The 72,089-nt window shown below is 40.0% G+C and overlaps 3 protein-coding genes across 4 annotated transcripts; 1 reads left to right on the top strand and 2 right to left on the bottom strand.

Moving 5' to 3' along the window:
- The first annotated feature begins 17,340 nt into the window (after positions 1-17,340).
- Positions 17,341-21,719, top strand: LOC103703353 (uncharacterized protein At3g28850-like). Of its 2 annotated transcripts, none has more exons than XM_039127271.3 (2): positions 17,341-19,615; positions 21,375-21,719. In XM_039127271.3, the coding sequence occupies exon 1, from the start codon at positions 18,140-18,142 to the stop codon at positions 19,457-19,459; it is 1,320 nt and encodes a 439-aa protein (XP_038983199.2). In that variant the 5' UTR covers positions 17,341-18,139; the 3' UTR covers positions 19,460-19,615; positions 21,375-21,719. The 2 variants fall into 2 exon arrangements, with proteins under 2 accessions (XP_038983199.2, XP_088557680.1); XM_088701554.2 differs by lacking the exon at positions 21,375-21,719 and adding an exon at positions 19,685-19,998.
- Positions 21,720-32,668: 10,949 nt separating this feature from the next.
- LOC103703344 (transcription factor ILI6-like) lies at positions 32,669-33,617 on the bottom strand. Its single transcript, XM_008786172.6, has 2 exons — positions 33,220-33,617; positions 32,669-33,088 (listed from the first exon to the last, which is right to left on the bottom strand). Exons 1-2 carry the CDS (start codon positions 33,343-33,345, stop codon positions 32,936-32,938), a joined length of 279 nt encoding a protein of 92 aa, XP_008784394.2. The 5' UTR covers positions 33,346-33,617; the 3' UTR covers positions 32,669-32,935.
- A 12,245-nt stretch (positions 33,618-45,862) lies between these two features.
- Positions 45,863-55,315, bottom strand: ABCB19 (ATP binding cassette subfamily B19). The gene is made up of 10 exons (XM_008786161.6): positions 54,832-55,315; positions 54,670-54,724; positions 53,899-54,074; positions 53,608-53,808; positions 52,028-52,287; positions 51,410-51,726; positions 51,083-51,306; positions 49,515-50,340; positions 49,190-49,431; positions 45,863-47,360 (listed from the first exon to the last, which is right to left on the bottom strand). Exons 1-10 carry the CDS (start codon positions 55,081-55,083, stop codon positions 46,152-46,154), a joined length of 3,762 nt encoding a protein of 1,253 aa, XP_008784383.4. The 5' UTR covers positions 55,084-55,315; the 3' UTR covers positions 45,863-46,151.
- Between the last annotated feature and the right edge of the window lie 16,774 nt (positions 55,316-72,089).

Below are 72,089 nucleotides of genomic sequence, written 5' to 3' on the forward strand. Positions count from 1 at the left end.
GGAACATTTTGACCCAACTAATCATGCCAACAGCAGCTGTTTGCTTGGCTGGTATCTCTGTTCTGAACTTGAGTCGAACTCAGAACACCTTAGCCCAACCAAGCCTCCAGTCAGATGAAGTTGGATCCTCGTTTTGTAGCACAACCTGGCAAAATGATCTCAAAATCATGACCATCATCTGAAGAGGAAGACAGAAGAAAATTCCGCCTGTAGCATGATGGAGAAAAAGAACACAAGAAGAAACAAGTGGTTTCTTAATTGATATCTGACAATGTATCAGTGAGCTTAGTCTTGATGGGTTGGTTTGGTATCAGCCTTTAGTGTCTTAAGACTCGGATAATTTTTTGAAGCTCTTCATGATGCAAGTGACCTGCAGACGAGCACCGTTTGTAGATACTCTGGCTCGGTTTAAGTGGGACAACAGTGGTGCACCACTATAGCCTGAAGGGTTGGAAACTATAGCTTGAAGGGTTGCAGAGGGCTTCAGGTGTCTCTTCAAAATTTCTAACTGAAAGATTAATGCCATGAAATTTGCTAAAAAAATGATGGAACTGCTTTAGAAATGAGAAGGGAAAGCAAATCACAAAGCAAAGCAAAGAGACTTTAGAAAATCTAAGATAATGACACAGGAGACGCATGAGTGGAAGACAACCTTTTCTGCTGCTACTGTGATTTTTTATCAACTGATATATTTCTATCAAGTTGCAATAAATATATAATCATGAGCATCCAAGGTAGGTATCCAAAGCCTCGACATAACATATCATAAAACAATCATGAAACTTAATCCATCAAAGTCTTTTTAGATCTCAACCTGGAAATAGGTGGTGCAGTACTATTTGACCGAGGCCCCTCCGCATTGACTTTTCAAAGAAAGAGTAAGAGTTGGAGCATTAAGAATGACGAGTAGGAGGTGGAGCATTAAGAATGACCACTAGATTCCCAATGGTTATACAAGTAGTTTTAAGCGACATTCGAACTGTCCCAACTAAGTCCGCATACCTTCAAGACCAAGGTGGATAAAAATACTCGTTGTTCGATGCCAAATAGAAAATCTGACGCTGTCGTCAGTAATTATGGTTGCCCAAGTATAGGTGCCATGGCCCCTAATGTAGGTGGGTGGCTACTATCAACCAAGGTTAAGTCACATAAGATCATGACTTGAAACCTACATGGTTGTTGCAATTTAACTGATTGTTTTCGTTAAGCAGGCTAGTGTTTTAAAATGTGTTAACTTTGAGCAATTCTAACAGCATATAATGGCCCACTATTCTGAAATAAACAATACTCCATGGATCGTCAATGCAAGAATGGAAAAAAGTTGATGTAGTAAGACACACGGTAAGATGATTTCTTTTTCTTGTTTTTTTAAAAAAGCAAAATGATGTGTCAAAACCCACACCACCTAAGATGACTGTCAAGCCCCCAGCATGCATGAGATCACGAGCTTGGAGTTGCAGCAACCGTCGCATACTCATAGAAAACTCTTCCCACAAGCATATAATGCATCTCATCATAATATCATAAAGCAAACAGCAGAATAAATTTAAATAATTAACATTCAAATTCTAATTTAAATAATAAAATTAAAAGTCTTACAAAACTAATAATATTTTAAAATCTTGCATCAACTTTAAAATAAAATTTAGTCTAGATAAAGATGCTAAAATTTTGTCTCTAATCGCTCTCCCATGATAAATTTTCGAGTTGAGCTAATTATTCAAATATGTAAAAACAGTAAGAAATCGTATAATGAACTAGACAGCTCAGTAAATATTGAAGACTTTAGCTAGATAAATTAGAAAATAAAAAAATAATTATTTGAAGAAAATAAGCATATGGAATTCATCAATTTAAAACCAAATCTAGATTTGCAATATTATCGAAACATTACGTATATCAAATTTAATTTTTTCTCAAAATCCAAATATCATTCACAAATCATTTTTTTTAAATTATCAAATTAAACTCGACATATAAGAACTATAACCACATCAAAGTACCACCTCATAATCTCCAATGGCAGAGTATTAAAGTGCCAATATGTAATCTCCATATATAGGATATCGAAATACCAACATATAACCCCCACTAGTAGTGTTTTGAAGTGCCAATGTACAATCTCCACTAGCAAGGTATCGAAATGCTAACATACAACCCTTACTAGCAATGTATTAAAGGATAGTCTAGCTGCGAATCTAAATCCATTTTGAATCAAAACTCTTTTTCTCAAAACATGTTCAATACTCTAAATCGTAAGATATATTAAAATTATATGACATCGAAATCAATCAAGATACATTTGATTACGAACATCCAATATTCTAGAAAAGGCATCTATAATATTAAAATACTATGCATCAGATTCATAAATCAAGTATAATTTGATTTAGAAAATATTTATAATTTACTAATTAATCTAGAAAAAAAATTACTGTTGCCCAGATAGACAACCCAAGAGGGGGGGTGAATTGGGTTTTTAAATTAATTTAGATATTTAAAACGATGTGGTTGATTAATTAAAAACTTTTGCAAGTTATTTAATTTATGCTAAGTGCTGTGAGTGATGTGAGGGGAAGAAGAAGAGACAATCCAACACAAACACCAAGTTTTATAGTGGTTCGGAGCTAACCCTTGCTCCTACGTCCACTCCCCAAGTCTCACTTGGGAATTCACTATAACCCCCTTGGATTACAGTCGGTTGTTTTGCAAGCTCACAACCAAACTTGTTGTTTTACGAGCTCACAACGAACTCGGTCGGTTTTCCCAGGCTCACCGACTAGAACCAACCCTGATTGTTTTCCCGGGATCACAATCAAACCCTTACACACGTTGGTTTTATCTTGGCTCACCAACAAACCTTAATCCCCTTGATTCAATCCCCCGATTGAACCAAGTAAATACAAGTAGTAGAGAGAAAACAGAAAATAAGCTTCTCAAAAGTAGATATAAAACAATATAATCAAAGAGGAGTTTAGAAGCCCTCAAACGCTTTTAAGCTGAAGAAGAGGTAAGGCTTCTTGAACTCCGGTCTCCTCTTGAATGTGTAGTCGACTTGAATGCTGGAGGAGAAGGCTTTAATTGCTGGGAAGATGTAGGTGGAGCAGTAAATGCAGATCTTCCCTTTTTCATTGATGAGCACCTTGCAGAGCTTGAATGCTTGATTAGTTGGAGTGGAATGGCTGTTCTCTGCCTTGCTACAGTCCTCTGTGGCTATTTAAGCCAACCCCCACGGAAACTAGCCGTTAGAGTGCTTTTTCTGCCCGTTCTGAACACTCTGCGCAGCCTGACAATATGACCGTTGGTGGGTTGGAGTCGACTCGCGCGATCAGGAGTCGACTCGGCTGTAGCGGGAGTCGACTCAAGCTTTTCCGGAGTCGACTCAGCAACTGTTCCAAATTTGAATTAAAGTTGCCGTCACGACTGGGAGTCGACTCGTCTTGACCCGGAGTCGACTCGCCAACTTCTGGAGCTGACTTGGCAATTTTGGAGTCGGCTCATCCACAGAAGTCCGTGGATCCAATTTTGAATTTTGTCCACTCGAGTCGACTCGACTGTCCTTGGAGTCGACTCGAATCTCAGAGCCCGAACTCCCGATTCTCTGTCTTTTGGCTCATCCAGTCTTGGAGTCGACTCGAACTTCCTTGGAGTCGACTCGGCTCTCAGTTTCCGAAAGTTGGTCTTCTGCCTTTTGACGTGAAGCTTGTCTTGGAGTCGACTCGAGCTGTCTGGGAGTCGACTCGAATCTCAGAGGCAGTAACATGGTTTTCTGTCTGTCGATGGTCGCACAGTCTCGGAGTCGACTCGCATATTGCGGGAGTCGACTCGAATCTCAGAGTCCATAAAATGCTCTCTGACCTTTTCTTTGTGTACCTCTTGGAGTCGACTCTTACTACCCTGGAGTCGACTCGTTGAACATTGGAGTCGACTCGCGCACTTCAGGAGTCGACTCGTTGACAGGTTCTGAGATGAGGCTTTCTGTTCTTCTTTCTGTTCTCAGTCGGAGTCGACTCGTACTAGTCTGGAGTCGACTCGAGCTCGTGCCAGTGAACTTGATACGCTTGGAGTCGACTCGTGATACTCGGGAGTCGACTCGAGTCTCAGACTTTGGTTCAACAGACTTCTTAACTTATCCAAAATACTATGAACCAAATCTAGAGACACTTGGACAGGATTTTCACTGAAACACTCAATTGAATTCATTAGTAATAACAAGATATACTCAAATGCTTTGAGCTCATCAAAATCAAATGGGGTTTTAATCAATCACTCCACAATCTTCCCCTTTTTGATGATGACAAAACTTTGAGTATATGTAAAATGACTTGCTCAATAAATAATGAAATAAAATCCATAAATGAATTCAAATGTCTGATAATTTAATTTATCCAAGTTTGAAAGGAGTGAAACAACAAATTTCGGAGTTAAAGCTCCCCCTTTCATTTGGAATTATATAAGCCTTCATATTATGCAATCAATTGTTTGGCTTATATGTCATTAATGATTTAGCTTGATTAAAATTCAGATTCTCCCCCTCAACATATGCATTCAACTATGTTTTGATTCTCTGAATTTCCTTTTAATGCTTTGAAGTTTTTGAACTGAATTTTTTGTTTTTAGAGAAAAAATCTGTCAATTTGTTCTTGAGTAGGATTCAGCTAATCTCCGAATATCCCTTGAATAGATTCTGGAGATTACTCCATTAGGAGCCCCAAAAGAGAGATAATGAGCCTCGAGGTACCGAATCCACTTAGAACAAATTTGTGTGTGTTTTTAAGAGTTTATCTTTTTATTTATTTCCATTGATTTCTTTTACATATTTTTTCATATTTCTCCCCTTTTACACATTTTATACATATTTCTCCCCCTTTTTGTCATCATACCAAAAAGGAGGAAATCAACCACAATCAATGGCACAACCAATCATCAAATGGCACATAATTGAAGATAAGATGTCTACTCATTGTATTGATATGAATTGAAGTAGATTTGAGCATACAATAAGTAAAGTAAAACAATACAAAACAGAACTCAAACACATCTATGTCCTCCTCGAGGATGAAGCTCCCCCTCTCGAGGATGCATCTCCTCCTCTGGAGGATGTGGCTCCTCCTCTCGAGGATGTGGCTCCTCCTCTCAATCGGCTCTGCTCCATGAGGAGGGTGACTGCATCTGTGACATGGCCAAGCTGTGTGATGATAGACATGGTGGCTCTGCTATGTGTAGTGGAGAGCTCTGTCACCGACGCCTGAAGCCCAGTCACCGATGTCTGAAGTGCGTCCAGCTTGTCGATGAGTACATTCGACAAGCGCTCGGCCCCCTCGGTGGTGGTGTGCATGTCACGACCTATCTCCTCTCGCATCTGTCGAGTGGAGCTCGTGACCTCACTCATGCTGTGGAACTGGGCCTGGACCAAACTCCGGACATTGTAGATCTCTTCCCGTACATGAGCCGTCATGTCAGTCACGGCTGTCAAGAAAGGGACCAACTGAGAAGATACGGGTGCAGGAGTGGGAGCAGGCACCGCACCTCGGAGCTCCCGAAGCAGCTCATCCCTCACCTCTCTGACTATCTCCTGTCGTAGCTCCCGGAGCTGCTCAGGATCAATCCGGACCGCCATAGAGGGTGGTGCCGAGGAGGAAGGTCCGGCGGAGGTGGTAGGAGCAGGAGGAGTGGATGGAAGGTCTGGATGGTCTGGAAGGTCTGGGTAGTCTGAATCGGGCTCAGGACTGGGTGAAGGTCTGGTGGTCTGAGCGGTGAGGGTAGACTTCCTAATCCATACCCCCTCTCTCTTCCGAAACCCCATCCTGTGCATGGTCCCCGTACACAAGCGATCTGTCCATCGCAATGCACGAGAGGGTTCCCTCTCAGGAATGGGAATCTCGTACTCCCTAAAGAGAAGAGTAAAAATCATGCCGTATGGGAGGGTGAGCCTAGGTCTATCTAGGGGCTCACACATATACCTATAGATGAGTTTGGGGAAGTTGACCGGGGTGTCCTGAAGAATGTAAGACATAATAGCTAGGTCCCTCTCATTTACAAAATCAAATCTTCCTGTCTTAGGGAAGATGGACCTGGACAGAATACTCAAAAGGATTCTCACTTCAATAGGAAGTGAGCTAGCAGATACCTCGTCTAGGGGGGACTGAGGTGGATGCCCTAAGACGACCGTAAGGGCCTCAACTCTATCCTCAGGGTGTGCCGGAGCCACCCCTACTAATGGAAGGTGGAGGATGTGGGCAATGAGATCCTCCGTGACATGCACAGGGACACCTACTACTGTGCCCTCGATACCTCCATCTCCCCGATGGACGGTACTATAAAACTCTTGAACAAGGCCAGGGTAAGTGGGAAGGTCCAAAGTGAGGAAGTACTCTAGGCCCTGGGCTCTAAGCCTATCACCTATGGTGAACCCTTCCCGGGAGAGATAGTCAAAGTCGACATACCTCCCGGTGGTGACGGCCTTCCCGGCCAACGGCCTTGCGGGAACCACCCTAGGCGGGGAACGAGCCGGAGGTGGTTGCCTCGCGGGATCGTGCCGCGCCTTGGAGCGCCGCTCGGGACCGGCCTCGGGACGGGACCTCTTCCTAACCACGGTCTTACGAGGCATCTTGACCTAAACGGGAAGAAACACCTAAAGGACGGAGAAAGGTCGACGGAGGAGACTCGGGACGGACAGGAGACGACCTAGGAACGGACGAAAACCCTAAGAACCGGTGAAAAATCGACCGAACAGAGGTTGGAGACGATCGGGGACGACCTAGGAGTCGGCTCTAGGGCTTTTTGAACAGTGGCGGCTTGAAAGAAAAGTGTTTGCGAAACGACAAACCTAGGGTTAAAAAGTCGGATCCCGACTGCGAGTCGACTCCCCTGAGTCGCGAGCCGACTCGACCTCGAGTCGACTCCAGAATATGCGCGAGTCGACTCTCCTTATGCGCCTGTAGACTTCGAATCGACTTCCGACAATGTGCGAGTCGACTCCCCCTCAGCTGCCATCTTTGCGAGTCGACTCCCGCAAATGCGCGAGTCGACTCCCCCTTAGGACCGGCTCTGAAACTTACTCGAGTCGTCTCTAACTTTGGCACGCACCTAAAACTCATGCTATAATCGTGCCAAATGAGGAAAAATCACCTAATTATGATCTGATTTGATGATCATTGAAAAGAAACTCTATTTTAACCATATTGTAATCATCAAAATCAATGAATCTAGTGGAAACTACCACTAGGATGAATCAATCACTCCTAATCCCCTCCTAAGCACACTAAACCTCTCTTCACTTAGGGGTTTTGTAAAAATATCTGCTAATTGATTATCAGTACAAACAAATTGGAGTGTCACATCACCATTCAATACATGATCTCTTATGAAGTGATGTCTTATCTCAATGTGTTTAGTTCTTGAATGTTGAATTGGATTTTTAGTTAGATTTATGGCACTTGTATTATCACAATTAATGGGAATTTTATCTTGTTTAATGCCATAATCTTCTAACTGTTGTTTAATCCATAAGATTTGAGCACAACAACTCCCGGCTGCAACATATTCAGCTTCTACAGTGGATAATGCAACCGAGTTTTGTTTCTTGCTAAACCATGAGATAAGGTTTTCTCCTAGAAATTGACACGACCCGCTGGTACTTTTTCTATCAAGCTTACATCCAGCGAAGTCTGAATCTGTGTATCCTATTAAGTTTAGGCTAGATTCTTTAGAGTACCATAGCCCTATGTTCTTAGTTCCTATTAAGTATTTAAAAATTCTCTTAACTGCAGCTAGGTGTGTTTCTTTAGGATTAGCCTGATATCTAGCACACATGCACACACTAAACATAATATCAGGTCTACTTGCAGTAAGATACAGTAAAGATCCTATCATACCTCTATAAAGTTTTTGATCTACAGATTTACCTGATTCATCTTGGTCTAATTTGCATGATGAGCTCATGGGGGTGCTGATTGATTTGTTTCCCTCCATATCAAACTTCTTAAGCATCTCCTTGATATATTTAGCTTGGTTGATGAAGATGCCTCCTTCAGACTGTTTGATTTGAAGCCCGAGGAAGTAGTTCAGCTCTCCCATCATGCTCATCTCAAACTCACTCTGCATCAAATCAGCAAACTCTTCGCAGAGGCGATTGTTAGTAGCACCGAAAATGATATCATCAACATAAATCTGTACTAATAACATATCCTTATTTTGCTTTTTCAGAAATAATGTTGTATCTACATTTCCCCTAGAGAATTCATGTTCTAATAGGAATTTGCTAAGCCTCTCATACCATGCTCTAGGTGCTTGTTTTAAACCATAAAGTGCTTTGTCTAGTTTATATACATGATTGGGATATTGATGATTTTCAAAACCAGGAGGTTGTTCTACATATACCTTCTCATTAATATACCCATTTAAAAAAGTACTTTTTACATCCATTTGATATAGTTTGAAGTCCTTAGAGCATGCATATGCTAATAATAATCTAATAGCCTCAAGTCTAGCTACGGGAGCAAAGGTTTCATCAAAATCTATGCCTTCTTCTTGATTATAACCCTTTGCTACTAGTCTAGCCTTATTCCTTATAACAATTCCATTTTCATCTAGCTTATTTTTATATATCCATTTAGTACCTATAATTGGATATTCAGAAGGTCTCTCTACTAGATTCCACACTTTGTTTCTAGTAAATTGGTTTAGTTCTTCTTGCATTGCATTTATCCAATTTACATCATTTTCGGCTTCTTCTATATGTTTGGGCTCAAAGTGTGAAACATAAGCTAGATGGTTATTCAAATTTCTAAGAGATGCTCTAGTCCTAACAGGTTGAGATGGATCATCTAGAATTAGTTCCTTAGGATGCCCATGAGCATACCTCCAAGCTTTAGTTAGCCCATGATCTACAATACCCTCTTGACTTGATGATTCTCCTTCAATCAACTTTTGATTTTTATCTTGAAATCCCATCTCATCTATCTTTTCTTCAAGTATTTCAACATCATCATCAAAATTAATCTTCTTACTAGACGAGATGTCACTAGAGTCATCAAAAACAACATGTATAGATTCTTCTATAACTAAGGTTCTTTTATTAAAGACTCTATAGGCTTTACTAGTTGTAGAATAACCTAAGAATATTCCTTCATCCGATTTAGAGTCAAATTTACCTAGATTATCTTTCCCATTATTATGAACAAAACACCTACATCCAAAAACATGAAAGTAATTAACTTTTGATTTTCTGTTTTTCCAAAGTTCATAAGGTGTTTTCTTTATAATGGGTCTTAACAAAACTCTATTTAATATATGGCAAGAAGTATTAATGGCTTCTCCCCAAAAGTACTTAGGGAGGTTACTTTCACATAACATAGTTCTAGCCATTTCTTCTAGTGTTCTATTTTTCCTTTCTACAACTCCATTTTGTTGTGGTGTCCTAGGTGCTGAAAAATTATGGGTTATCCCCTTTTTACTACAAAACTCCTCAAATGACTGATTTTCGAATTCGGTACCATGGTCACTTCTAATAGCTATTACTGAGTTATCTCTAGCATTGGTTACTTCTTTATGGAATTTCTTAAAGACAGAAAATGCTTGATCCTTATGTGCTAGGAACATGACCCATGTGTACCTAGAATAATCATCTACAATGACTAGACCATATTTATTTCCACCTAGGCTTGTTGTTCTAGTTGGACCGAATAGATCCATGTGTAATAATTCTAAAGGTCTAGAAGTAGAGACACATTTTATGGATTTAAATGAGTTCCTAGATTGTTTGCCAAATTGACATGCTTCACATATTTTGTTCTTTTCAAATTTTAATTTTGGCAAACCTATCACGGAGTCTCTTTTAACTAGTTTAGTTATTGTGTCCATGCTTGCATGACCTAACTTACGGTGCCATAACCAACTAGCATCATTTTCTTTAGTTTCATTAACAACTAAACATTGGTTATGTTTTGCAAGATCTTCTAGGTCTACAACATATACATTTCCACGCCTAATCCCTTTAAAAACTAAACTATTATCATTAGGATTTGTTATAATGCATAGTGATGGTTTAAACATAACATCATATCCTTTATCACATAATTGACTAATGCTTAACAAGTTATGCTTAAGACCATCAACATATCTAACATTATCTATAAAAGTAGAAGGGGTGATTTGAACTTTACCAATACCAATGATGTGACCTTGGTTGTTGTCTCCAAAAGTCACAGCACCTCCCTTCTTAGCTTCAAGGGTGAAAAATTGATCTTTATCACCCGTCATGTGCCTTGAGCAGCCACTATCCAAATACCAGCAGTTTTTGTTGACCTTGGCTGCAAGACACTCCTACACAAACAAATCATGTCATCTAGGTACCCAAGTTTTCTTGGGTCCTTCATGGTTAGTCAAGTTGGTTCCTTTTGGAACCCATACCCTTTTAACTTTTCTTTTAGTTATACTTTTCCTAAAATTACACACATTTGCTTTATGACCTACTGTACCACAGCAAAAGCAAGTTATTTTCTTAGTTTTAGTTTCTCCAGCTTTAACAAAGAAATTACTAAGAAGTTTTTGTTTATTTCTTGGTTTATACCCTAAACCCGCTTTATTAAATACGGCTCGTTGACTATTTAGTATCATGTTTAATTTTTCAGAACTATATGTAAATTTTTCAACTAAGGGTTTGTATTTGTTAAGTTCTTTAGTTAGTGTTTGATTTTCAGCTTTTAGATCATTAAGTTCTTTTGTAAGATCCTTATCTAAGGTTTGTTTATATTTTTTAAGTTCTGAAAATTCCTTAGTTAGTTTTTCATTATCTTTAGTTAAGGTGTTAGTCTTTTGAGTTAAAAGTTGGTTGCTTGTTTTAAGTTCTATATTTTCTTTGGTGATTAAATCCTTATCCTTAACTAATTTATCGTATTTATGTAGGTGTGATTGATTAGCTATTTTTAGTTCTTTATTCTTAAGATTTATAGCCTTATATTCTACCATTAATTCATTAAAAGCATCATAAAGTTCATCAAAAGAAAAATCAAGATGCGTATCGGAAGTTACCTCGTTTTCGTTGGCCATGAAGCAGAAATTGGCCTTCTCTTCTTGTTCATCATCTGATGAGGAGGATGATGAGTCGGAGTCGGATAGTGTAGTGACAAGAGCCTTCTTCTTCTTGTACTTACTCCCCTTCTTCAGTAAGGGGCACTCTGCTCTTATGTGACCCGGCTTCTTGCACTCGTAACATCCTATCCCCTCATTTTCCCTTTCCTTACCCTTATCCTTTCGATAGGAATTTGAGGGGCCTCTCCCTTGATGATACGCCTTCTTGTGGTTGATGAATTTCTTGAACTTACGCACAAGAAGCGCCTCACCATCATCTTCCTCATGTTCTTCTTCTTCACTGCTGCTACTGCAAGATAAGTCTTTGTTAGATGAAATAGATTTTAAAGCTATTACCTTTTTCTTATAGGAGAACTCTTCCTCGTTGTGTTGTTTCATGGTGAGCTCGTGCGTCATAAGGGATCCAAGAAGCTCCTCAAGTGGTAACTTGTTCAAGTCCTTGGCTTCTTGGATTGCCGTCACTTTAGCTTCCCACGACCTTGGTAGACACCGAAGGATTTTCCTAACAAGCTCACTGTTAGTATAGTTCTTGCCAAGGCTTTTTAGGCCATTGACAATATCAGTAAACCTAGTGAACATGCATGTGATTGTTTCATTTGAATCCATTTTAAATAGTTCATATTTATGAACCAAGATGTTTATTTTGGATTCCTTGACTTGATTCGTGCCCTCATGGGTCACTTCAAGTCTGTCCCAAATTTCTTTTGCAGAATTGCAAGTTGAAACCCTATTGAATTCATTTCTATCTAAGGCACAATAGAGTACATTCATAGCTTTGGAATTAAGTTGTGCCTTCCTCATGTCATGTTCATCCCAATCCGTTTCTAGTTTGGGTACCTTGACACCTTCTACATATATGGATGGGATGTATGGCCCATTTACTACAATAGTCCACATCTCATAGTCTTGGGCTTGGATGAATATTCTCATCCTAGCCTTCCAATATGAGTAGTCAGACCCATTAAAGAATGGGGGTCTTTGGGTGGACTGACCCTCAATGTGGGAAGATCCAAATGGGGTTGTCATTTCGATCTTTTACTCTTGGGTGGAAGAGTTTAGGCTCTGATACCACTTATTGCCCAGATAGACAACCCAAGAGGGGGGGGTGAATTGGGTTTTTAAATTAATTTAGATATTTAAAACGATGTGGTTGATTAATTAAAAACTTTTGCAAGTTATTTAATTTATGCTAAGTGCTGTGAGTGATGTGAGGGGAAGAAGAAGAGACAATCCAACACAAACACCAAGTTTTATAGTGGTTCGGAGCTAACCCTTGCTCCTACGTCCACTCCCCAAGTCTCACTTGGGAATTCACTATAACCCCCTTGGATTACAGTCGGTTGTTTTGCAAGCTCACAACCAAACTTGTTGTTTTACGAGCTCACAACGAACTCGGTCGGTTTTCCCAGGCTCACCGACTAGAACCAACCCTGATTGTTTTTCCGGGATCACAATCAAACCCTTACACACGTTGGTTTTATCTTGGCTCACCAACAAACCTTAATCCCCTTGATTCAATCCCCCGATTGAACCAAGTAAATACAAGTAGTAGAGAGAAAACAGAAAATAAGCTTCTCAAAAGCAGATATAAAACAATATAATCAAAGAGGAGTTTAGAAGCCCTCAAACGCTTTTAAGCTGAAGAAGAGGTAAGGCTTCTTGAACTCCGGTCTCCTCTTGAATGTGTAGTCGACTTGAATGCTGGAGGAGAAGGCTTTAATTGCTGGGAAGATGTAGGTGGAGCAGTAAATGCAGATCTTCCCTTTTTCGTTGATGAGCACCTTGCAGAGCTTGAATGCTTGATTAGTTGGAGTGGAATGGCTGTTCTCTGCCTTGCTACAGTCCTCTGTGGCTATTTAAGCCAACCCCCACGGAAACTAGCCGTTAGAGTGCTTTTTCTGCCCGTTCTGAACACTCTGCGCAGCCTGACAATATGACCGTTGGTGGGTTGGAGTCGACTCGCGCGATCAGGAGTCGACTCGGCTGTAGCGGGAGTCGACTCAAGCTTTTCTGGAGTCGACTCGGCAACTGTTCCAAATTTGAATTAAAGTTGCCGTCACGACTGGGAGTCGACTCGTCTTGACCCGGAGTCGACTCGCCAACTTCTGGAGCTGACTTGGCAATTTTGGAGTCGGCTCATCCACAGAAGTCCGTGGATCCAATTTTGAATTTTGTCCACTCGAGTCGACTCGACTGTCCTTGGAGTCGACTCGAATCTCAGAGCCCGAACTCCCGATTCTCTGTCTTTTGGCTCATCCAGTCTTGGAGTCGACTCGAACTTCCTTGGAGTCGACTCGGCTCTCAATTTCCGAAAGTTGGTCTTCTGCCTTTTGACGTGAAGCTTGTCTTGGAGTCGACTCGAGCTGTCTGGGAGTCGACTCGAATCTCAGAGGCAGTAACATGGTTTTCTGTCTGTCGATGGTCGCACAGTCTCGGAGTCGACTCGCGTATTGCGGGAGTCGACTCGAATCTCAGAGTCCATAAAATGCTCTCTGACCTTTTCTTTGTGTACCTCTTGGAGTCGACTCTTACTACCCTGGAGTCGACTCGTTGAACATTGGAGTCGACTCGCGCACTTCAGGAGTCGACTCGTTGACAGGTTCTGAGATGAGGCTTTCTGTTCTTCTTTCTGTTCTCAGTCGGAGTCGACTCGTACTAGTCTGGAGTCGACTCGAGCTCGTGCCAGTGAACTTGATATGCTTGGAGTCGACTCGTGATACTCGGGAGTCGACTCGAGTCTCAGACTTTGGTTCAGCAGACTTCTTAACTTATCCAAAATACTATGAACCAAATCTAGAGACACTTGGACAGGATTTTCACTGAAACACTCAATTGAATTCATTAGTAATCACAAGATATACTCAAATGCTTTGAGCTCATCAAAATCAAATGGGGTTTTAATTAATCACTCCACAATTACGTTACTTACTTTGCGAGTAAAACCAAACTACAGATCCAATTAATTATTTCAAAAATTTTTCATAGAACCGTGAGGCAGGACCGTTAGAAGTCAAGAGAAAAAGAAGAAAGAAACCGATAGTGGTCCAGTAGTGGTGATCAACAAAATTTGTCGGTGGTGAGATGAAAGAAGGTATGGGGTCTTTATATAGCCGTTGGAGACTAGGTTTTCTAGCTCCCATAAGAAATTGAGATGGAAGAGAGTCTATCTCCTACTTCAAGTCGAATAGGGCTCTATTTTCTACTCCAAGTCAAATGAACCTATCTCTCTTTTTTATCTCCTACGCCAAATCGAATAGGGCTCTATTTTTTTTTTTTTTCGGTCTTCTACTCCAAATCGAATAGGATTCTATCCTTTTTTTCGTTTTCTACTTCAACTCTTACATTTTGGTCGGTCAAATAAACTAGGTCTATTTTTTTAGCAAGGTTACATGTTACAATGACATTATTGGCTTACATTGATAGATCTCATTGAAAAAGGAAAAAAAAAACACACATCAAAAAATAATAGCCTTACATTGATAGAATTATTTTTTTATAGGTTTTTAATGCTCTAGTGGACTTGGAGATACATCAGGATGGCATTGGAAGCTCATCATCTAAAATTCATTTGGCCAAATCTACTTTAAGAACTAAAGCCGGCTCTCCCTTGGAAGGATTAGAAGTTGCTAAGCATATGCTATCAACGAATATTATTTTCAATTCAGATTTCCAAGTGTTGGTGCTCATGTTGAAAGTTACAACCTTCTTAGATTAAGTACAACATTAGGCACTTAAGATATAACAAAGTTTGGCAGTGAGAAATAGAGAAGTCAACATTACGCACTTAAGACATCACATGCGCATTATCTAATATGGGAAGATCTCTTACTGATGATTGTGTGTCAAGATCATGGTAAGGTTCATAGTAGGCATCCACCTACTTGAAACCTACGGGGCGATTGCAATTGTAACTGATTTTGTTTCTCATTCCTTAATCAAAGTAATGATGAGAAGTCAATTGTTGGAGTAGATCTAAAGATTGGTTATATACTAACTTATATATTAAAGCTTAAAAAGAACCTTGTGAAGCCAAGTTTGATCAGGCTTGGTTGTTTCCATCTAAATTTAAAATTTGTTTTGAACTTATTTGCCTGATTTCGCTCTTAAGCTGCTCAAATTAGCGGTCGACTATAGTGGGCATGCCAGGACAGACTTGCACCCCCCCCCCCCCCAGTCAGTGATATTTACCACCTTATGGAGGAGTCTGATTCCTTCTGTATCATGTATATATTTCAGAAGGCGAATAGTGCGGCAAACACTACTGAGGTGGTAGCCCAGTGGGAGTATGGTCTTACTTTCAACCAAGTGGTTCCGAGTTCGAAATGCATGGGCATCGACTAAATTGTAGAGACTGGATGCTTTCTGCTCGGACATGGGGTTTTGAAGGACGTATCGCTCTGCTAGTAGCCTCGGTGGTGCCAGGTGTGACGTACTCACACGTGATATTCGTGTCGGAGCCCAGAGGGATAACCGAGCCGGGCCCACGGGTGGGGAGGGTATGAGTAAAACCGGTCTGGGTGCCCAACACACGGTCATTTCTGCCTGTATCGAACATTCTTCTGCCGGAGTGGGGGCAAAAAAAAAAATTTGCGGCAGACTGGGTTGTCTCCACAACACATCACTTTGGAGACGTCATATGAAGGGCATTGGAGCAAGTGCTATTGGTACTGGAGCGCGTTTTATACGGTGACTATTTTGAGCGTACTCGGTTGTTTGTAGTAGGATGCCGGTGTGCAAAAAAAATAAATAAAAAATAAAGCCATGCAGCCGACGGGCCAGAGGAGGCATTCGTTTCCTGTTGGGAACTCAACATGGGATCAGTTGCTGCCGGGCTTCATTCCATTCTCGGAAGCGCACGTGCAAACACCATCCCAGAAGGCCTTTATGTGATATTTTATTGAAGCTGCTTTTCTTGTCATCACGTGCTCCCGATTTCCCTGCGTGATTGGGGGGGTACCCTGACGCTATTTTATGCTCGCCCGCTGGTGAGCGCAAAGTACCGCACGCTCTCCAATTATCGTTCCATTTTTGTACGGTAGATTTCGGATGGGATACACCCCAATCCACGAAAACATTATATTCCATAGGACGTTCGCCACTTGGTTGTCCCCTGTCGCCGATCACAATCATTTTAATTAATGACAGCTGAGTCTTGAGCCGAATCGTCCGATTTAGCTGATTAAAAAAATAGTTTCAGCTACTTAAAAACTAAAACCTAATTAAATCTGAATCCGGTACTAAATCATAAGCACCGATCGATATATAAATATTTTGATACTAATACAGCAAACTTTAATTATGATCAAACATGCATTTCGATGCTATTCTATAAAAATAATCATAATTATATAGTACAAATGGTGTAAAATATAATTTTTCCCCATCTAATAGGTTGCATTTTAGTAAAATCTAAAATTTACCTTCTATTTAGCTGAGCCCTACATAATTTACTGTTCTGAAGTAGAAGGCTCAATCCAAATATGGATGCCCATGATCGGTAAATAGATCTTCTCTAGTCTAAAAGGGAGGGGGAACATAGCTATGTATGCAATCTGAGTTTCGTGGCCTTTACTTAGCAAGTTTGCGTCTTGGTGCACTGCAGTAAAAATTAATTATTGTGGTTGTCTTTATTGATATTTTTAGCAGAGGTGCGCCGAGATACGCGGTAATTGGCGGCGTGCACGCCCTTTAGGGCGTAATTACGGAAAGTGGAGAGGAAAAGGATCCGAACTCTCAAAAGAAGCCAACAGGACATATCTGCACGGAATCTTAGAAAGGAAAGCGATCCTGTGGCAGCTTTTGCATCAAGTTTTGGTTAGATATCGTTTTAGAGAAATAAAACTGGGTGAAACGAATGAGAGCAGGTTTTATAAATTACAAGTTTATTTTATCTTTGGTAAAAGATCATGTTAAATTTAATTTTTTATGAGAATGTGTCTTGATGAGAAAGTTTTAAAATATGCTCTCTGGTTGCTTGCTGGAGTTTGAAGCAAAATTTTTAAGAAAGTAGACAATTTGTTCTTAACAAACCCTACCATCCTCTAAAATTTATATTTGGCTGAAGATCCAAACTTCTCTTTTCTGCTGTAAAATTCCACCTGCCCCATGTAATTTGATCACATACCAACTTCAAACCGCGAAACGTCGCCGTTCCCCACCTCTCTCTAGATGCCACGTACCTAAAACTCGCTGGGCCCCCGAATACATTGACCGCCTGAGCGGGCGAAGGGGCGAAGGAACGCAGCGTCACCTTCGGCTGAATGTTTCCTCCCACTATCCCCCCGCCCTGTCCTCTCTGTGTCTCTCTCTGTCTCTCTAGCTATTGGGAGGGGAAGAAAGGAGAGCATCGCGGCAGGTTTCTCTCCCCAGAAATCTCGGCGAGGCCTCTAAATGCTAATGGACAAAGAAAGACACAGATAGAGAAAGAGATAGTAGGAGTAAAGGGGAGCTGCTAGGTTGATAGAGAGGCCAGAGTCATCGCAGATGGTTCCTTTGCTTTTGACTTGTGCCTGCCGACTGCTCTCCCCCCTGCCTTCATTTTCTTTCTCTTTTTCTATAAATTTCCTTCTCTTTGGCTTTTGATATCTTCGTCATGGGTGACGACTCCTCCATTCGATGACCCACGGCCCGGTCTCCACCGACCTTGATCCTTTCTCGACTCTTCTCCCCTCTTTTCTACCACGTTTCATCCTCCCCTGCTTCCCCTGTTCCTGGCCTCGCCGGCCTTGGCTCCACGAATTCAATCCTATCGAGGCAGTTCGATCCGTTTCTGCTCCTCGGTTAACTTTACGGCATCGAAGTCCTCCCCCTGGTTTATCGGATTGATTGTTTGTATGCTTTTTCTGGATCAAAATCGCATCTTTTACGCTTCTCGCCGTCCCAAAAGTGTCTCCTTTCTCTGGAATGTCCGTCACAATCGTATTTTTTTGATTCCGACGCGTTCGCAGATCCCGATTTGTTTGTTACTCTCGAAACCCTGTATTTAGCCTCTCATTGATTCAGTGAAAAAGAAGTGGGCTTCAATTTCCCCTGTTTTGGTCCGCGCATGGGTTGCACAAGTTCGAAGCAGGCCCGCCGAGACCGGCAGAGGACGCCGTCTCCGTACTGCTGGAGCTACTCCGGGCCCCTCCGTCCCGCCGCCGTCCACGGCGGCCGAAGGAAGGACGACGGTTCCCACGTGGTCACCCTCGCGGCGTCCACCTTCGGCACACTCAAGCTCGACAGCGGCCCGAGCCCCAAAGACCTAGCCGGCTCCGACGAGAAGATGATGAAGACCTCCAACGACCGCGACCGCCTCGCCAACGAGCTTTGCAAGGCCAAGGCCTGGTCGGAGATGATCGAGCGCTGGATACCGAAGACCCCCTCCAAGACCCCACCCAACGAGCCGGAGACCATCAACGCCTGGGAGCTCATGGAGGGACTCGAAGACACCAGTCCCCTCCGCCCCCCCTTCTCCGCTGGCGGCGTCGACCGCTCCTTCTCCTTCCACAGCACCCGCGACGCCCTTCCGGCGCCGGAGTCCCTTTCCAGATCCAGATTGGCTAACGGACCATTCTCCCCAGAGCCCAGCTGGATGCAGCTCAGCCCTGGCGATTCGATCGTCTCCGACTTCGACCCCGAGGTCCTCTCCACCTTCAGGAAGGCCCTCGAGGAGCTCTCTCCGCCGCACCCAGCCCTCGGCCAGTCTCATGAGCCACCAGAGAAGGTGACAGAGTGGAGATATTCCGGCGATGTCCCGAAATTCCATGGAATTGTTCGAGCTCGGATCGATGCATTTCAAGAGAAGATCGATGCGAGGAGGTCTAGTTTCAACTCCAGCGCCGCAAAGGTGGCGCCTTTGGATAAATGCCCGCCGGGCAGCACGGGAAAGGTGGTGATCTACTTCACAAGCCTCCGAGGAATTCGGAAGACTTATGAGGATTGTTGGTCGGTGAAGGTAATACTACAAGGATATGGCGTTCGCATCGATGAGAGGGATGTATCAATGCATGGGGGATTCAAAGAAGAGCTGAATGAGCTCCTTGGCACCGGGTATGGCTGTTGGAGGTTGCCGAGAGTCTTTGTTGATGGAAAGCATTTGGGAGGGGTCGATGAGGTGCGGCAAATGCACGAGGCTGGAGAATTGGGGACGGCAGTGGAGGGCTGCGAGATGGTGGCTGTTTGGAAAGGCAGCGGCGTCTTGGATGTATGCGAGGGGTGCGGCGATGTGAGGTTCGTTCCATGCACGACTTGCTCAGGAAGCTGCAAAGTGTATGTAGAGGAGGAAGAGGAGGAACGTGAGGAGGGGGATGAGGAGGTCGGAGGGTTCCGGCGATGCCCGGATTGCAATGAGAACGGGCTCGTCCGGTGCCCGCTATGCTGTTGAGATTTAGTAGGCTTAATTTGGGGTGTTGCAGAGTGTTTTAGTGAAGTGCTTGATGGATTGTGATAATATGTACAGAGGGGAGATCAGAAGTGCAAAGCTAAGAGAGCTTTGGAGGAACATAAGGTTGAGAGTTTTGAGAGAATCTTCGAGACACAAGTAAGTTCTTCTTCGTCTTTCATGGCTCTATTTTTTTCTTCTTTTTTACTTTTCTTCTTTTTTTTACAGGTTCTTTGAGTGGAGAAGACAGAGAATTGAAGTGCATTTTATGTGTAATAAAGAAAATTGAAGCAATGCAAGATGGATTTCAGTTACTTCTTGTTCTTCTTCTTATATTTCTCTTGAAAACTTTGCTTTATTAGATATATCTTTTTGAGCAGAGTTCTCTCAGACATATCAATGTTCTTTTTCTCTGTCTCATGCTTTGTTTGTTCTTGTTTTTCATTTTCTTTAATGGCTTTTTGAGTGCAATAGTTAGGGAATTATATTTCATTGCTAACAAACTGAAAAATATTTAAGCAATACTACTTGGATTTCAGTTATCAGTTGTCTTATTTTTGTTGTTTTTATTTTTATTTTCATTTGACCTCAAAATCTGTGGCTTCTTATCACCTTCCTCTCTGGATGTTTATGTTGGCATCTTCTCATTTTTTTCGAAAAATGAGACAAGTTGGAGGTATCTCTGGCTCTCTATGCCAGCCCAGGTCCTAAACTTTGTTACTTTATGCATGCCGATGATACTGCAGCCATCCAAAGGTATCATTTGTGGATCCTCATTTTGTTTGAGGATCGAAAAGCTCCTTTCGAAGCAGAAAAAGGTACTACAAAAATACTCTCCAAAAACTATTTCAAGCAAAACCTCTTCTATTCATCTAGGATTCTCACAATGAGTGAGGATAATAAAACTGGTCATTGGTCGGTGCTCTTGGCATTCCAGATTTAGACTTGATTGTTTGTTCTGTAGGAGGACAGCTTTATTTTTTGGTTCTTGTTTATCCTTCTATTCTTTCTTATATTCTTTTTGGTTTTCAAATGAAAGATGGTTGGGCCTTTGTCTGTCTTTTCCTTTAAAGAAAGAAAAGAGAAGAAAAGAAGAAGAGGAAATCCCGGCATTGGCAATTCAGAACCTAAACACGGACTGATTCAAGACTTACCGTCTCTAGAGTGTGCAGGAGGCCAGCATTATCCTTGTTCTTCTTTTTTTCTGTGGAAAAAAGCAGATATTATTACTATTCCCCTCTTTGACTAGGACAGCAAACTCTTCAATTCTCTTAGATGGGTGTCTGGATACCTAACTAGGATATGTACATTAAAGCCTATAGTTTAGTTAAGGGACTCTTCTGAACTTATGGGAAGCATTAGGTAGTAAGATTCTGAATTTTAATCCATTTCTATGTAATGCACCTTGTTGGAATAAACATGGCATCTAATAGTAGTAAATAATTCAGCCTATGGATACTTTATCAGAGAAAAAAAATGATGAGAGTACTTCAAATATAATAGCATGGCTTGGTCTTGGTACAGATTTACTCCTCCAAAGACCAGGTTTCAAGGGACAGATATACTAAAAACCTTTCAGTTCATGGTGGCCATATTTTACATGAGCTTTGTCAGCTTGAGACCAAGACCTTTCAATAGGATGTGGCTTAGCAAGTGTCTAATATTTAATCTAGGATGGAGTCAGATGGTATAAATTTTTTTTTTTTTAATTTGGATTGATTGCAGATGGACCTCTTTTGAGTTTAATAAGCTAGGGCTGAATTTTAGACTATTAATGCACTAGCACTGTATCGATGCATGATAACGCAACATATGACCTCTATCTTCTTTCCAAGAATTCCTGAAACTATATCCACACTATCAGCACTAGATCAACATATAAATGATGCTATGGTACTAACCACTACCAATTTCGCAGTGTGTCAGCATCATCTCAAGTTGCTTTCTCTCCAAATACATAAGTAGCACCAAGACTGATGTCAAGCTATGGACACTTGTGCAACAGATCCAGGCGTTAATGAAAGCAATTCTGTTATATAGTCCTTGTAAGCTATGAGGGATCTCTCTTCATACCGAACAACAGAGAAAACTAGAGAAGATCTCATGCAAGAAAAAAAATGAGGATAAACAATTGACATGGATATGCTGTACATGTCTGAAAAAGATATGATGTTCAGAACTAAATACTTGCAATGATGTCTCTAATTTATCAATGATAATATCTGAGAATAAGAGTTGAGCTTGTTCATCGGAAATTTGACTAGTCAGGTTTATGTGATAGATCTGCATCAATATGCTGGAATGATGGTGCCAAAATAGACTCCGACTGTTCTATAATGACTTGATCAATAGCTTGTAAAACAGACTATATGCCGAACCCTCTCGAGCCTTGACATAAATTTGAAAACTTTTTGCCTTGGATTTCCTCTTTGCAGTTTTGCTGCAGAAGAATTCATATTTCCCAAATTCAGATGCACTTCTCCTGATTCTACTCGTGTGCTAGCAAATAGAGCATCTAATGGACCGGCAACGAGCAACAACAAAAGAAGATGCCAGCATGGTTTTGACTGTTGGGTTTTGACCCACATGACCACAACGTGGTCAGTTACGAGGATTACCGTAACTGTCTCCTTGAGAAGTGGAAGCATAATATCCTTGATTGTAGGATATTCGAAGGGGTCTCACCCTCTGCCCATAACGTGAACACAAAATCGGTCTCCATCACCGTGTGTTTGAACAGGGACTAAGAGGGAGAAACGAAGCTTGAAGTTCATCAATCTCATAGATCCAGGTATGCTTCCCTTTTCGGTTCATGATCCTATTTACAGATGTAGATGGTTTACATTGACTACATCTTGTGCCATTGTCATGGCTTCCCTTGGAGTTGTGGGGAAACGGTTGGCAGGCGCAGCCTGTTCAGGTTAGTAGCAGAAGATGTCAGAGGATTGTTGCAGCAATTGGATAAATGTGCAATGAAATCAAGTTCCTGCAGGAAGATTTGCAGAAGAGTAAACAAAAGAAGACTTGCTATTTCATCCAGTAACACAATGCAAGCATGCAAGAAAAATCTCTGTCGGTCTGTCCAAATAAGAGAAGTCTTGTGATATCTTAAGCAGCAAAAACTATTCATCCCTAAAACCCAAGCATCAGTTATATGACTATAACTACCAACAATATGTAACAATCATGCAAAATAAACATAATGCTACTGCTACAAGAGAAACTACAACAGAATGCACAAGACATTGGCATGGTCCAATCCAAACCAGACAGCATTCACAATCTGACTTAAAAGAAGGGTCAGAGACACCCAAACAGTTATTTACCTTTTGGAACTGGATAAATTCTTTCTTAAAGAATATTTGAGGAAGTTCGTTCTTAAATAATATAAAAGATAAAGCTAGTAAAGCACTCTCAACAATCCACATATGAAGCAAATAGGGCCTTCTATGCGTAGAGAAAGAATCGTGTCTAAGAAAAACTAGTCAAGGGGCCTTCAAATAACCAACCTACAGTCACCCATTAATATTTAAATCTTCAGATAAAACACTAGTTAAGCGGTCAGAATTAAGTTCGAGACAAAATCATTTATCTGTTTGCGACTTGTCTTGGTCCAAAACTGGTAGTCTTGTCTTTAACTGAATCTTCATTTGAGTCTTTTTAAGATATTTAATTCAAACCAGAGTGATTTTGCTATTTCTAGGCAACCTTGGTTTGTCATTCAAAATTGGGATTGAGATAAATTTTATATGCGCTGGACATAAATCGTATATGTGCTTGCATGAGAAGGCATATCAAAATAGGTGTTCTCACCTCTGTTATGCCCATTGTCACTTCCCTAGTTAACAGTTCGATTTCTGAAAGATAAAACCATCCCGGACCTCTGTTCTTCTTTAGCTTTACCATTGAGGATAAACAGCCTCTATAAGAAATGTCGACTGATGACTTAACTTGTCACACCCCGGACTCGCCACCCGAGTCAGGCATGTGACATGGCTACATACTCTTTAGAAAAGAGCCCTAGAGAAAATGCTAGGCCTGAAAAACTTATTACAACCTCAATATCCGAGAGCAAAAATGATATTCATAATAAACAACAAACTTGTACAAAATTAAATTCATTTGTCCATCCGGTGATAATGATGCTCTATTTATTCCTTCTTTTCTCCTATGATCTCAACCATAGCCAAGCAACTATAATCAAATACTAAGCAACTTGCAACCTTCAACTCTGAAAAGAAAAAAAATGGGGGGTTGTGAGCTTTACAGCCCAATAAGAATCTCTATACATTCATACCAATATAATAATATAGTTTGAAAATAGCAATAAGCGACACTAAAATGAAAACATAAATTATGAAATCTCTTTCCAAATATCTATTATAACTCCATTAAACCAACAATATCCTCATACACATGCGTCAAATATCCGGCTTATCAAAAGAGATAAATATCACAAATACCAATAAGTAAAACCTTTTATTCAGCATTGGTTTCATGTGTCTTATCAACTGTTTCTCATTATCTCAATACTAGATTCTATAACAATTATCTTTTCGGCTTTGGACTAACTAAGATCATGATCCAGTCCAAAACTGTTAAACAAAATCCCAAGTGTTAAACCATAGAGGCTGTCCCATGCATAAACCCGTAGAGGTTGTCCCATGCATAAACCCGTGGAGGTTGTCTCACACATAAGCCTGTGGAGGCGATCCTACACATAAGCTCATGGAGGCTATTCCATGACAAGGTTAGTTCAAAGTCCAACTATATCTTATTCGTCTGATTTATATGTTACTCTTGTCAAATCAATTTTTACTTACACAGTATATTTCTCTCAATTTAAAGGTATCATTATTTACATAATCATGTTTTCAATATCTAATACATATAATGACCGTATAAGTATATTTGTACTGAAAATTATATAAAAACATATCATCACATGCCAAACCAGATCTATCGATATAAATCTCATGATGCAAATCTTACGATGTAAATCTCATGATGCAAATTCAGTAGTTCAAACTAATAAACATGTATATATATATATATATATATATATATATATATATATATATATATATATTAGTAACTAATTATAGGGATTCTTATCTCTACTGTAATCGAACACATCTACCAATCGACGCATAACATATCTAGTCAATTTAACATCAATATAAAACTAGGTTATCTCCTATCAATCACTTGACATATTGATTAATCAATTATTTAGTAATTACCTAATTTTAGAGTTCTAATATTTAAATTATCCATATTCTCTATCCTCTTTTAATTGAGAATTAAAATAAATAAAGGATTAGGGCCTTATTTCGATTTAGAAACTAGAGTATAAGATCTCGTTGGGCTTCTTTCTGTTCAGATGACTGCAACTCAATACAAAATCAGGGCTGATTATGAAAATAGATTTGTATAGAAAGAAAAACAAGACCAATTAGGTGGCGGCACCAAGTGCCCAGATTCAATCACTATGGTGCATACCAATTCTTTTGATTAAGAAAGAAATCAGTCTCCAATCAAAGCAAGAAAACATGTCAGGTTGTTAGATGACTAACAAGGATCAGAGTGGAAGAAGGATAGGGCCAATGAGGTAGTAACATCTGGGTGCTTGGATTAATTGGATCTGGATAGTCTAACAATTCAACTCAAGAACAAGAGTCAGGCTATAGTATCGATAGCTCAATAAAGATTGATGATGATGATGATAAAATTCAAACTTGCTCGGTAAGTGCTATGGGGGGGGGGGGGGGGGGGTTTACTCGGGAAGATCGCAATGATGTCAGTCCAAAATTTGCTACGGGGTTTACCAAGAAATATGGAGAGGAATAAAGGAGAGAGAAGGGTTCTCTACTAGGTCAGAAGCTACATAGAGAGAGAAAGAAAGAGAGAAATCTCTCTTCTCTCTTCATGAATAGGGAAGTTCATCCTCCCCTTCATCTTCGGTCAGAACCAAGGGCATTGAGGGTGGCCCAGCCCCGACGACGGTGACCACCGGCAGCTCTCAACCGCAATTATCGCCGGCAGCGGTGGCCGGCCAATACAAAGAAGAAGGGAGAAAGATTATCATCATGAAACAACCATCATTCATTCTAAACCATAGCCCCCCCTAACAATCAACCATATGATCACCGAGGTCCTAGAAGACAGCAAAATCCAGCCAATCCCAGAGGTCGACGGCGGCAAAACACGAAAGAAAAGGGGCGTAATAGAGCACCTTATTTTGGATCAAATTCCGGTGATTTGCCAGTGCAAATCAAGAAAAAAGTGGCTAGGAGACTAGAAAAAGAAAGAGAGAGAGTCAGACGACATTTACCTCGGTCCAACGAGGTGATCTAGAGGATTTTTCGGCGAAGAATCAAGGGAGAAATCTGAAAAAGGAAGACGTTTGGACCTTATGGCTCAGGTGTTCGTCGATAGAGCTCGAAGGAGAAGGAGGGAGCCTTAAATAGATGGAAATCCCGAAGATTTTGGATAGGCTCACCCTAGGGCTCTCGGAGTCCACCGGAATCGGGGGAGGAAGAAGACTACTCCTGACCAAAGTCTTCCTCCCTCCGCCCCTCACGTGCAACACACATGAAACTCAATGGGCCCTGGTCTCAGGATGGCCCATTAGCCCAGGTGATGTTGGGCTATCACTTAATTATCTCAATCACGTTGAGGAAACCCTGATTATTTGTTTCCTCATCTATCTTGTAAATATGGACGGGGAATATATTTAACCATCTCTTTGTTTCTTCAGTTACCAGCCAAGTGTAAGAGTTCATTCGGATAAGTTGGGATTGGTCCCAAGACTGTCCTGCCATTGTTCCAACATCTCGATTGGCACACTTTGGGACATCCTCCATCCCAAAATGTTGGGATGGTGTGGGACGGCGGCGCATGCCATTCCATGGATAAATCAGGACAGTCCCATCCCAAAAGATTTAAAACTTTGCTTATAACCATTTACTCCTCATACAATTTCAAGGAAAGTCTCTTACTTCATCTGCGTTCCATAAAAAAAAAATGTCCTAGTTTAAATGTTATTAAAGACAATGATTTTCATTTAAGTATAGGAGCAGTTTGTACTCGGCAGTGGGTGCTAATATCTCCCCTCCTTGCCCCTTGCTTAATGATTTTCCTTCTCTCACCTTCATCTCCTTTTGATCCTTCATGTTTCTTTTCTCCTCTTTAATCTTGCATACATCTTCCCTTTCATTTCCTCAATGAAAGTAATTAGACTGTTGCCTACTCTTTCTCTCTCTCAAAAAAAAAAAGAATTTTAGAAACCACCGAGAAAGAATGAATTTTAGAAAATGAATTACGGATTTTGCTGTATGCCTATTCCTATTCCTATTCCGATGGGATAAATTGGAGATATCTAACCGATAATTGGAGAAAACCGGCATCAGAATCTTATTCTACAAAGAATCTAATGGTTTTAAAATGGTAGCAACATAAACAACAGCAGAATTCAAGGGTTTGGAAAGGGGACTTAGATAGAAAGCATCATATACGATCAGCTACACAATAATGTGTCATCATCCCACATCAACTGATAAAAGAATACTGCATAAGGCTGTAAATGGGTTGGGTTGGCCTATAACCCGACTTGCTTAGACCAAATCCAAGCCATTTTGGAGAATCCGTGGGGCCGAGTTGGGTCTTAAAATTGGACCCATTTCATTTTTTGGGTCGGATTTGGATTTACTGAATTTAGACCCGACCCGACATATTTGAAATTTCAATAATTTTGGGTTTTCAATCATACAACCCGCCCCGCCCCAACCCAACCCGAATTTATAAAATTATTTGGGTCCTCAGGCTACAGCCCGTGGGGGTGCAAATAAGTTCTGAAGCCATCGATGGGTTGACCCGACCCGGACCCGAACCGGACCCAAATATTTTGGGTTGGGTCGGGTTATACAGGGATCCGACCCGGCTCAAATAACTTGTTGGGTTAAAAATTGTAGGGTGGACTCAATCCGACCTGACCTGATCTTCTACTAGGTTGGTCTGGGTCCAAAATTAGAACCTAGACAAGAAACCGGATTGGGTCGGGGTCATTCATGACCTGACCCGACTCGATCAGACCCATTTGCATCTCTAATGCTACAAAGATTTACAAGCCTGGATCAGTCCTCCATTTTAATAACTTAAAGTTTTTTTTAAGGCTACGAAACCGTGATAAATATTGTATCAGAGGATCCTAGCCTTATCATCGTTTTGAAGGAGAGAAGATCCAATTTGATATAAATGAATTTAGATCTAAAATTTATTACTCTCTTCAATTATCATTTGATAGAAATGAACGGGTCATGATTCCTTTAAGTTTGCTGCAGAACGCATCTAGCTTAAATCAAGTCAATTTCTTTCTGTTCCAACATTGCAAGAGCCTATTTTGGGATTTTGATGAGATGTAGGGTGCTAACTTGAAATCCATGCTTGATTTATGTGTCTTAATGTTATATTCATGTCCAGAGTTAAATTTCTATTTTTTTTTTCTTTTGAATTTTTATAATTATTGAAGAGTCTAGCTATATACCTACTTTCTTTCAAGATCTCGTATATTAATGCTGCGAAGATGTCCATAGGTGGATTTGTGGACTAACGGCTTATTGCATGAATTAAGAAATTTTTTTTTTATTTCTTGGGCAGCTGCAATGGATGTTGTCTTTTTGAGTTTAAATTTGCATGACTAAAATGTCATTTTTGTGACATGTCGTTTTGCTGTTTGATTTTGCACGGATCAATTAGGATTTATCACCGCATTGGTCTCATAATTTAGTGACCATGGGCTGCTTTATTCCTATTTTTTCGACTATTTTAATGGGATACTTCCCCCGAAATTCGGCCACTTTCTCTCACCAGAAGTCTCTCTAGTACTAATGACCAATTGGCGATGATGTGGCATAACATATGAAAAATTTTATTTTTATGATGTGGCATATAGGTGATGATGACATCGTATAGTATATAGGTGATGACGTTACGTGTGCCGTAGAATTTACTGTCCCAGAAGTGTGTAGTTGCCAAGTACCACATCATCATTCATATGCCATGTCATCTCCTATATACCATAAATTATGTTTCCTCTAAGTTTTACAAATATTTTTACATGGGTGATGATGTGGCATACGAGTGAAGATATGGCACATGAATAATAAGATGCCGCTCGGTGATTGAATATTTTTGGGCAAAAAATTCTGCAGCACGTGCCACATCATCCTCATACGCTGCATCATCACCAATCAACCACATAATCACCTATTTAAGCAGTTTCTGTCGTGTAATCACCAATTAATGCTAGCAAAATCTTCTAGTGCGAGAAAGTGACCAAAATCCAAGAGAAGAACCATATTAAAATAGTTGAGAAAAAATATAGACCAAATTTGAGCTTTTAAAGTTTAGGCACTTATTAAATTTTTTATTTATATTTGGAAGACCAAAAGTATAATTAACCCCCAGAAATATATACTGGTTTTCATGGAGTTTCATTAGCTCGGCTGGAAATGTTTTTTTCTCTAAAATAATGGATATATGAAAAACACCTGCCGTGCAGCAGCCATTTAAACACTCCAACTCTGAGTGGAACTCTCATCCTCCAAATGCACTCGGCAGATAAATACCGCCATAGAGATAAAAGCATTTCATGCAATCTGCTGACTCAAGACATGTTTGATGTCTCTAATTAAGCATGAGGTAGGTATAACTGACAGGCCTCCTTCACTATGTGCTCAGAAGAGTGGTGGAATAAACCTAGTTGCCAAGAGCCATTGTTCCATCTAGTTGCCACCTTCTAATCTTTGTTCAAAGCAATTGCAAACAAGGTCAGGAGCAAGTGCTTGAGAGTGAAATCACCTAACCATTTATCACGCCAAAATGGGACAAACTCTTTCCATGAACCATCTCTGTCATCAAACAACTTCCACCACCATTTACAAAGCAATTATCTGTTAAAAGATCCAAAACCTCATCAAAACAGAAAAGCTTCCATACTATAACAGGAGGTGAAGCAGAGGGAGAGAAGCCCTCGTCCATCAATGCATGTGAGAGGTAAAGTTGAGTAATGAAAATAATTAAGAATAAGAATCTCATGACTGGCCGGGAAACGACATTATATTATATAGCGCCGGAAAGAAGGTATTCCCATATAGCTAAGTGCTTTTGTTGAACCCTATCTAAGTATCCCAATGACAAAGAGGTAAATAAGGATGAAGCCTTTCTATCTGCTACTCCTGCAACTTCCAATTTCGGTCCAGGCTTGGGGAGGGGAGCGCTAACCGACTTGTCCTAGATAGAATCCATGGAACTGTGAAAGATGTTCCACTAGAAATATTCTTGTTATTGCTTCGACTCATATTCCCCCAAAAGTGGATCCCGCTCTAATAGCTCCGAATAAATTAAATACATGCATTAAGATACGAAGGCTTCTTATTCCACAACAACGAAAGCACATTTTCATTCTTTCATATACTAGGGGATTTCACTTGGAAAAGAAAATATTCCATACTAACGTATTCGGGTCCATAACCATGGGTATGCTTGCGAAGACCATTTCTGGTCTATCCGTGTTGATATCCAGCATTCCAAGGCCATCCTCCTCTTTTGTTCTACAAATCATAGCCAGTTGACAAGATGGAAAATTTTAAGTGGTTTGTGTTTAGTCTAAGTGTCAAAATCTCCATGGACAATAGGATTTCCGATGCTCTCCGCTTCTAAGCTCATAAGGTTGTCGCATGAGCCAAACTATATCACAGGCCAGTTCTTTCTTCCAGGATGGCTAAACTTCCAGTTGCCAGGCCTCTCGTAGGCGTCGTACTAGACTGAGCCAGCTCAGTTATATTTTTCTTTAAATTGGCTCTCTTTTTTCCTCTTTTTTTTTGATACAGCGGATCAGACTGCTACGCTATTTTTCAATTGTTTCGCGTGGGATATCCAACAAATTTGCAAAGGATATTTTCCACTGATAAACCGAACTATTTCCATGCATCTGATAAGATCCGTAAGTTGGGTCTTCCATGGTGGAAACTTTGAACATGCTTCAGGCTTGATAAAAGAGATATTACTAACTGAGAAAAAAAAATGATAGTATGATTATTTGGTGCCATCAGCTGTTTCTTAAACTATAGAATTGTGAGAAAAGATAAGGATGAATAAATCAAGAATTAAATATTTCCAGTAATTAAAACATGAAAAATTGTACCATTTTATTAGATGATGAATTTTAAAATATAATTTTTGAATTTTGAATTTGAGTAGTAGTTGGGGCTGGTCTTGGAAGGTAATTGGGCACTTTTAATGGTTATGGGCCAGTCTTGGAATAGGTCAGGGCAAAACCATATTTTGGATGTGTCGATTTGTTTGGCAAGCTGTTTTTAGTTGAGTGGGGTCGTATTATTTAGGATTTGGTCCTAGGCCATCTCCATTCTTTATTCTTTTTTAAAAATATATTTTTATATTTTTCTTGTACATTTTTTTGAGTATCTCATGAAATATGAGCTGGCTTGCCATTGTTTTGCTCGATCGAAAATGTATTTGTACTCTAATGATGATGTTTTTTTTTTTATATAAAGGAGTTCATTTCACGATATTGAATAATTCGAGATACAGATATCAGAACAAACGGTTTTATCTTGATCCCTCACTAATCGAATTTAATAAGATGCTATTTTCTTCAAAAGAGAAAGGGCAAAAGAAAAACTTATTGAGATGTTGTAATGGGTCGGTAAAAAGTATACGATACCTATCTAGCTTTTTTCAACCTTGATCCATCTTGTTCTATGGTTATTAATTGAGAGCTTAACCTAATCATTAACGATCATCTCAAAGTCAGGTAAATGCAATGCTTAGTAGGAAGTTTCTCGGATAGCAATAATATAGTAGCAGCAGTAGTAAAATTAGGAGTAAATGTAATGCTGAGTAATAAGACGGTTCCTTGGATAGCAATAACAATAGCAACTGCAACAGAAGAAGTAATACTGAGTAATAAGAAGTTCCTCCTAATAGTTTAGTAGTAAAAAGTTATAGTGTAGTAGTATTCGTTGTTATAAATGTAATGCTGACTAATGAGAAGTTCCTCAAAGAGCCATAATAATAATAGCAGTAGAAAATATAATGCTGAGTAATAAAAAGTTCCTGGGATGGCAATAATAATAGTAGTAGTAGTGGTAAGAAGTTTTAGTAGTAATAAACGTAATATTGAGTAATAAGAAGGATGTTCCGGAGGGGGAGGAGGAGGAGGAGGAGGGGTAAAAATAATAAGGTGTTCCTTTAAGAGCCTCATTCTTCTTTCACGATTGTTGACTCATTGTAATCAAAGTGGTATCTCAAACCACCATGCACTAAATCTATTCTACAGAGTTCCATTTTTCAAACAAGTATGCTGGATGCTGCTATGATTTAAAAAGTATCTTATGGTGCACCAACTTTTAAACAATGAGATACTATATATGATCTAAATTATGAGTGCAGCTAGGTGCTTCGGATGCTAAAAGAATCTCTGATATTTAGTTAGCAATGATAACCAGAACCTGTCTAAACTGTTATCCATGGATCGTTCATGTCATTGTTGGGAGGGGACCCTGCAATACAACTATCTAACACTCCCTCCATGTTAAAAACCTCCACTTTCTTCAGAAAATTCGAACATTTATTGCTTCAGTTTTAGAAATTGTAAGAACGAACTCATCCTACACTTGGAAGTGCCTCGGAGAGGAGAAAAAATAGTGGCAAGAGGGTGTAACATAATAACAAGCACTACAGCAAAGAAATCTTATGAAAGCTGCAATTTAGGGCCTGTTTGAGATGACTGCCGGATATGCCGGAGTGAGAGGGGGTGTGGGATTATAAAAATCTCATATGGATGTGCTTGGGCGAACAAATTGGAAGAGGTGACATCCAAGGAAGTCCTCATGTTCCACCCCTCATAGTTCGATAATTTTTAGAAAAAGAAATAATAAATGGAAAATAAGAGAAAATTCATCGCACTAATGTCTTTGATAGAACATCATCTGATCACTCCACCTGCAGTTATTAGACCACTCAGAATAACAGAGCCAGTAAATCATTTCGCACAAATTACAGATACATCTTTTGAATACTGTAGTTATTAGCCACCACTCAAGTTTGTATCTCAGACTTTTCATTGAGAGAGAAGGAATCCATCAGCTGAGCTCGCAGTTGTTGTCCAAATAACAAATAATTTAGAGATTTAGATTGAGAACTAGGGCCAACAGTCTTTTTTATTTCAAAATTAAATTTAGCTGGAAGATAAAAACAAGAGATCAACCATAAGTGCATGGATGACCATATCAAGCCATCAATCTACCAACAGAGGACTTCCAACAGTATTTCCAGAATTTGAACCAAACATTCCCTCATTGGATCTAGCTACAACCTAATTATCATTAAAAAAATGGGTAAAAAAGAAGGGTGACCAACTAGGAGTGAAGATATTTTAAGGACTAAATAGTTTTATTACATAAGAAGGCTTCTAATGATTGCAGCTTGATCACTGGTTGTGTCGGTTGTGGCAAGTAATTCAGCAAGCCTTTCGCTTAAGCCATCCATTTCTTGATGCAAGCTCCTAATATAGTTGCATGTGTCTTGCAGGACCTTGGCTGCCGACCCCTACGTACACCAACAAGAAACCTTAATGACCGGCTAAACCCTCTGTATTACTCGAACTAAGATTCATGAGATAGTTTTGCAGATCAATAACCACACAATTACAACTATGAGAATAGATGACTTCAACTTACCCTATCAGTGCTCCGACGGCGGGCCTCAGGGAGTAAAGTTTGCAACTTGGAGACAAGATCGATAATCTGGTCATCTGTGATCCTTGAAGAACTCGGCCGCCTTGAACGGGATCTCCTACTGGACATCTTATTCGCTTTGGAGAGTGTGTTTTTAATTTACTGTGGGCTGTTTCCAAGTCTCAGAGATGAGAGAGTAAGACTACAGGGATGGAAGAAGAGATAGAGGATACAGATATATGAAGAAAGATGGAAGGAAAAGCAATGGAGTAACACAAGCACCAGTAGAGGTGCGGATGAGGAGGAAGACGAGGCCGATTGGAGAAAAAATGGGCAAGCGTCGCATTTAAGTAGTCTCTTGGATGGACTTGGGAGGCTGGGAGATCGGAGAGAGAGAAAGGGAGAGAGAGACCTTGGGATACGTAAACCGTGCACTCGTGGGGTGGCTTCATGCTGCGGGTTAAAATTTTTTAAGAGATGTGGAGGAGAATTGCTTAGTTTCTGAGTGGTCTTGTGTCAGTTTACAACCCTTCTGGCCACGTTACGTTGTCAACTTATAATGGAGGAGGGACTGGGGTTCTCGTCACCGCTTACGAAAATAAGAACTTCCATGGTTTTTCTTGAGTTTTGTTGTTAATCTGACGATATGATATAGCCAGTTCTACCAATGATAAATTTTCGGGAACATAAGCCATAAAAAAGTTCCTACAGCTAAGATATTTGGAAAACTTTGATATATAAGGTCAATAAAAATCTAATCTAGAAAAGAAAATTATTAAGGCCCTGTTTGGGGGAGCTTTTGGAGGGCCAAAAAGCACTTTCTGGCTCTCCAAAAGTACTTTTAGCTAAAAAATGGTGTTTGGTAAATTTTCTGAAAAGCTGTTTCAGCTTTTGCGGGAAGCTGAAAACAGCTTTTGGAGGGAAGCTCCAATTTGGAGCTTTCCGAAAATGCTGTTTTCAGCTTTTTCGGAAAGCTGTATTTTTGACCAAAATACCCCCATTTAAAAAAAAAATTTCCTCCCAAAAACCTCTCTCTCACATTCTCACGGTCTCTTCCTCTCCCACCCAACCCCATTCCCTCTCCCCCGCCGCCGCACCCTCTCCCTCTGCCCCGCCGTCGCACCCCCTCCCTCTCCCCCGCCCCCATGGTGGGGAGGTGCCGAATAAGAGGAAGACAGGTGGTCTTCCCCTTCCCGCGGCCGCCGCCGGCGATGATATCCCCGTCACGGAAAGGGACGGTGCCGAAGAAGAAGGAGGTCCCACGGCCCCCCTCCCGCGTCTGCGAGGCCCCGCCGTCGCACCCCCTCCCTCTCCCCCGCCCCCATGGTGGGGAGGTGCCGAAGAAGAGGAAGACAGGTGGTCTTCCCCTTCCCGCGGCCGCCGCCGGCGATGATGTCCCCGTCACGGAAAGGGACGGTGCCGAAGAAGAAGGAGGTCCCACGGCCCCCCCGCGTCTGCGAGGCCCCGCCGTCGCACCCCCTCCCTCTCCCCCTTCCTGCGGCCGCCGGCGGTCACGACCCGCCCCCCTCTCGCGTCCGCCACGGCCCGGCCCGGCGCTGTCGGCCTCGCGGGAGAGCACTTCCCAGGGGGCCCGCCGTGGCCGCCGCCGGCCACGACCCGGCCCCCTCCCGCGGCCGCCGCCGGCCCCGGCCCGGCCCCCTCCCGCGGCCGCGGCGGCCTGGCCCCCTTCCGGCGCCGCCGGCCGCGCGGGAGGAGAAGAAAGGAGAACGGGGGAGAGGAAGGAAGGGGAAGAAGAGAAGAAAAAAAAAGAAAAGAAAAAGAAAAGGAAAAAAAAAAGAAAAGAAAAGAAAATTTAAAAAATAAAATAAATAAATAAATAAATATTTATATAAATGAATGAATGAATAAATAAGATAATAGCCGCCAAGGCGGTAGCTCAGTTGGAACGGAGCTCGGCTTCTAACCAAGTGGTTACAGGTTCGAAACGCGCGGGCGTCGATTAAATGTGGGGACCGGATGCCCCTAGCCTGGACACGGGGTCTAGAAGTGCTACTGGTCGGCTGGTAGCCTTGGTGGTGCCAAGTGTGACGTACTCACACGTGGTTCTCGAGCCGGAGCCCAGAGGGGTAGCCGAGCCAGGGTCACGGGTGGGGAGGGTATGAGTAATATATGGCTAGGGCCTGGTGAGCTGGGCCTATACCAAACGGCCATTCTGCCCGAATCGAACATAGTCCTGGCGGGGGCGGGGCCCGGTTGGGGTTGCTACGCGGGGTGGGCTTGTCCCTCCCCCCTACCTCCTTTTTTCTAAGCAAAAAAAAAAAAAAATAAGATAATAAATAAATATATTTCAACATTATTAATTATTTACACTAATAATTATAATATTTTATACCTTTATTATTGTATATACTATAAATATTATATTATATTACATTACATTATAATACATTAATATGTTATTTTAAATAATTTAATATTATATTATATTATGAGAAATTAATTTATACTAATAATTATAATATTTTATGTCTTTATTATTGTATTATACTATAAATATAATATATATTACATTATATCATAATACATTAATATGTTATGTTAAATAATTTAATATTATGTTATATTACCAAATATTAATTTACTCTAATAATTATATTACTATTATGCTATATTATAATAATATTATTTTATATTACAAAAATATTATATTATATCGTATATTTATGTATTAATATATGTTATGTTTTATTATATTCTGTTGTATAATACTATGCAATGTCCTTTATGGTAATTTTGTCATACAAAAGTACTTTCCCAGTTTGTTTACCAAACACAAAACAAAGTACCACAGCACTTTACGAATGTAGTTACCAAACAGCAAACAGCTTTTTATAACAGCTCTACTTCCCACAGCTCTACTTCCAACAGCTCTACTGCCAACAGCTCCCCCAAACAGGGCCTAAGTTTTTTAGCCTCAACCCCTCTCCAAAATTCATAAAAATTAAATATATATATATATATAAATTATTCAAAATATCTAAAAAATTAATAAAAAGTTAAATAGACATGCTAAAATTATTTAAGCATGTTAAACATATCTATATATATGTTAAAATTATCTAAATATGTTAGAAATATGTTTAGAAATATCTAAAACTAATTTAGAAAAATGTAATAATAGAAAGGCATCCCACGTAGAAATTATTTTAGAAAAAATTATCTATCCCCATGCATAAATTATTTTAGAAAAGTGCAAAAATTTTAAGAAATATTTGAAGCCATCTATTTAAAATCCTCATGCAGTGTTCTCATGTATCGAAAGCTGTTGGAAATGTCACGATGCACTGAAATCTTCTTAATTATTTTAGAAGAAAATTATGGAAAAAATTATTTGAAGCCATTCATTTACAAATTTCTTAAAGAAAAAATTAGAAAGCCTTCTTCTTAATTATTTATTTTAGAAAATATTTTTCTTCATGTAGATTTTTTTAATTTTTTTAGGAAATACAAAATCTCTTATTAATTATTTTAGGAAATGCAGAAACTCTTCTTATTTAATTTTTGCGAATCTCTATTTAGGAAATGCACAAATTATTTTAGGAACGTACGTAGAAATTCTAGGAAATATTTGAATACATCTACCTAGAGTTGCCTAATAATATTATTAGGCATTGGACTCTTTTTAATTTTTTTAGGAAAGAAGTTATGAGGAAAAATTTATTTGAAGTCGTGTGTTAGAAATCTCTCAGAGAAAAATATTATTTTAGGAAGCTTGCTTCTTAATTATTTTAGAAAAAATATATGCTCTTCCACTTAGAAATTTTTTAATTATTTTAGAAAATGCAAAAAATCTTATTTGTTATTTTAGAAAAATAGAAACCCTTCTTAATTATTCTTACTAAGCCCTATTGACATGCGAAAAAAATACTCAAAAAAATATACATCAGTCAAGCAAAAATTTCTTAATCATTTTAGAAAATACAAAAATTCCACTTATAATTTAGTTTGCATTCTATTTTTATTCTTCTATTGTATGATTTATATTTATATTTTCAATATCTCTCCACACATCGCATGTGGATATCATTCTTTTAAGTTACTAATCTATTAGGCTGCATTAGATAAAGAGAATAAGTAGAAAATTATCCTCTCAAGTATGAGTTATCCTACCAAACTCTCAAAAAGAGTCATGGAATAGCACCTATTCAGATAAATTCCAAAAATAGACTTATTTGGATAATTCTACTGTGCCAAAATGATGGAATAGAATTATTCCATATAATAGGATAATCTATTCCTCTAAACTGCAACTTATTCCTACTTTCTTTTCTAATACACTAAAAATTAAAAGAGAAATTTTGTTTGTGATAAGATCCAAACAATCACGCATAAAAGCCGATGATGAACTGAACGAGTTACTCCTCCATTATATCCCTCAAACCAAACATTAAAAAAAAAAATCACAAAATAGACTACCCAATCTACGGTGGAGAGGATAACCATCCAAAAATTATCCCCCATGCCAAATACAGCCATTGAAAATTAAGATGTTATAGCATTTACCTGAGTTGTGAAAACTTGAAGGGAGGTAATCTCACCGCAAGGGAATGAACCTCGAATTCGGCTACGTGAGAGGGCTCCCCTTTCTGCGTTAACCGGTCAAACTGCTCACCCGCCTCTCCGACCCACGCATGTGATAGGAGCAGCTCCACTGGTACTTTGAAGATATTATTCAATTATTATGGACTTGAGTGAACAAGTTATAAGATACTTAAAACACGACACCGACTAAGAGCAAGTTGCATTTTGCACCTAACAAACTATAGCATGTTCTTCTATCAAATATCTTTGTTTGTTTATATAATAAAAGATTACATGTAGCCCATCATAATATATTTACTTTCTATGCCTTGATATACCGCGGTATCAAGGGGTAGAAAGTAAACATTTTTTATGATAGGCCACATGTAAGGTAGCTCTAATCTTAAGTATGCATCATTGTTAGTAGCACATGCTCTCTCTTCTTTCTCTTTCACTCACTATAAGAAACTTATGTTAGGAATATTTGCAAAATCCTTTAATGGACATCAAGCTAAATGCTAATGGCAAATTGTGTATCATATTCTTATAGTAACTTTGTTGTTTAAAGTTTTGCTTCGTAGCATGAGATTGAGAGATCTATGCTCGTTACTTGTCATCAGTGTAGATATTTTCTTTTTTGCAACAATATAAAAATACCAGCAATCATTTTAAAGAAATGACTTGCTACTCATTCAAGTCAAAAATTAATAAGATATCTACTAACATTTGAACCTTTTCCTTTTTCGAATGGAAGAATGGACGCTCTAAGATTGGAACTTAAAAACTTTGGTAGTAGCAACATCCAGTCTATTGCCTTGATTTTCCATTATACGAAGATATCCAATAATATATTTATAGTATAATCTTTACACTTTCCTTATATCAAAGATATTTTGCATTTACATTTTGGAAGAATATGGAGAAGTCACACCAACCGCCGTTGCAATTTAGAAGGATGAAAAGGCTGGCATTTACGATCTTATAATATAATATCATCAATAAAAATTATTTTTATTGTAATATGATCTTGGTTGTCCAATTCTTTTGCTGCCTTTGCAACTGCTAGATATTTTTATTGGCATCCCCAATCTGTATGAGATGATGGAATATAGATGACTTTATCGAGCACAAAAATGGAAAGGTGGATAACATCTCATTGAAAAATACATTTTTATAATTCTTCGACAAATCTTCCCGTTCCATTTTCAGATATTTTATTTTTTTGATTCTCACAGATATATCTATATTCGAATAATTTAATTCATCTACTTTACCCAAAAAAAACATCTTTATAGAATCATCAAGTATAGAGAGAATGTCACAAGTTTCTAGAGAGGTTAATCTTGCAACTCATCAGCTTGAAAACTATAGTTGTAATTTCTTAAATAAGACATATTATATTGCTTTATCTTTTAGCCAAAAAAGAAAAAGTCAGATGATCCATGCATATTGCTGAAGTATGCTTATTATGAAAGACTTTTCGCTATACCGTATGGATTGTAAAAATTAATGCACATAAAATGCATATGATTCTAAGTCCCTTGATGCCTTATAAATAAGTGATAAGCACATATAATGCGGGATGAATGATTGCGATCGTGTGAATAACATTACTGATAGTTTTGATCGCATGTCCTGCAAATGCACTCCAAATTTTACTAGGTGCATCCTTCTTCTTCTTCTACCTTAAGGTAGGATGTATATTTGCAATATAGAATATACAACAATTTCTTTCAGAAACCAAGAACTAGGCCAAAATTAAAGATGATAATTGGAGGGTTTTTTATTTTTGTGGGGCTTGTTGCATTGCCCATTGCCAATGTGAAAGATTCTGCGAGCAGCTTGCAGCATTTTTAAATTTAATAGCCACATGCTCTCATGTCAAGCTACCTCGAGATCCATAAGCCAAAAGTGTCATAAGGAGGGCCCACCCATGATGCTCCAATCCTCTAAAACTTCGAAACCAATCATTCATCTCACGTGGATCCCACGTGCCCCTCGTCGGGCCACGATTCGGAGCATCCCTACCTCTGATTAATCCCATCTTATCTTATGATTTCTCCGTTTGCTAGCTTTCTTTCTGTACTTGGGTCGGTGAGGGGAGTTCCAAAGAAGAGCCTCAGAGCAGTCCTCATGCAACTGTTCTTGCACCAACCACAAGCAAATGACCAATGAGGCAATGAGACCCAACTCCCAAGCGGATCTTGCAAGCTTCAGAGTTTGAATAACTTAATTTAACATCGATCTCGCAGTGCAATGCAAGGGAGAGACAGTCTCGGATGAAAGAAAGCATATGCATGTGTGCGGAATCATGGATTTCGTTGCATGTATAGGTTAAGAGAATGAATGTACTTGTTATTGCTTTTCTTTCAAAACTTTGTGACTTTAAATGTAGGATCACAAGAAAGTCCTTCCACCTCTTGTTTATTTGTTACAATATGTTTTTTAAGAAAATCACATAATAATCTACATCACTCATAATATTTTTTTTTATCAGCTTAATTCTGTATCAACCTATATTGGTTTTCTTTATTAGTATAATTTTATTAGAGTGATTTTAGAGTTCACATGGCAATCTGTATCATATATAATATTTTTTATTGTTAGTGAGATTCTACATCAGTCTGTATTATTTTTCATGTAAGGAGTCTATACATGAGTATATATAACCCCTGAGATGTATCGAATATGAATGAACAAAGAAATAAAATCTCTTTTCTCTCTCTTTTTCTCTTTTGTTTTCTTCTTCTTCTCCAAATATTTCAACAGATTTAGTCGGGCATCCATAGACAACTCCTTAGGCTGCACATCTATACTTAGCGATTGATGCGGTTTGGATTAGATGGGTAAAGCTATCTCCACCTCTGGACTAGCTTCCAAATAGCACAATATGCTATGGTGTAACAAAATAATGAAAAGACAATGCAAAATAGCAGCTTAGATTCATAATATTGCACAATTTCCGAATCCATAATAAGATAGTATTTACAATGGACGATCTAGTCATACAAAATATGAAAGCTTATGAGTTTACGTACTTAGGGTCTAATAAACAACTATTAAGCTTCCAAAGAGTCGGGCGGAAAAAGGGGGAGAGCTCTCCGTTCCTGGTTCTCCTGTAGCTGGATTCTCCGGAACCACAAGAATCCTTAGAATGGGATTCCAACTCAGCACCTTTTGAGATTTTGAGAAGAGTTGCTCTTTTGAGAGCACAGTACGATGAAAATTGTAATCTGTGTTCGGGGGAGAGTTATTGTCTATCGTTGGCCTCTATGGTAGAATATCTTTTTGAATCTTTTTCTCTATATTCGCGTGACACTTACTTTACGTGATGTCACAGTGCGATTAGAGCTAGCTCGACCAATAATCCCGAACCTAATCTTTGCAAAAAAGCGCGTACCTTACTTTTATGTTTACGAGCCAAAGTTCTAGCACACGAAAATCGAAGTAATGGAAGGATTTGGCAGAAATATGTAGAATTGTCCCTTTCAGATGGATGGGATAAGGTATTAGTATATCTGACACATAATTTAAATGCGATAATTTGTCCTCCAAAAAGGGAAATATTGAATGAATAGATCGTAAATTCAAATTCTGAGATAAAAAACCCTGGAGAAGGACGAGTGAAAAACTGAAGTACGTTAAGGCTTCTTTATCTCTATCTGTTCCAGTAGCAGCAGCAGAAAGAAAGTTCGGACGGTAAGCAAAAAGGGGGCTCCCTTGGCCATTAGTCCAGGAGATCATCGATACCACTTTGACCAATTCAAGTATGTTTAGATAAGTGGTGTCCCCGGGCAAAATCTACGCCAAATTGTGTACCCAAACTTCCTTAAGCTATAGCTTCAGCATACAATATTTGATTTATGTGCTCTTTTTTATTAAAATTAGGTAACTTTTCCTGATGCATCTATCCTAAACAGTCAGACTCGCACAATGTTTGGGGGAGTACTACCATGTTTGAGCCTCCAAACAGGTTGGTCAAAGTCAAGTTTCCTTGTTAGAAAAAATCTTGACCAAGTGCTTTTCTCAATCTTAGAAGAGTTAGGCGATGCCATGTATGATAAAATTAATGCAGAAGTCAAGAACTAGCAGCTATAGGAGAATTTTAGCTCTACATGATTATTTTTACTAATCAACTTTAACAAAGATGTAACCTCTTCCACTTGGAAGAATATTCTAACCCAAATTTCATTAGTATAAATAGAGACATTATAATGAAATTTTACAATTCTTTTATTCTCTATTATTCTTACTGAAAGGTTCAAGTTGAGCAGGTTGAACGGAAAGACTTCTCCTCTCAGCTCGATTGGTTCAAATGACTGATCGAGCTTTGGTTATAAAAGGTGCATGTAGAAGGGGGGAACATGACAATGGTAGCGAGAAATCTCGGATTATGAAGAACTATCTTGATTTCTAGATTCAAGGAGCACCACAATTGCTAGTTTATGATTTCGTGGTCTACATGCTGTGGTTTTCGGATTCATGGGGGACAAAAGTTACCAGTCGTCTATAGTTTATCATGGAGGACCATGCCCTGACTACACTTTAAATTGGGGCTAAGTCAAGTAGAATTTAGTTGTCTGGTCGGTTGGGCCTTTTTGTGTGCTTGGAATTTTTGAGCTATTTGAACTCTCCTGTATCTATTTTATTTTTCTTCCTTCCCTCTTCGTTTTTATCAATTCTCTTTTGTGTTCACTTTTATCTCTAATGAAACCACATCCTTTTGTTCAAAAAATGATGAGATGACTAAGCCCCAAGACTCAACATGCAGCTTTTTGATAGTAAAAAAAATTCATTTAGTCCAAGGCTTCTTCTCTCTTGCTGCAAATAATTAGAAGCATGTCTTCACTCAGGAAGTAATTTAGAAGCATTCAGTAATTGCCAGACTAGTATCCTATGTTAACCAATCAAATAATCCCAAAAGTTTAAACTGATGGAGAAAGAGTCAACAATGCTATTAAGTACGAGCTTTGATACCATATTAATTAGTTAAATGATCCCAAAAGCTTAAGTTGATAGTGCAATAGTCAACAATATATATCATACTTAACATTCCACAGATGCAACGCTGATAACCTTATATATATAAACCAAGAATAAGATTAAGAAAAAGATGATTAGTGTAAAAAAGCCACAATTTTCAGAAACAGAAAAGAATACATGTGATAGAACTCTACTTGGGTGTTTTAAAATAAAAGAGGGAAAAAATTAAAGTGGAGTCCGCCGAGGAGGTGAAGTTCAACCTTCAAATATTAGCATTATAACTAGAGAGATAATGCAGAACACGAAAAATAACTTATAAATTCCTAAAGATTGTAAGTCTATTGATCATTCATTGATTTTGTTTGCAATGCTGGACAATTCCTTATAACCATAAACTCCTATGGTTAATAAGAATATTGAAAGTCCTAATCGTATATATTATAGAGAGGTTTGCAAAAAATCCTAGAATTTAGTAAAGGTCCTAGAAGATCATCCATGAACCATGCTACACTTTTACTAGTGCACTCAAATAGCTCTCTCACATCATCCAATAAAAAAAGGATCTTTCTAGGTAACTCTTCATATAGCTTTGAGTCATACTTAACTATTCTGCTAAAATAGCTTTACGGTAAAAAGGATTTTTCTAGTTAACTCTCTATAGACAACTCTCTTAATTATGTAAGTTACTAAAAAAAATTCATAATTTCAATAAAAGCATTAATTAGAAAGTCATTTCGTGCTTTTACAACTACACTAAAATTTAAATTAGACAATAGAGAACCGGTTGATTATTATCTTCCATTAGAAATATAAATCTAGTTTGGTATATTAACAAATTCTTTTCCCTACAAGAATTTTTGTGTCCAGTGTTTTTGGACTCAATGGATAATTTTAATTCATTAATTTCGTTTTAATTGATCGAAATTTAATACCTTCATTTCTTTTTTTTTAGGAAAATTTTATAGCTTTTCATTCATCATGAGGCAACTCATGGGATTTCTTTTCATATAATGAAATGATTTTAAAGTTAATATACTATATTTTTTGATCAAAATGCATGCTTGCACTATCTAAATTTGAACTCATGTATTTGTATGAAACAATTCTTCATGAAATTTGATCACTATAAATTAATTAATTTACTTGTATTGTTGTTTTTTCCATAACATGTATCTATGCGTTGCATGGCTTTTGACTTATTTATACATCAAAATAAGAGAAGACTCCATACTCCGATTAAACAAAACTCCCTAAACTGACTTCAGCCAATTCTCTAACAAAAATAAACAAAAAACCTAGAAAATATAAGCTTTTTCCATCAAGCTTAAGCATAAATGAATTGACACTTAGGCCCAAACTTTACCTAATGTTCAAATTCAAGCCGACCCAACTCTAAGGTGATTTTTGTGCAAAACTTTCCAACACAGGTCAGACCCATAATTATTCAGGCTTCTGGGTCTCAGGCATAAAGGCAAAATTATGCTTTATTATCGAAACACGAAAGCATGCCCTAATTTGATTGACCGATTTCTTCAAGCCCTTGATAGCTCACATGCATTTAAACCTTTGACAAAAAAAAAAAAGGAAGAGCTTGGTGTAATATAGATCCCATTAGATCTAATAAAGACATAATGTTGATGCATCATTGAAAGGTAACAGCTCATAGAAGTTTAATTGCATGATCTATCAGATAAATTTAGCCTAGATGCTTCTTGAACTCGAATGCCCATTCCTAATGCTATATGAGGTCAATATGCTAGTGCATCAGATTTTTCCCTGTTTTTAAACTCGAAGCATGTTGTGTAGGTGAAGATAGGAGAACAAGTGTTGGAGAATGATTTGTGGCCATTGCTTTCGAGTAACGACTAAAGAGAAACAAACTTGCAACGCAGCTCACCACCTAAGGTATCAAATCCATCCTTTCTCTCAATTTCACTATCAACAAACCACATATATTCCCAAGTTTACATGGCAGCTCAAACCAAAAATATTTTCGTAGGGAGATCACAATGTCCTTTAAGAATCTCACGGACTTAGGTAATATAAGTGCAGGTAGGTCTCCCTTCCTTTCTCTGAAAAAAGGTAAAAGACTGGCATTTTGCATGGTTCATAATTATTTTCTATCAATGATTAGTCTTTCATATATGAATGGTTCATGTTTCTGTCAGCGTACGGTTATCCATGTTCTAGACACAATTTTGCCATGCTTTATAATCAATACAGCTTATATACAAACCACAGACTAAAACCAATCAGACTATCAAAATCAAGGGCTGGGAATAAAATTTTTGTCAGTGTCCTAATTTCTTATTCTTATACTCAGAAGTGGTCGACCACAATTTCCTCCACCATCAGTGTAGATCATATGTATAAGCAATCTTCCTCTGTAGCATGTTGTGCTCTTGATCAATTGACAGCCTGCTGCATTATTAACATAGCATATCATAATACGACTGTAGTATTTGAGTTGCTTTGATTAAAACTAAATGTCAGTAAATTATTTCCAATCTTTGTAGAGATAATATGGCAGACCAAATTTGATCCGTGAAGAGATGTATACCATACTTTAGAGTAAGCCCTAAAATGAATAGTTATTAGTTTTTTGATTGTCAAACAGGAACCTCGGATTGGCAAGAAAAACAACTACACCACTGAAGAGAAAATTATCATGTTGCTCGTTTGCTAGTTTGCAAGACCTGAACTAAGAAAGTTCGGACTCAAGAATAGCACAGATTTTTTTAACTGCATTCCTTCTAAGATAATAGAATTTCCCCGATGCTATCTAAGATTTTAGTCAGATCTAAATCTGATGTGATAACTAGGCATTAACAATATTTTTCTCCGATCATATTGTCAAGGATGAAATCCTGTTGGAACATTTGCAAATCCCACCCCACAAACTTTTCTATTCTGAGCAAGCACCATCAGCTGTCGAAGATACATTGCGTCTGACTTCAGTTAGAAAAATACTCAACTGGTAAATGGACCATTTCAGATTCAGATAGAAAAGTTCATGTTGCCAGGGGGTCATATAACTCTTCATGCACCAATTAAAGCATTAACAGCATTCAGATGTCCAAACTGTGGGATGCTGGAGGTAGCACCTGCTGAGTTCCACATATAACGATAACTCGAGGCCGATTTTTTTTTTCACTATTACTAATTGATCGTTCCAAGTCGGAGAAAACAGTTTAAATTAAGTCGTTACGAGAATTATGATAATAACAATATCCAACACTTACCCCCTCCTCTTAAATATCAAGACAAGATAGAAGCTAAGCCCCTCACTCATATCTACATCCACAAATCTTCAAAAGAACACCCAAAACCAAATGTCATATCATCTCAAAACCATGAGGGTAGGGAGGCCCAACTGGAAGGAAGGTGCAGCATGGTGACATTACATTCTATCAGACATGATGGTGCTGCAGCTGCAACAGCCGGGAGTATGCCCCATCAGCCCGGGTCACCAGCTCCGTGTGGCTCCCCTGCTCCACGATACGCCCATCCTGCACCACTGCAATGGAGTCCACCCCTCGAATTGTGGAGAGGCGGTGCGCCACTAGGACGGTGGTCCGCCCTCTCATCAACCGCTCCAGAGCCTCCTGCAGAACACATTCTGACTCTGCATCCAATGCGCTCGTCGCCTCATCCAAAAGCAGCACCGCTGGATTTTTGAGCACCGCCCTTGCGATTGCAATCCTCTGTTTCTGCCCACCGGATAGCTGCACCCCTCTCTCACCCACCGCCGTCTTGTACCCCTCAGGCAGTACACTCACAAATCCATGCACATTGGCAGCCCGTGCCGCCTCAATCACCTCCTCCTTGGTCGCGCTGTCCTTTCCATAGGCAATGTTATCAAAAATGCTTGCAGCGAAGAGCACAGGCTCCTGCTGTACAAGTCCAATTTTGAGTCTCAAGGACTTCAAGTTCAGCCTCCGGATATCTTTGCCATCTACCATGACCTTCCCTGCAGTGGGATCATAGAACCGCTCGATAAGGCCAATGACAGTACTCTTCCCAGATCCGCTGGCCCCAACAAGAGCTTGGCTCTGGCCAGCACGGATTCTTAGGTTGAAGTCCTTGAAAATGGGCACGTCGGGCCGAGATGGATAAGCAAAATCGACATGCCTCAGCTCGATCTCGCCTCGAATGGAGTCGATAGGCTCAGCTTCAGGATCATCAGGGTCAATGCGGGTTCCTCGGTTGAGAATAGAGAAGATGGAGCGAATGGATTCACCACCTCGGATGATCTCTGGTGCAAGGCTGACTGTCTCAGCGACAGAGTTGGCAGTGATGACAAGGACAACAAAGACCTTGATGACCTTGGAGAAGGTGGAAGCACCAGAGCGGACAAGATGAGCACCATACCAGAGGACAAGAGCCTCCGAGGAATAGAGGGAAAGCTGGGACAGGCCGAAAAGAAGGCCAGATGTCTGGCTCCGACGGAGACTGCGACGCTGGGGAACTCGAAGCTCATGGTGAAAGAGCGAGAGGATCTTATCTTGTGCGTTGAAGGCTGCCACGGTGCGGATGTTGCTCACACCCTCCCCAGCAATCATGCTTGTCTTCGCATGGGCTTTTGCCGTGTCCCCTGCAAACCCCTTCAGTGAGAGTTGCTGACAACATCAAGAGAAACTGTCAGGATCCATAGAGGATGCAAGCACTGGCACAACTTCATCATTCTGAAATAATTCAATTCGGAGAAAATAGATGTAATTCAGGGGAAAAAATGTGCCCATATTGCAGAAGTTCGGGAAGAACAAAGATAATTAATCATGTCTTGAGTTGCAAAGTTAATATTGAATTAAAAACCAAAGAGATGTATTATATACCACATGAAGAAAAGCACAGGAGAAATTGGCAACAAACAGCTGTGAATGCTGGCACCACCGACAACAATAGATCACTATTACTATGTAACCATAGGTGTCTCATGAGCGAGCCACGAACAACTCATAAACAACATGAACAATGCGAGAATTACGAAATAATTTATAAATAGTTTGATTTTAGCATTGGAGTATCATTTAGCTAATGAAGAGGAGGACAATATTTTGAGAATTCTGCAACAATATAATTGAATACCAAATGCTGAAGCCTAGCTTGGGGATTACTCTCTCATAAACAACATCTAGATTTTAAGTCCGCATGAGAAACAAAATGCTCAGTAATAATCATGGGAACAAATATCACTTGGGGGAAATGTCTCACTTCGTCCATTTTTACTCAATAAAAAAAAGAAGAACAAATATCCAACAAGATTTCAATGTATTTGAATCTCTACTTAAACCAAAATATGTAGATTGTACTTCCAATAATCCATGGACAATTAAGAAATTTCTGAAGTTCCCAGCATGGCCTATTTAATAAAGAGGCCATCTATGCATCAGTACAAAGAGATGCAGTCTTCCATGCAAGGTTGGCGGAACGAATCTGTGTTTTTTTTAAACCTTCGGATAAAGAGCATTAAAGGAAGCAAGAGCACAAAGGAGCAACCATGGGTTCCGGCATTAATTTTCCATACACAGTGGATAGTGAATCAAGATGATCAAATGATGAAAAACTAAGAGAGTTAAGCTCACCAGTGGGGTTATGGAATCACTCTCTCTCCATAAGAATCCAAAGGAGACAGAATTTTTTTTTTTTAAAAGGCGAAGTTCAGAGAGCATCACGAGCAAAAGAATCTCTCAATATCAGCATGCATTTTTTAATGCAGTGAGGAAAGGTTCAAAACAGGTTTGGAGCAGAAAAGAGTAAGTACTCCCTACTTTTTCTATAACTTTTTACCAGTCTCTGACAAAACAATTGAAGGGCGGCAGAGGGCTGCCATCGAGTGGCTCCAAATTTCCTGCAACTGCAAGAAAGACAGTTTGTACAAAGAACCTCGAGATATACATGGACAGCATACCCGAAAACAGGTTAATAAATGCGGGGGAGATTTCTACGCACTCTTTTATTTATTATATCATTGTATATATAGGTCAAAGAGAACAGCTTCTTGCCATAAATTAAAGAGCCAACAGCAGCTGCCAGGAAGCACGTGCTACGGTATACTTTGGCAGTATCGACTGTACAATTTGTCCATGCTTTCTTTATTATTCCCCCCATAACTCCTTTTATCTACTGCTGTTTCAATAGCGAGGGTCATTGGATTCCGGGAAAGGGAACAGATTGCCCGTATCCAACCCACTAGATTTAATACAAGCATATTAAAGGAGATTGATACGTAAGCCTATTTCCAACTCATTACAATGTTACCGGCCAGATTAGTATGCTGATTGATCTCTGATTGTCGTGAAGACAACTAAAAAAAAAAAAAAAGAAGAAATGAACCACTAGCCAAATAATACGCATATTTTAGGCATTTCATTTTATTTCAGCTCTAGTTTCCAGTAAGGGAGGTGTCTCGGTAGTCATTAGAAAAATAGAGAATAGAGCAAACTACCTGTGCAAAGTTGGCGAGGACGAGAAGAGGAAAGGTGGCAAGAATGAGGAGAGCAACACGCCATTCAACAATGAAGCCAACTATGAAGGATGTAAGGAGAGAAGTCATGTTCTGCAGGATCACTGAGATCCTCTCGGCGATCGCAGATTTCACGTCAGCTGCATCTGTAGCCAGTCGGGCGGCTAGAAGGCTTGAATTGTTCTCATCCTCGTCAAACCAGCCCACTTCGTTCCTTAGAATTGCTGCATAAAAAATGTAGTACTTTGATCATGATTTACTTTGACAATAAACTTGAGAAGAAAGCAGAATCAAAATCCGGCCATACCCGCAAGCATCATTCTCCTCACCCTGGTGGTGAGATTTTCCCCCATGATGCTGAAGAAGTAATGCTGTACCAGATAAGCAACAACAGCATAAAGCCCAGTGCCGATGTATATGAACACATACTCTCTTGTCTTTCTCTCCATTGCATTTGGGTCCCTATAGTAGAACACTTCAATCATATTGCTCATCACGATTGCAAATGTTGGGCCTATGAAACCAGAGAGTACAGATCCAATGGCACCCAAGATACTGTAAGGCCACTCTGGTGCATTTAGCTTCAGGAGCTTAAAAAAGTAACCGCGTGGTGCCGGATACTTGCGATCATTATCTGCATTAGAAACCATCTCTATTCGGCCATCTGCTCCAGTGCTGTACTGATAGCTCAAGTTTCTCAAACTTCCAGACCGAAGACTTAGAGATTTAGTGGAAAGTGAATGGCTCAGGCGTGAAGATCGGGATCTGCGAGTGGATGGGGCACCAAAGTCCCTGTTTCTTGCCATCTCCTGGAACCGAATAAGAGAGGCATAAGCTCCTGAGCTTCCCTTTGCAAGAAGCTCTTCATGGGTCCCAGTCTCAACAACTTGACCTTGCTGCATCACAGCTATCATATCAACGTTCTTTATAGTGGAGAGCCGGTGTGCAACAACTACAGTTGTTCTCCCAACCATGAGGCGGTCCAGGGCTTCTTGAACGATGCTCTCAGAACCTAAATCCAGGGCGCTGGTGGCTTCATCAAGGAGGAGGATCTTGGGGTTCTTTAGCATGGCACGAGCAATAGCAATTCGCTGTTTCTGGCCACCGGATAGCTGTACTCCTCGTTCTCCTGCCTGGATTTGATAAAAATTTGCATTTAGAAGGGACAAATGAAAAACTTGTTTCCCTTCAAAGTACATAGAAAGATAACACTAGAAATTTGAAGATTAGCCATCTAAAATTCTAGAGAAAATAGCTGCAAATTATTAGAATGCTATGAAGATTTCTGTTTGATAATGATTCAAAATCTGGTTTATGTTTTACTTCCAACACACTGTCGCATTGACCTGTACAGAAAATAGAAGCTCCTAATGGCTTTGCAAGACAATTACTCATAGATCTCGTAAAATTAAAAGGGAAAACACCTTTTACCAAAGTAGAAGCTTGCCTTTTCTTTACAGCTGTTCAGGTGGACATGAATTTTGCAGGAATGGCAAGTGAGCATAACACAAAATACTGGCACGGATCATCTTGCAATCTGACCTTTGGGCTAAAGACGAACTTTAATTATTAAAGAAACAATATAATAGGATTATGTTCCACGCACAAAAAGAGAGAAAGAGAAGCAAAACCCATATGAAGCATATGATCAGGATCTGTAATATGCTTCGCGCAAAAGGAGTTTAAGCAAAGATAAAGTTAGCAGAGCGCAAAATCAATGAACATTAGTTTCAGGGGATGGTTTTGGATAGATTACTATGGCAAACAAAATACCCACGTTGGCAAACAACTCTAGGCATAGGATCCTTACTTACAGTTATTATTCTTACAATTATTATACTAAGTAGCTAACCTTGATAAAGAGCTCAAACTCACCTGGGTGTTGTAGCCATTCGGAAGCAGAGAAATGAAGCTATGAGCATTAGCTGCCGATGCAGCAGCTTCAACTTCAGCAATTGTGGCATCAGGCTTTCCATAGAGTATGTTCTCAAGTATTGTTGTTGCAAAAAGTGCAGGTTCTTGGTTCACCAAACCAATTTGATCTCTCAACCATTTCAGTTGTAATGTCTTTATATCCACATTATCCAGCAGAACCTGCCCTGCAACAGCAATGCAAGGAAAGAATTAATTCAAGCCAGGCTAACATAGATGACTAACACCATATAGATGCCTTGGTGACAATGAGCTTAAGGTCTAAATTACCCTGGTTAGGATCGTAGAACCTTTCAATCAGAGCCACAACAGTACTCTTTCCAGACCCACTACCTCCGACAACTGCAGCTGTCTTCCCAGCAGGAAAGAAAAGCGAGAAATCTCGGAAAATAATGACATCAGGTCTTGATGGGTAGCTAAAAGTAACATCTTTGAACTCTATGTTTCCATGGACCTCAGGCAAACATTTCCCATCGGAGGGATCTTGAATAATAGAGGGTCTCTGCCGAATGATCTCCATCAGCTTGTATCCAGCAATCTTCCCTTTGCTAAAGGCTCCAAGATTTGAAAATGCTTGGCCTAGACTCCTGCATAACCGTACACGTAAAAATATGAACAAAAAGAATGGCATGCATTAGTTTTGTATGAAGGCATAATTCATACCAACAAACCTCTGTTACTGATACTTGCTGGTAATGCTCAATAAATGCACCAGGCAAATGATAAAACATATAATCAGTTAAGTAACCAAACTGGTGATAGTGAAATCCTGCAATTCTCTTCCTTCAACTATGAATCGCTACCAATAGTTATGACTCTATGAAAATGAAATAAATTCTAAACTGAATTTAGTCATAAAAAGCTGACAATTAAGGAGTAGGAACTCACATCCCACCAACAATGGCAGAAAATATGGCTGTAAAAGCTTTTCCACCATCAGTCTGTCCATTTCTGATGAAGACACCGGCGTACCAGAACACCAAGGCCCATGACATGCATGCAATCCCATATGTACACCCAATTCCCAAACCTTTTGCCATCCCTGCTTTGTACCCAAGCTTCAGCGTGTTCTGAATTGCTTCTGAGTAGGAATTGAGGGCTTTGCTCTCTCCAACAAATGAATATACAGTTCGCACTTGTGCAATTGCCTAAGAGAAGTTATCAAAAGGAGGATTCAAACAACTATGTGATAAAATCCAGAACTCAGATGCCAACTAAAAAATATTAGTAACCTAAAAAGCAGACGGCACATCCGATAATAACAATATGCATGACAAGCGCAAACAGCATGAATGTAGCAACTAAAACAATAGGAGCTAGGCTGCTGGCTAATAAGAACTTCTAAACTAGTACAATTTCTGACTCCAATTATAATCCAACATAAATTGATTCCCTAGGCCTGGAAAAAAGATTTATGAGGTGAGTCATGTACAGTAAGCAAGCACATGCTTATAGTTTGACATGCAATTTACTCATCATGAGGGTGCACTGTTCCATTTTATGAGAGAAAAGTGTCTACTGTTCCCTAACGAAGCTATATCATTTAAAGAGTAAAAAGGTATGGGATCCTACAATTTCTGAAACTACTTTAACATTGCACTGTGACACAACAATTGGGCAATCCGCAAAGCATTGTGCAAGAAAATGTTTAAGCACACAGAATGCTATTTTTCCTTATTTTCTGGTTCCTTTTTTTATATTTCAAACTAATAACATTGTCTAACGTAGTATCCAAAAGCCATCATGGACCGGCTCCATATCTATCACAATGATAGTCCAACAACTGAACAGATTTAGACCTTTCATCCAAAAGAAATCTACCAACTCGATGACCCATAACATCATGCATTTGCGCAGCAACGCATGATAACAAGCGGACAACTGCAAACCAGCCCTAAACCCTGGGTAATCCACCACCCTCCACATAGACCAGCCAAAATGCACCTAACGCACCTCTCGACCGCGGTGGGCCCACAACCTTCACTGGGCTGAAGCTGACCACACAGAATAACATGACAGGCCCACTCTAATCAAGACTGGGACAGGTGCCATCGCTGAGCCGAATCAACGGCTAGATTCAAAAAAGATGTTTGCTACTAGAATCATAGAGATCAAATACAATTCAAGCATCAATTGGAAGTGGGGATGGAGGTACGTACGGTCCGGCATTATCTTTTCGGACTTCATGAGATATGAATAATTTTGTGTTCAACGTTTGTACCAATCGGAGAAGCAACAAAAGAAACAATCTCTATCAAGCGTTAACGCCATCAAGAAAAGGCCCTATAGCATTCATCATACACACACGTCTACATCCACGAGGCCACGACAACGACCCTCTCTGCTTCTCCTAAATCGGCCACTGTAGCTTATAAAGCCCATCAAATATTTCCCAGTTTTAAAGCACGGTAAAAGTGAGAAGCTTTTGGATGTATATGGTCACCACCTCGTGATGGTTAGTTGATTACCTGCTCTGCGATGATACCGGCATTGGCATAGGATTCCCGGCCCTTGGAGGTCAGGCCGGTGAGAGTGTAGGCGTAGAGGCCGCCGGCGAAGGCGATGCCAGGGATCACAGCCACGCTGAGGAGCGCTAGCCTCCAGGCGGAGATGAAGCCCACCACGAGCCCGGCCAGGAAAGTTGACAGGTAGTGGATAAAGTTACCGACCTGTCATCGAAGGCCCAGTTTAGCTGACGAGTATGAGCGTGCGCTAACGTGAGCCGGGGGAGGTGAGTGGAGTCGGAGTGGTGACGTTACCTTCTCGCTAATGGCGTCCTGAACCAGAAGGGTGTCGGTGGAGACGCTGAAGACGATGTCCCCCGTCCGGGCGTCGGTGTCGAAGAATCCGACGTCTTGCTTCAGAACTGCTTCCAGGTATCGCCGTCGAAACGTACCCACCTGCCTCTCTCCGGTGTACATCCAGCACGCGATCTCTGTTCATCATATAAACAAGACACGGTAAGCTCATCGGAGAGTGACCGGATCTCGCCACGAAGCCGGAAACCAAACGGCGAAGTCGAGGAGACATTCTTAACGGTAACCGTGAGATCAGTTTAACGGCTGTCAATGCTCCGAGGCCAAATAAATCAGGATAAATTAAGGAATAAAAGAGCGCGACGTTTTCGTTCCCGGCCCACGAAGTAAGGCGACAGCGACCGCGGATACCGAAGGGAGGGGTAAGAGAGGAGGAGGATGCTCCCATCCAGACGCGCGTACACAAAGTTCTATGCGGACGCAGAAGCCAGGCTCGTCCACTTTGTTCGTCGGCGCCCTGCGAAGCGACGCGCCGGAGTGGGGGCGTCGCTGGACGGCCGAGATATGTTGTCCGCATAGATTTTCTATGCGGTAACGCCGGAAGACAACGTCCATAGGAGTTGACGGACCGCCGGAGGAGGGGAAGAGTGAAAAAAAAGGCACCCTTTTCTCGTCTTACCTCACGGCCGGTGTCCCGATCGGAATCAATACTAACAACAATGGTAATTTAAATCAACTTAGGAGGGAAATAAAAGGAGAGGCAAAGAGACTCACCGGCATAGGAGGATACGCACACAACGAGCCCGAGATAGATGAAGTAGAGAGCATACTGAAAAAAATAGCAATAAATCATTTTAAAAATAATAAAGAAAATAGAGAAAGTATGGAGAGATCTAAAGAGGAGAGGAGAGAGGGAGAGAGAGGCGGTGACCGGACCTTGGAGACCTCGTTGGTCATCGTGCCGAGATCCGCCTGGTTCTTGCCGAATCCGTTGACGAGATCGCCGAATAGTAGGAAGAAAACCGGCATCGCCGATCCGTGGACCACCGCGCCGAGACTCCCCGCCCCCATAAGAGCCAGATCGTAGCGGTCCGCGAACGTGAACAACTCGTAGAACGCCACGCTCTGCTCCTGCCTCTTCTTCTCCCCCTCCCCCATCCCGGTCTTCCCCTCCCCCGCCTCCGCCATCCCCCTCAACCGCAGATCCCGCCGGAACTCTCTCCAACGCCGCCGCGGTCGCCTTCTACGCTGCAAAAGCCCGGGTCGGAGCACCACCTTCCGCAATGAGAGCTAGGTCCCAAGCTTTCTTTCTCTAAACTCTCTCACTTTCTCTCTCTAGAATGACATTTAGGCTAGTTAAGTGTGTCGGCTTTTCAGTGGGAGAGTCGGAGACGAGTCTTCGCTTTGAAAGAAAAAAGACGGGAGTCCGTGAGAGAGAAGCACTGATATAGGGGCTTGAGGTGTCCTGTCACTCGAAGTGAGATTATCTATAATTAACCGGAGTTGTTAGCTGCTGGGGTGACGAAGGGATGGGGGGAGTGTGGAGGGTGGTGACGCTTTTATCTTGCACGGAAGTGATGGGAATCCAGAGACGGGGAATTGGAGTGGAGGAGGGGAAACTAACCGGGGTTTGACGGAATCTGGTTGGTCTCGGAAATGGAAATGACGGAAACGGGAAAGTGCGGAAAAGGTTTTCGTAAATGGAAATCCGGCCTGGACCCAGTTCTGCACCCTCGAACTCGACCTCTTGGAGAGGAAATAAAGACCTTCTTTATTCGGTCAAGTTTTTGACTGGAAATTCTTGAGGAAAAATACGGGTTGCATTGGATGCTATTTGAAGATGTATGTAGCCGAAAGTTCGTAATGTGATGAAATACATTGTAACAGAAAACCACTCATGATAAAGGTAGAGCTTATATCATTTGATCATGTCACTGTACATAAAGTAAAGTATATATTGATAATTATCAAAAAAATTATTTTATATCTATGGTATTGTTGGGGGAAAAATGGACCACCCCACAAAGCAAAGACTGAGCTCATGCAGGCCGAGCTCATGCAAACTGAGCTCACACAGACCGAGTTCAGAAAACCGAGCTCATGCAGGCCGAACTCACGCAGGCCGAGCTCCGACCGAGCTCATGCAGGCCGAGCTCATGCAGGCCAAGCCCAGCAGACCGAGCTTAGAAGGCCGAGCTCATGCAAACCCAGCTCATGCAGGCCGAGCCCAGAAGACCGAACTCGTCATCCACATGCTGCGGCCACGCCCTGCAGCAGTCTCACTGTACCATGCTTTGCTTGCCGGCCACGCCACACACATCAACCAGGGACCATACCCTGCTACGACTGTCAGCAATTAATGCGCATGGTCTCCATGGATCCCCAGCTTATTCAAAATCTCAGGCCATCCACGGCAACTTATCGACTCACTCAACTATGTCCGATCACCCACAACAACTCATTGGCTTCAGTCCCGTCCTCCACGGCAACGCATTAATTCAGATGACCACACTCAATCATAACGGTAACTCATTTAATTCGTCCGGTCACATCACAGGTAACCCTGTATCCCTCCTACAAAAGGGGAACTTCTTCCTCTTTAAAGGGGGATTATTCTTCTTGATTCTGACTTCTAAACTCCAATATACAACTCATCTCCTTCTCCAAATAAAGCCCCCCTCTGACTTAAGCATCGGAGGGCCAGCGCCGGAAGCCCCGACCACCGGCTTTTTGAAGGTCCTCCAGAGGATGCAGCCCGCCGACGCACCATAAGCACCGGAGCTTCTCCTTCTCGATCAGTGGTCACCCCCGGGTCCAATTTCTATCAACAGTTGGCGCTAGAGGAAGGACCCGAGTCGTGATCATGAGACTAAGGAGCGGAGGAGTCTCTAACGCCTTCCGGCATCATGCTCCAAGCCCCGGATGTTCAGTCCAGAATCTAACACCAAGACCTCCGGTAGATCAAGTTCCACAAGTCCAACCCGAGCAGTTCGACGCGCTGGTGTAGCAAGCCCAAACGCTAGCCATTGCAGTCCAAAGCCTGCAACAAGTGGAGGCCTCTTTTGTGCCGCCTCCACGGGTTCACGTTAAGCGGAGGAAGAAACTTTCACCCGAGCCATCTCGAATCAGGAACGGCTCCCGTTGCAACGACGTGGGACGTGGGGGCAACCAGTGAGAAGTAGTAGCCCGAGTCTCACGTCAACGAGTTGGAGGGGAAGAGAAATAAAAGCTGAAGCCTGGAGGAGGAGAGTTATGGAGTTTCAAAATGGGATTGTAAGCCTCTGTGGCAAAGGATACAGTCCCATTTAATCTCATTGCCCTTCAAACTCTTCTGTCTTCCTACAGCAAGTAAGAAACCAACATGTACTTCCTTCTCATGTGTGCAAGACCTCATGACAGCGCTCGCGACGTCGCTTTCCTGCAGAGCGTAGCCATCATCGAAGCTCCCACCAAGCTCAGAAGGACTTCAGCAGGCACGACCCCAGAAGGCTGAGCGTCAGAGCCCCCCCACCCCCCGCGCAGAGGCATATCGCTAAGTGAACTCTATGCGGGGGACAAAACCGTAAGGGGTGGTGCCTCCGCAGAGGCACATCGCTAAGTGAACTCTGTGCGAGCTCCCATTCTCCAAAGCGGACAATACCACTCGTTCTGAGTTGAGCTGCTCCAGCACTCTCTCATTCGAAAGGGGGCCCCCGCAGAGGCATATCACTAAGCGAACTCTGTGCGGGGGACAAAACCGTGAGGGGTGGCACCTCTGCAGAGACATATCGTTAAGCAACTCTGCGCAAGCTCCCGATCCCTAAAGCGGACAATACCACTCGCTCTGAGCTGAGCTGCTCCAGCACTCTCTCATTCGATAGGGCCCCCCGCAGATGCATATCGCTAAGCAAACTCTGTGCGGGGGACAAAATCGTGAGGGGTGGCGCCCCCGCAGAGGCATATCGCTGAGCGAACTCTATGCGGGGGACAAAATCGTGAGAGGTGACGCCTTCACAGAGGCATATCGCTAAGCGAACTCTGCACGAGCTCTCAATCCCCAAAGCGAACAATACCACTCGCTCTGAGTTGAGCTGCCCCGCTGCGTCGACCGCGAGCCCAAGAGCTCCCTCGACCTCGGGTACATATCCAATGACGTCTCTCGAGCTGGGCTCGGAACGCCCTGCTGAATCGACCACAAGCTAAAGAAGGCCGCTGAAATCGACCTCGGAGCAGAGCCGCTTAGCTCGGCTCGGACAGCTCGATCTGAGACACTTAGCTCCAACTACGGTATACCCTACTTAGCACATACATCTCCGTAGACATTTGGCTATATTATAGGACAATCGACGACTGGACTACTTCCTTAGCTCGAGCCAAAAAACAGCTCGAACTCGGAAGTCAGAGAGTAATGTTGGGGGAAAAATGGACCACCCCACAAAGCAAGACTGAGCTCTTGCAGGCCGAGCTCATGAAGACCGAACTCATGTAGGCCGAGCTCATGCAAACCGAGCTCAGAAGATCGAGCTCGCGCAGACCAAGCTCACGCAGGCCGAGCTCATGAAGGCCAAGCCCAGAAGACCGAGCTCATGCAGACCAAGCTCATGCAGGCCGAGCTCATACAGACCGAGCCCAGAAGACCGAGCTCGTTGTCCACATGCTGCAGCCACGCCCTGCAGCAGTCTCACCGTACCATACTTTGCTTGGCGGCCATGCTACGACACATCAACCAAGGACCATACCCTGCTACGACTGTCAACAATTAATGCACATGGTCTCCACGGATCTTCGGCATTTCAAAATCTCAGACCATCCATGGCAACTCATCGACTCACTCAACTACGTCCGATCACCCACAACAACTCATTGGCTCAAGTCCCGTCCTCCACGGTAACGCATTAATTCAGATGACCACACTCAATCATGACGGTAACTCATTTAATTCGTCCGGTCACATCACAGGTAACTCTGTATCCCTCCTACAAAAGGGAAACTTCTTCCTCTTTAAAGGGGGGTTCTTCTTCTTGATTCTGACTTCTAGACTCCGATATACAACTTATCCTTCTCCAAATAAAGCTCCCCTCTGACTTAAGCATCGGAGGGCCGGCGCCGGAAGCTCCGACCACCAACTTTTTGCAGGTCCTCCGAAGGACGCAGCCCGCCGATGCACCATAAGCACCGGAGCTCCTCATTCTCGGCAAGTGGTCACCCTCGGGGCTTCCGGTGGGCTTTAAGGTCAAAGTTTATGATAACAATTATTGCAATAAGTTTTCACGCAAAAATGATTATTATTAGTCGTTAGTTTATTATGTAGCTTCTATACCTAAATAATAACTATAATTTTATATATTTAGTGTTTATCAGTATTTTCAATTCAATTCCTTATTTTAGTTGAATAAAAAATGGTCAGCAAAAAAATAGTAGATGTACATAAGTGCAACATTATAATGATTAGTATTTTATCCTAAAATAATCCAAATACAAATCAAAACAAGTAAATAATATTTTTTTAACATAAAATAATAACTTAGAAGGGAGTTTATCATTTGATGTGGATATTAGAAATGTTCTTATAAGTGGAACAATAATTCAACGTGCCTAATGTAAAAAATTACTTTTTTTTGTAACAAAGAGTTGCTTTTTAGATATAGAAACTTTGTAGCAGATACAATGATTGTACCTTTTTTTTATTATAATATGGTATTTATAGGTAATAATCAATAGTGCATTCATTGTATCTACTATAGTGGAAGCAATAAATATTTTTAAATAAAAACATAAATTTTATGTAAATGAAAATAATTAATGGCAGAGGAAGGATTTGAACTTTTAACCTCATCATCAAATATGGAATAAGGAGAAATTAGGAAAGGAAAAACAGCCAACAATAAAAAGGTTGAAAAAATATTCAAGAATCCAATATAAGCATGTGTTTAGTTCCACATCGGCTATACAATGAGTAGATCTTGGATACTATATAAAATCAAAAAATTCAAATAATACCTGACAGCTATCTTTTTTAGATAATATCTAATGATTGTAACATATTATCAAAACAGATTCAGCGCATGACCTATGTAAAGTAAGAGACACGGAAGTATAGTTTTATTAGCATTGATAACATGCTGATCATGATGCTTATAATTAGAAAGAATTTAATTTGAACTTTTAATCTAACGATGATATTGAAGTTTAAAATGGGAGGAGCATGAGTGTGGATATATATTTAGTCCTGAATAAATTTTAAATATTTATATAGATTAAAAATTTAAATAATATTTTTTGACTAATTTTTTTTATAAAATTTTGGATTCTGACATCATTTTATCTACATCACTCATCATTTAAGATCACGAGATACGCTGAAGATATCGAGTGTAAGGGGATGCAGTGGATATTTATGTTGCTTTTGACCATGACCTGGGCTTCCGTAGATCCTAAGGAGGCGGAGGAAAACGGTGTACATTATTTATGTCTATCTAACATTGAAGAACGAAATGCGATTTGGATTCACCCGAGAGGACCGGAGAAAGCGTTTCACGAGGCCATGCCAGGAGACGCGGCGACGTATTCCTTTGGACGGTCCGCGGAACCCAATTTTGGGACCAACCAGTGGCTGATCGGAGCAATAGACATTAAGAGATTTATTTTGGGAACAATTTGGACAAATCACTGTGGACCCCGAGTCAAACGGTTGGCAGAGTTGGGGCCAGATCAGGGGCGGGAGTATCTCAGCTGTCCACTGCGATGGAAAGTGAGACAGAATCATCAAGGATATCACGTGGGCGGGGAACTTTTATAACGGCCGTTATCTGGCTCTTATATGATAGCTAAGTGGCAAGCCGTGAGACCCTCGTGAACTTAATTTTTTATTCAGTAAATCAATTTTTTTTAATTTTATAATGGCAATGGCAATTATAATGAAAAGGGTTTATTTTGGGATATCCATAACAAATTTTTGCAAACGAATGTAATAGGAAACTAGATATTCTCAATCTAGGAAAGATTAGCACGCCACATCTATTGTCGTCTAGCTCTCTAATAAAAAGTTTCCAAAACAAAACCATGGCTAGATACCTAAGTGATAATGATATATAGCTTGCCGTCTTCCTACCTTTTCCTACTCTTTTAAAATAAATTTTATTTTTAAGAAATCTATATGATATAATATAAAAATTAATCTTTTCAACGAAGATTGTATATAATATTGCTACTACATTACAAACATTGCCAAGTGTATATAGTAAAATCCTGCAAATTATTCAACAAAAAATTTTTAAGATAAAGTGGTCTATTAAGCTTTTTATAGAAAATTCTATATACGAGTGTTTCAAAAATAAAAAAAACTCAAAATAACTTTGTTTTCTGTGCCGCGTATACTGAAGAGATATCTATTTAGAGTAAAAAATAAAACTGTAATTGAATGACTTTAAAACTTTTTAAATTTAGCCAAAAAATTAAAGTAAAGCTATTTATTGTTTTTTTCTTAGATAATTCCATACATGAATGTTTCAGAAAATTAACAAGCTTCAAGTGCCTCCCTCTTTTATACCACAAAGAGTGAGTATATATTTATTCAGAATAATAAATAAAATTTTAATTAAAGGATTTCTGAAAATTCATACAATAGCCTTGCAAACTTAATTTGACTATACAAAATATACAACGAAGCTTCTCTAAAAGCCCCTCTAGTATTGTTTTTATTTTTTATATTTTTTATAAATCAAAAGCAAAAATAAATTGGACTTTACAGAATATGCAAGAAAGCTTCTCTTCTTCTTTAAATTGTTTTCAAGTCAAGCTTTTTTTTTTTTTTGGTTGTAAATCAGCCGATCTTTTGATAGCAAACATTGTTCACTTTAAAGCAATAAATAGTAGAAATCTCATAAAATTCTTTCTTTTGCTCACTAATTTATAAAAAATAAAAATATGAAAACAACAAAACAAATTTTGAATTAGTAAAAATATTTCCTATTGTATTTAAAAAGTTATATACCCGTGATGAAATATCCAAGCACTCTCCCTGATAATGCCTAATCAGCAACGTGTCAATAACAAATTACTAAATAAAATGAGGTCAGTGCAATAAGTCATATCAATAAACGTAGTTCAAGGAGATAACCATGGGGCTTACGTTTGATGGATAATTTGTCCTATTTTCCATTTAAGACTTAAGATTTGACACATCACCAAATAATTTGGAAAACCGTTTGAGAGCAGCCAGTCAAGTTATCCCAAGGAACATTCAAAGAAGAATACCATCAGTGACATCTAGATAGTTACTCATTTGGGACCATTTTTCTAGAGCGATTGCTTTAGATGTCCTGACAGTGTTCGACCATTTTAAATTGCAGGCGTGCGAAGAGTAGCTTTCGAAAAGTGAATTGCTTTTCACCAAAAAAAAAAAAAAAAGTGAATTGCGGGGGGAAAAAAATCTATTTTATAATCAAGTTTTCAAAGTTTTTTTTTTTTTGCTAAAAGTTTTCAAAGTGTTCGAAAGTAGTCCTCCGACTCACAACTAACCAATGTCATTAGCCCATCATTTTAAATGATAAAAATACCCTCACCCTCTTCAACCTTCCTCAATAAAATCAAGAGATTGTGGTTCATAAAAGTCATTATTAGCACAAAAGAAGGACAAAACCTGAAGAAAAAAAAAGGAATAGAGATTAAGAAATTTCCATCGAAAAAGAGGAAGAAGAAGAAACAAAGAAGGGAGCAAGAGAAGGATAAAGGTCGGGTATGGGAGCAGGCCGACACCTGCTTGAGGGAGGAGAAGAGGGCCTGGTGGAGAACTCGAGGCTGGGGAAGATGAAGCCATTCTCCTCGAAGGGCGAAGGCAAGTAACTCTCCGAGGATGATCACGTTGTGCCAGATCTTGCCGGTGCTGGATGCATGGCAGTCGGGCCATGGACTTCACATGCCGGAGGTGGTTGGATGACCCCATGCTCGGGTTGGGGGATGACCTCGCCTCTGCGCCTATCCCCATCCCATCTCTGAGGGATTAGTTGCATCGATCCCGAGCCGAGTAAGACTACCGAAGGAGAGGAGAAGGTAGAGGGCTTGGAGGGTACCAAGGAGGCGATCGATCGAGGAGATAAGGAATAGATGGGTGTCGTTTTATGGTGATGGTGGTGGATTGGCCATGGACGGCAATGGCGGTTGCGATAGACCTGCAGAGAAAGACAAAGGTGGGGGAGGAGGAAGGGCGAGGTTGACCAGCACCTCTTTTTTTCAGCAGAAAGAAAAATTAATAGAGGAGGTCCCTCCCTCGTCTCAATTTGCGACAGCTCTAGACGACGGCAACCCAAACAATCGCTGCCATGGCTTTGGCCTGGGCTAGCTACCAGTGGTGGAGTCGAGGAGGCGGAGAAGGATGGAACCACCTCTAGGCATGCAGCTTGAGGTGGCGGACCGGAGTTCTAAGAGGGCGTTGGTGAAGTGGAGGAGGTTGGCATCGGATGACGGGGGTTGGGAGAAAGGTGGTGGAGGACGAGGCTCAGGGAGCGTCTACGTACGGGAGGGAACCACCGCTCGCTTTGAGAGATGTGCAAGCATATGAATGAACATCGATCGCTTTGAGATCTGTGTTGGCGGATGGATCGACCCTGGTCACAAGGAAAAACATTTTTAGTTACACGAGGAGCAATTTGGTCTAATGGAGACTAAATATAGACGGAGCTATAATTAAAAAGAGATAATATAATCTTTTCATACAAAATTAATTATGAAGTGATCTTAGGCGTTGCATGTCAAGCTTTTAGAAAATTGATTCAAATAAAATCTTGAACGCATGCAGCACTATTTGACATGAGATGTTTAATCATTCCTGTTCCATCTATATATATGTTACTTTTCCAACTTTCCATAATCAATAGTCCATCACATCCCATAACAACAATGCAATGCAAATGGATATGCTATTATTTTTCGTAAAAAAAAGGTATATGACTCATTTAAGCAGACCATCCATATGAGATATCAAAATAGGGATCTAAGCCCTAAAAAATAACCTTATCCTAGTTTTTAACGATTCATTGACTCCTAAATTTTGACGTCGTAGATATCTAATTGCTTTTTTACAACAATTAAAGGTCATGTGCCTAAACATCTTGATGGACCTGCAAGTATTTATAGTTATTGACTCAAGCTACAAGCTTTCAACTGCTCAGACTTTATCTTTTCAGGAGCTTAATATAAGGCACTAACAATTACCAAAGTTTCAAAGTATCATCTCACTGCCTAAAAGCAGGTCCTCTCACTGGGGATCAGGTGTCAAGAAATCTTCGAGTCTTTAAGTCCAAGGTTCTTAAAAAGTATATATATTACATCTAGCTACTTATAGCCAAGGGTTGTTTCCTTTGTCATTTATTTTTCAAGTCATTGGTTGAATGATTAGCCATTGTGGGGAGCAAGATCGCGAGAATAAATAAAGCTGAATTACTTTTGCAGGGCTGGCTAACTTCATGCATGCTCAAGCGCTCGATTAATTAAAAGCTCAACCACTTCATGACAACACCTCGAAAAAAAAGGTCAAATATAAATCTCTAGGTACACATGCCCCCCATTTAAAAACTGCAGTTCAGTCACTAGGTTATTAAATATTAAACAGAGAGTATTTTGGGGACACTTAACCCAATGGTATGACCTAATACCATCATTTTTGGCCTGTGCATTCAATATTACAGCCTAACCACGAGATTCTTAATTATCAACTCAGGAGCTCTTCAAGGAGAGCTAATTCTAGGTCAAAGCACCAAGTGATGTCAAGTTGGATGTGAACCAAACTAAAAGCAGATGCTTCGAGCCTGGACTAGTTAGAAATCCAAGCATCATCAGATAAAGTTAGTTTATCAATTCTCATAGGAAATCCACGTGAATTGAAAACTTTGCATTTCATCTTATGTCTATTAACAATATATATAGTCCTTTCCCTTGTTAGCCTCTAAATTAAAAAAATAAAACTAGGTTTTTAGGGCTTCAAAATACAACTTTGAATTTTTCAGGCTTATATTGTTAGCATAATTTTAAGAATCACGTAACAACATGTATCAACTCATATTATTGTTGGCACTTAGCATGATCTTATATTAGCCTATAGTATATTAATTGTATAGAGTCCGTACACGAGTATATATTACCCCTGAGATGTACTGAATACGATGGAATAGAGAAATAAAATCATTTTTCCTCTTTTTTATTTTATTTTTCTCTTCTTTCACAAATATTTTAATATATATCATGGTCCCTCTCGATAAATTAGATATTTATTGCTTGCTTATATTTTTAATGAGCAACAATATCCTTGTTGAGCTGGAATGAAACACAATTGACATCTAAATCAAATTGTAGTTTTTAATGTCAAATGTAGCACATCCAAGCAAAGGACAACAAGCCATCCAAGGACCAATGACATGAATCCAAACCTAAATGCTCGACCAGATCCAGAGCCAACCTATTTTAATTTGCCATAGAACCTAATCCAAGTGTCGTGTCTCCATTTTTGGTGGTCTTGGTTCTCTTTGGCTGTGGGTCCACCACCTCAAGCCATCCTAAGTTATTGCACGTGTGGAGCCACCAACATAGAGAGCCCTAAACAACTCATTTCCGAGGCCATGGTGTGTCCCCAAAAACGCATACAACTCATCCCCTTCCTAAGAGAAATTAGGCCTTAATTAAGGGGTGAGGCCATTTTAGTATGTTGTGATTGGATGCTTTTCCGGGGCTCATACATGATATGCCCTCCCCACCCACCTAACATGGAGATGACAAAGTGGCAAAACAAAGTACAATTGTTTTGCTGCCTATTCTCCCGACAACTTTCTTCTTATAGGAATGGAATCGATCCCTTCACCAACCACTATCAATATCTAATCTTCTTCTAATAATGCATACCTCATATCGATTTCTACAATAACTCTGTCACCAGAAAAGTTTGTTGGTAATCAGGGCTCCGATATTTCTTTTAGGGCATATGGCATATATGACGTACGATAAGATGCGATAGATTTAGATTACAAATGACCAAAGATCGAATTTATATAGCTTTTTTTTGGAAGTGGAAGCTTATATATTGCTAAAAATGGTGGAAGCTTATGAAATTCTATGAGACTACAATGCTAGATATACGAATTGATCGTGTAATTATCGAGACGCGAACCTAGAATTTGCTTTTGTATTCATCTATTCCTAGGGTGGTCTTGTTTGTTGGAAAATAGGTCTAGAAGAGTGTGGAAAGGAAGTGGAAGAAAGAAAGTATTATAAAGAATGAATTTAATTAGGCAAGGCATACTAATTAGAGTGCTTTTTTAAATAGTGATTTTTAGATGGATGTGGGGAAATTCTATCTCTAAAATGCAATGCCTAATACTTTTAGGTAGCATTTGCTAGCCTAAATAGGATCACAAAAATAATCTTAGATCACTGGCGATCCTTATATCGGGATAATCTGATTCTCGATGATTTAAGATCACCGTATTTGATAAATTATGTTCCAGTGTTTAATGATCTTTGAGTATCCATAAGTAAACTCTTTAGTATTGCATGAAAATCTGAAATCACTGACCATATAATACCAACACTACTCTATTCGAAATTAGAAAGAGCAAAAAATAACTTGAAAACAAAAAGAGATTTTGGTGTGTTGTGAGAGGATTTTTTTTTGCATCCTCTGCTCTATCACGCAAAGCAATTATATTTACTCAAAATCAAAAGAAGTAACTTTTCAAGTTTGAATAATCAAAAGGAGTAATTATATTCACTCAACATCAAAATTATTAAAAAAAACCAGAAAACTTCAAATTTTAAAAAGCTGCTGCTAGAAGTTCCATAGCTTTTCAATTTATTTCAATTTTACTTTATATACGTTGAAGCTACTTTTGACCAAATTGGAACCATCTTGGTTCCGAGGTTCAAAACTTTTGAAACAAGGAACTAGCCACCGGGACCAACCAAAGGTTAATTCCAACCATCAAAAGGTTTGACCATATTTTTTAACTAAAAATATTTTTATAAATGCTCCCTTATTTTTATTTAAAATAAATAAAATATATGTAATAGTGAAATAAAAATATAAAAAATAGAATTTGGGTAAATATATGGTGCATATTCGGCGATAGATGACCCTCAAACTTATAGTTTGAACATGAATCAATAACTTCAAATAAGTGAGAAAGTAAAATCTTGGCCTTAAAACATTGAAGATTAAGTGAACTTGCACTATGCATAGGTATTGGTGCTCTTAAGATGAAGACTTTATCGGTCATGTGCTGATCCTTGTTAGCCAGTATACTAGAGTTTTATCGGCCATAATCATATCTCCCATACTTGTAAAGATAGATTTATTAGAAGTGTTTTATAACCATATATGAATCCACAAAAGGTATGAGTTCTATTAAGGACAAATGCCCAACCGGTCTATTGTGGAATTTAGGTATAAGTAATTAGATCATATGAAGCTTCATATAAAATAGATGGTTATCTCTATTATTCTGAGGATAAATAGTCATTCAAAATACAACCTACTTGTTTGTATTTCTTAGATATTTTCTAACCAAGTTTTCCTCGAACTCTAAAATCCGTATTATGTAAAGATAACTTCATAAAATGATATCTCGATGGTAGAGCGTGCTTTAGCTAGAAATATGTTTATTTGATTAGTAATAGTCCCATTTCTCTCCATATCTTACATATCTTTTGACCAGACAATGCTTTTGATCCAGGATCAAGCATTTGGCCAGTAGGTAAATATTCAAGATTTTCTTTACAAGGTTTCTCACATGATTATATCTCATAGTAATATGTTTATAGAAAGCAGTTTGATTGCCACAATACATGATGATTGCATTATTAGACATATCAATAAAAGGAATGTCTCATAAGAAATGTCTTATCCACAATAATTCCTTACCACCAAGAGACATTGCAATATAATCAGCTTCCATGGATTTGAATTATTATTTCTTGTTTCCCACAATGTTTTTGCTCTCCAATGCCCGTTCCTATTTCCCTAATCCCCGGCGAAAATGATGATTAGTAACTCAAAGAGCTATCTTTTCAGCGGCGAAAAGCAAAGTCTAGTGTACATTTGCTTGTAGTAAGAATTTCATGTCTAATTTTAATTGTAGATTAGCATGATTACAATATTTTTAGCTGGACTAAAGTGATTCAAAAGTTTAGCTTTGTGGACATGTGATAACCTCTAATTATAACCTCTAATAATACATGATGAGCCTTTTTATTTGAGGGAGACAGTACAGGCAAACGACCCCTCATCCCTTCGAATTAATGTAAACAATTTACAATAAGCACTTAATTTATACAACTTTACATGATGATACAGCTTTCTTGGAGTGACCAAGGAAATCATTGCATGATGGTATGGGAAATGGAATTATATCGCCATACGATTACACCCTGTGACGGCTTTAGCAAAAGTATGCAACATTATAAGCATGATTAGATTGCGAACCAATCAGGTCCTAAATGAGACCTAAACCTGTTCCATTATTATATAAGGGGTCCCTGTCTCTAGGCTCAAATGGGTCTAGATAACGTAGATTTGACCTAGTTCCAGCTCATTGTGGACCCATCTTGGAAGAAGACCACGAGAACATGGATTGAGTTATTAATCTAAACCAACCTGTAACAATGCCGAGGAGATGTCTTTGAAAGTATTCTAGGAACATTAGACATTTGAATGTTATCCCTTTGTACTCTGTTTGTGTGTATGCCACAGAGAGAGAGAGAGAGAGATGCCAAGATATTGGTTGTAGTAAATCAGGCATTAACTACATTGGCACCACTCAAAATTGATCTAAAAGGCTGATCCGTAATAGATCTTAAAACCGCAGTGGATATGGAAAGCTATGGTATTGGATTCTTGCACTCCAAATTCCATGTATCAAGAATTGGAATGAGCTATAAATTGGTCAGCTATATCAGCTTGAGTTTGTGCCCAGTAATGCCTTCCAAGTCCTTCTCTATCACCATCTAGGCATGCAAAAATTATTCCTAATCCTCCTTGTGGAGGAAACTACACGAGTGCCGATAACGCTGCATTAGAAACTGATCGAGGCTGTGTTTAATCCCGAGTTAAGCATCATTATGTAAGATATCGGTAAGCATCAAAATCACTTTATAGGAATTTGTCCTTTTAGAAAACATGCTTAATTATTTTTGGTAGTATCAACTTATATAGCATACAAGCAAGATACATGAATCTATGAACCATGGTACGCCATATCGTACCGAATCAGATCATTACGAGATGTACTGATCGTATCGATTCGGTACTAATATATAGTATGAAAGGTATACCGATATATATCGGTATGCTAAGCTAGCTCGATACAGAATATACTGATATGGTGACTGGTGGTACCCAAGGTTGGACATGTCCTCAAGTCAAACCAAGAAGTAATAGGCGTGGAACCAAAGGTTCACAACCGACACAAGCTAGCATTCGGTTCGTAGCGCCCAGAAGCCATCCAAAATGGCACAGAGATGGCAGAAAGGCGCACATGACTTCTCCCTTTTGAATACATCAAAAAAAAAGGTCTTCTCCCTTCTGAAGATGTTCAGAGGTGGCAGTCCAGGTCCATTAGGCAACCGAAGCGAAAAAAACCCATGGGATGGATTTTTTTAATTAAAAAAATAAAAAAATGGCAGACTTTAAGATTTGCTTGAGTCTATATATCAAATTTGAATGTGTATGCATGACAATAGTTTTATATGCATCATTTTCAGAACACAAATTTTAAAGTATGTTCTCCATTGTATCCCACTATTCTATAGGAAATGAAGTGTTTCCGTTTGTTTTAATTGTCATTCATGGATTATATAGTACTTAACAATAGAAGCATATTTATCTAACATGTCTTTCATGCTGGTTCTGTGACAATAGTTCTTTGCTTAATGATACTAAAAATGTATAATAGATTATATGGTTATATAATCTCTTTGTTTAGGGTTTAATTAGAGTGGACTGGGTTGAGCTTGGGCCTGTGTTATAATATTCGAGGTAGACAAAATTCAACAAATCAGATTACGAAGCAAATTGGGCTTTACTCGGCAAGCATTTTTTTTTCCTTGATTACATGGCCCAATCTAGAAGCAGGGTGACCGCATATATACCTGACTTATCCCACATTTCTACAGGGATAAATGCTATCTAAACACGGCATTTCTGATTCTTGGAATTGCCAATAGTTCATTCCGACCGTGGATAAGTGGGCATTAACGATTCCCCAGGGTCCCCAGATATCCCATCCCCAAATTTCAAAAATCTCTTTTCTTAGCAAAAAGTTACCGCAAGAACGAGGGTGTTCTTTTATCTTTGTATCCGAAGTCGATAAACTATACTATTTAGTATAATGGGAAATCGAGAGAAAAAATCTATTCGACGGAAAATTAAATTATCCCACCTCCTTTCATCTTATCTTGAATTCAAATATATCCACTAGGGATAACAAATCATTTATTCCGGAACCTTACCAACTCAGACCAATAAATGCTCGTGTCTATAGTTTTCAACATTCTTCTTTCATTTTCTACCAAAAAAAAAAACTTTTTTTTTGCATTTTCTTGAAGATTAACGTTACTCATCTCCCAAAAATATGTGCGGTGTGGTCTTCTAGGCTGAGCATGTATTCAAAGAGGCTAATGGGGCCATGGACTGAATGGCCTCGTATGTGACTAGTTATTTTAGAAGTATCATGTATGTCAAAAAAAAGAAAGTTGGCTAAGGTACTTCGAAACTTGTTGTTTTTTGTTTTTGTTGGATGTATTCATACTAAAACTATATGAATCATTTGTTTTAGCAATAAAATTTGACAAAAATAATGATCCTGCTTCGGTGCAGCAAAGTGTGTGTGACAGCATAAGGCAAAGTTTAACCTCATTCATGCCAAACTTAGAATTAAATGGATGGGCCAATGTAGAATTTGACCCAAAACCAGCTCAATTCGAACCCAAATACGGACCTATGGGTTGAGCCTAGAGTCAAAATAAACCCGAGCATGATTGAGATTCAGAACTTTCGTTGCATTGCAATGCACTTATTGGATGGTCCTGATCAACTGGAAGGACAACCATCTTTCTGATGGAGTAAACAGAGGGGCAATGTTCCGTCCACGTGAAAACCAGGATGGGTGCATCGAGGCATGTGGATGTGACAGAGCCCACGGGGCCCACAGATGGATACGCCCCATCCATCAATCACGTGATCACACCTGTCCCGTGCAGGCTTGTCTCACGTCGGAGTCCCACTGCACGGATATCGATGCACTCCTCCCCTGTCGCCCCTATATAGGATTCCCTTGTCTCCCTAGTGGGCTTTCCTCGTGGCCTCCATGGACTCTTATCTTTACGAATGACCAATTTAGCAGTTGCTAAATCGTAAATCATGTGCATAGCCTTAACGATGGACTGGTAGAGAAAATATATGGAGAACTCCTTCTTCCTTCGCTCCCCTTCTTCTTCTTTTCTTGTTTTAAGTGGATGATTCATATAGTTATCGATATATCCGATAAAATCAAAAAACAACAAATTGTGGAACATCTAAGGCAACTTTTCGACCCACACTGATACCTTCGAAGTGACTGACCATATATGAGGCCATCCAGTTTACTGCCCATTAGTGGTAATATTTTGTTGAACAACAAACTAATGTGCTCATTTCTTAGATGGTGCATCTCCAAGAAAAATTTATGGTGCATGTGGGTATCTCTCTCTAAGCACTAAGATTCAAATCCATATCCTCATCTCATGCTGCTGACAGGTACAATACTGCACCAGAGCCTAGTCTACCGTGAGCGTAGCTAGATGTTCAATGCGTGGAAGCCTCAAGCACTGACCCACTGACACAAAGATTTAAGGCCTCAGTTTCAGGTTCAGCAAACCAGATTCGGCCAACCTAACTAAGCATGAGATGGCAGCTTGCAAAGTTTGAACCATGGGGGCATTAGCATTTAGCCATTAGGTAGCATGCCTGTGCCTGGTTCGAAATGAAAACTACTGAATTAACATCAAGGAAACATTACAATGGTGCAGGCTCTGGTTTTGGCGTGGACAAAGCCGAGCAACTGCCTGCAACTTGACCTACTGATGGTGCAGTGGCAGTACTAGTACAGTGGACAGAGTCAGCCATGGGCCAGGCTAAGAGAATAGGACTACTGAATGAGCAAAGCCGAAAGTTGGGCATGGTTTAGATCTACTGT

Source organism: Phoenix dactylifera, chromosome 7, assembly GCF_051530095.1.
Source record: "Phoenix dactylifera cultivar Ajwa chromosome 7, Ajwa_hap1_PhDact_Kaust_v1.1, whole genome shotgun sequence".
Classification (NCBI taxonomy): domain Eukaryota; kingdom Viridiplantae; phylum Streptophyta; class Magnoliopsida; order Arecales; family Arecaceae; genus Phoenix; species Phoenix dactylifera.

What these genes read in the sequence shown, in the direction of transcription:
- LOC103703353 (XM_039127271.3), top strand. Translation starts at nt 18,140, where the DNA reads ATGGGTTGCACAAGTTCGAAGCAGGCCCGCCGAGACCGGCAGAGGACG.
- LOC103703344 (XM_008786172.6), bottom strand. Translation starts at nt 33,345, where the DNA reads ATGTCCAGTAGGAGATCCCGTTCAAGGCGGCCGAGTTCTTCAAGGATC. An exon ending in GCCGTCGGAGCACTGATAGG is followed by an intron (nt 33,089 to 33,219) that starts GTAAGTTGAAGT and finishes TGGTGTACGTAG; the next exon opens with GGGTCGGCAGCCAAGGTCCT.
- ABCB19 (XM_008786161.6), bottom strand. Translation starts at nt 55,083, where the DNA reads ATGGCGGAGGCGGGGGAGGGGAAGACCGGGATGGGGGAGGGGGAGAAG. An exon ending in GTGCGTATCCTCCTATGCCG is followed by an intron (nt 54,075 to 54,669) that starts GTGAGTCTCTTT and finishes TATGATGAACAG; the next exon opens with AGATCGCGTGCTGGATGTAC. An exon ending in CGAATGGCTACAACACCCAG is followed by an intron (nt 50,341 to 51,082) that starts GTGAGTTTGAGC and finishes TATCAAATCCAG; the next exon opens with GCAGGAGAACGAGGAGTACA.